Source organism: Carcharodon carcharias, chromosome 2 (genome assembly GCF_017639515.1).
Source record: "Carcharodon carcharias isolate sCarCar2 chromosome 2, sCarCar2.pri, whole genome shotgun sequence".
NCBI lineage: Eukaryota > Metazoa > Chordata > Chondrichthyes > Lamniformes > Lamnidae > Carcharodon > Carcharodon carcharias.
Genome location: NC_054468.1, coordinates 157,821,788 through 157,893,876, shown reverse-complemented (window position 1 = coordinate 157,893,876; position 72,089 = coordinate 157,821,788).

Here is a 72,089-nt window from a genome sequence, read left to right as displayed (position 1 = left end):
TAAAACTGGGAGTTTGAATTTATTTTTAAAAGTTAATGGTCTCGAGATAATAACAATAGTGGCTCTTTGCATGATTTTGGAAAAACAGACTGGGATAGGTATGCTGAGACTTGCTAAGGTTTAAGTGAAGAAGGTTTCATAGTGACTTTTACTGTATTTATTGAAAAGTTGAAATGGCGTTATCAGCTCCTGAAGCTTTTCTTGAGAAGGAAGATTTATCCTTGAGTGCTTTGTAACAATTTACAAAGATTAATTTAAAAACAAAAGCAGAAAGGCTTGGGATAGGTAGTTTCTTTGACTACCTGAGGAGCATCTGTCTTTTTCATTCCTGCTATTCCTTTCATTATAGTTAGAGTCTGGCTGACCACCAGTTGCTTTATCCCACCAACCTCTGTGTGGGTTTGCAATCAAAAGTTCGCTGCCATCTAGCTGTTTGTGAGTTAAACCATAACTTGCACCCAAAACTGCAGCTTCCTTTATATTAAAAGACTTTATGGACTTCCAGGTGTATTCTGATTCCTACTGAAAAAGTGGCCCAAATCTTCCAATCAGTATCAGAGCCCTTGAGTCAGATGCTGATCAGACCGTAAACTACCCATTTACCTAGATACGTTGAAAAGTCTCTGACTTCCAATCCACACTTCTTTTCCGTAGGAAATTCTACAAATGTTTGATTCTGTCCTTTCCTCAGATTTCCTCAGATTTTAATCTATTGGCATCTGGAATCAGTTTATATGCATTAAACACCCGCAGCCTTAACAGTTTCATAATCTGAACACTATTCATCTGAAGTGTTATTAATGAGGGAATATAAAAACAGTGGCCCAGATCTTCCAGTTTCTGGATTGTCAGAAACTGGACATACACCCAAGATATGTATCATGACTCCATGGAAACTCCGACACACCGACTCCATAGGAATTGTCCAGGAAGTTCCGATAGGCAATTCCCCTGCTTCCTGGGACCCTCCGAAAAGGTCTCTGACTCTGAGCTAGAGTTGAAGACGGCAGGCAGTTCCAATTTACTTATCTGGATAGTTACACAGGATTCTTGTGTTGGGGGAGTTCTTTTGCACTGTGGATTGGAAGTCAGAGACTTTTCAACATATCTAGGTAAATGGGTAGTTTATGGTCTGATCAGCATCTGACACAAGGGTTCTGATACTGAATGGAAGATTTGGGCCACTTTTTCAGTAGGAATCAGAATACACCTGGAAGTCCATAATCTTTTAATATAAAGGAAGCTGCAGTTTTGCGTGCCAGCTATGTTTTAACTTACAAACAGCTAGATGGCAGCGAACTTTTGATTACAAACCCACACAGAGGTTGGTACGATAAAGCAACTGGTAGTCAGCCAGACTCTAACTATAATGAAAGGAATAGCAGGAATGAAAAAGACAGATGCTTCTCAGCTAGTCAAAAAGACAGTATAGAGGATAGGAATGAGTTTAAAAAAAATGTTTTCATTGTCATTAAGGTGGACATTTGAAAGCAGATTGTTGGAAATTAAAACCAGAAACATTCATGTTGGTAAAAGTGAAAGTTATCTTCAGAGAATACTGCATCGGGGGGCGAAGCTTGTGAGAAACCAATTCCATGTTGTATATTATCAGTGGATGTAAATAGGGGCTTCACAGATTATGGAAATTTTATATTTTGAAGGTGAAGTCACTCAATTTATGTCCAAGGAAGGAGCCAAAAAGATTGCTATCTTGAGAGATACAGATTCAACTCAGAGCTTAGTGTTAGCAAAAGATTTAAGCCAGAATTTGCCAGCCCTGTTGGTGATAGGCATCATGGCAGGTGGGGGCGTGGGGGGAACAATATGGCAAGAAGGCCAAAAATCAGTTTCACGCCGACATGAAATCACAGCTGGATCATCCAGTGGTGTTCATCACGTGCATTGCATGTTGGGTGGATTGTCATGGACATGGCTCCGCAGTGAACCAACTCATGGAAGGTGGGAAGTCTCCACTGATTCTTCGGGTCTGCTTTAGAACATCATGGTCTTGACAATAGGCTGCTACAGATGATTGGCGAGGGTGGGGAGAGGAATGTCCTGCTTCTAGTGGGAGACGAATGTTTACCAGGGGGTAGGAAGAGGAAGGTGTAGGTTTGACTGGAAGAGGAAGGTGTACCGGGGTGGTGAGGCTGGGGAGTCGGGTGTTGGGGGTGAAGGCGTTAGGGGAGTGTGAGGTTCAGAGGGGAGGGAATGAAGGTGTTGGGAGTTGGTGAGGTTGGGATGGGGAGGAGGGTGTACAGGGAGAGGAGGGTGTAATGGGGAAAATGTGGCAAGTGGGGAGGTAGGTGTAAGGGGGGAGGAAGGTGTAAGGGAAGGAATTCAGAAGGGGGTAGGAGTTTGGAGGAGGGGCGGAGTTTGGAGTGGGAAGGAGTTCAGAGGGGGGAAGGATTCCAGCATGAGGAAGGTGTCTAGGGGGAAGAGGCTGTAAGTATGGAGGAGAGAGTAAGGGTGGAGGAGCGAGTAAGGGTGGAGACGAGTGTAAGAGGGGGGATGTCTAGGTGAATGTGCAAGGTGAGGTCTGTGGAGTCAATTACTGCCTCCTGGGGAGTGAACTAAGGGTGGACATGGTAGAAGGGAATGGTGAGTATGAGAGGGGAAGAGGTGAGCCAGAATGGTGGGAGGGTGAGGGTGTGCTGGTAACAGTAGAAGAGGCAGTGAGGGCAGTTGGTGGGGACTCGGAGGCTGACACGGACCCTGGGGGTGGGAAGGAGGAGGTCAGAGAGGTCAATGTGGATGGGGGTGGGATATTCAGGAACGTAGGGAATATGCACATTCACCTGGACATCCTGGAAAGAAAAGGGTTCAGATTGGTAGGTGATGGTGGGGAGGAGGAGGGAGATGTCAGTGATAGAGGAAAGGACATGGTTCATTGGGGATGGGGAAAGAACGGGAGAGCTGATCAGAAACTGAATGACTACCATGGCTGTCGAAATGGAAAGTGAACGGGGCCTCCAGTTGGATGGGCACAGGTGCTGAATGGGAGTGCAATAGCGGGTGGGTGGATTTGCAAGTCAGCTCAGCTGGATAAATGAAAGTGAACCCGAGCAGGCAGCATTGAAAATACTGAGAAGAGTGAGACCTGTATGATGGATGAAGCCTCCTCATGCATCAGAGATTGCTTGCACAAGGCTCCGAAAGGCCATGCCACACACACACATACTTCGTCCAGAATTACTCATGGTCTGGCTGTGTGCAACTGAACTGTTAGTGGCAGGGGATGGAGTGGAGGACTTGTGAAGCCTGTACATTAAGCTGAAAGACAAATTACACATTATTCAGTGAAAGCGAATATATTTTAAGATTATAATGTGGCAAATTGCATTCACCCATTCTGCACGTTGTGATCAGAATTTCTTAACTTTTCTGGACCTATCAAATCTTCTAGGTGCAGCCCTGACATCCGCAGCAGGGGTGGGGACAGCCTGTGCAATGGTTGGCCCTGTTGTCTCTGATGACTTCAGCATGCGTTCTCTGAAAAGCCAAGACCTTGAAGGCCTTGACTTGCTTTGAATCTCCTCCTGTGGGCCAACTGCTCCCTCCCTGGTGACAAAGGATGAGGTTGACGGGGTCACAGGCAAAGGAGGCTTGGAGGCAGAGGACAACCTCTGGGATGGCTGAGTGGATGGCCCAGGGGTGTCCACCTGCTGCTCCTCCTCACTTTGGGTGCCCGAGGACCCTGGCCTGACTCCTAGAGGGCTGGGAACACCTGAAGGGACGTCATGGTGCCCCATTTCCCTCTTCTATTGCCACTGCAGGAACTCACCAATGGCTCCGCGATGGAGTGTAGGTCTGCGTGCATCTCTGTGTACTGCTGGACATGTGTCCATGCGGCAACCACCAGATTATGAACATGAGTAGATCTAGGTCCCACCGAGGTGTGTTCCTCTGTGCTGGTGGATGGTGTGAGTAAGAGCTGTGATGGGTCTTCCAGGCTGCTTATTGCCAGCTCTTCAATGGAGGAGTGTTCTCTTGGTTGTAAGTGAAGATCTGGATAGTTCTGAGGGACTGGCTGGCTGAGGACATCTGTCACTTCGCAGAGCTCCCTGTGAACCAAAGTAGAGACAAGTAGTGCATGGCAGCAGAGTCAAAAGCAGGAGATAGAGCACTCAGTTGCATTGAGAGAGAAATAATGGCATTCTTCCATTGTGTCCAGCAGCCCCTCCAGAAATGTGTCACTAAATTTGGGGCTGGCGTTTTCTTTGCCTTCGGGGCCATCCGTCACCTGGACACTGTGTTAGATATGATTCCACAATTGGACAACATTTGCTAAACAATCCTCAGTGCTAAGATTTACACTAACAGCCAAATTAAGATTGTCAGTAGGGCTCGCAGTGTGGCACATATGTGTGTACTGGAACCTACATATATTGATAAACAGGGCCCTATTCTTTGCAAACAGGAAGAACATGTACCTGTTTCAGCTAAACAAAATAAGTGACAGCCACTCACTGACTCATTCCTCAGGAAAAAGGCCTTGACCAATCAGGATCAAGTTGCCTGCTTCAAATTTCAAGCAATTCTTGGCAGTTAACTGTCAGCCACCATCACTCGTGCATTCTCCATGGCAATGTCTCTACCAATCAGAGTCCAGTTGCCAACCAATCAGCACTCTCTTTGCATACAGAATAAATTGTCATTTTCCCCTTATATTGGTATTCTTGCGAAGTGTCCTGAAGAGCGCAAGACAAAAAGCTTCGTCATGTCTCTTTTTTCTGCAATACTCAAGTTCTGCACTACCAAGCAACTATATGATTATAAACAGTTTAAAGGTCAAACCAATCAGAAATATCAAACATTTCTACTCAGACATAAAGAAATCTAAATGAGATTCTTAAAGTGGCTAAGGAAGATTTTGACCAATGAAGGAGCAAATTGTTTGCACAAAATGAAGCCCCAACTGCAATCTCACTATCTCAGAAAGAGAATACATATTGTTTGAGTCTTGGAAATGGACTTAGAAACAAAGATACACTTGCAATTAAGCAAGTGGAAAATTATTTAACTGTGGAATTAATTGGGACATTCATTTTGAACTTTAACAATAAAACGCGCACAAATATGAAGTTCAGAAGGTGAACTCTGAATGGGCTATTTTTAAAAACTGAACTTGGAAATTCATATGTGGATAGCATTGATGAATCTTGTCTTACAAATGAAAGTTGGGATTATAATTGTTGTTAGAAAAAGACATTTAGAAAACACCGCAAGAAAAGATATTTTACATCTTAATGGGACCGTGGAACCAGCAGTGTGCTGTTGTCAAGATGGAGTGACTTGTGGACAAAAGTTATGGTATTGCAAGTCATAAGATGGTTGTTAAAATGTGTAACATCTTATAATATAAAATGTTTCAAATGGTATAAATGAAAACATATTACAATAATGGCGCATTTTCACTTTTTTCCACGGCAGAGGTGTTGCGGATATCTAAATTCATAATTCATGTGTTTCAGAGGTATAACTTTTAGTTGTAGGAATAGAATTTTAAGGGTAGATAAATGGAATGAGCTGCCTGAGAAACTGCTAAACAACCCTGAAGTAAACAGTAATTCAAACAGACATGGGGTAATTAAAATTCAAATGGGAAGTTTCATTGACTGGCTGGGATAGTGGTAAAATCTATTCGCACCTAGGATTATAATGTCTACTTTATATCTATCTGGAGAAGCAAGTTAGTCTCAAGTCATCTCAAAAAATGTTTTGAAGTTGGAGAATAAACTGGGGAGGTTTCAATTATTCATTTAGGTTCCCCAGATCAAAGAAACTAAAAGCAACTTAAAAACGCTGGATTTCGAGATGGAACCCTAGTAAGCTATCTCCAATCTCCGGTGGATCCCTGACTCAAAGGGTTGTTTTGAAGATAAAAGATGATTGGTTTAAATCTCTATATGGGATATCCCAGAGAGACATTGCCATGGAGTTAGGTTGCAGGGAACTATCCTTTTGTGTAGGGTTTATTTGTAAATTTTTCTCCCAGAAGCAGACTGTCAGCTTAGAAGGCTGTGAGAAGGTAGTTGTGTACCTGCCAGCAGCAGAGCAAAGAGCATAGAGGCCATTGGGAATCAGGAGTATTCCTGATCTGGAGCCACTAAGCAGGAATTGCGAGCAGATTGAAAATTCCAAGTGCATGATGAATGAAAATTCCAAGTGCATGATGAATTAAAATTGGCAGATATGCCTGGTAAAACTAATGGAAGAGATTGGCAGTACAATCCTCACAGGGAGAGAGAGCTTCGGAGGTCTTAGTACCAGACTAGTAAACTGAGGAAAATTAAAGTGAATTCCCAAGAGCTATAGTAGGCCTTGGTTTAGACTCAGGGGAAGTGAAGGATTCCTCAAGATCCTATAACATTTAGGGAAATAAAATACAGCGGTGTCCTGTTGAGATTTTCAGGCTTAAATAATAAGGGTTTACAAAATATAGTGTTAAGTTAGTAGTACTGGCTATGTTTAATTCCTGTACATTAAAAGTCTTTGTTTAAAATGTGAAATCTTTTGGCGTGATTCCTTCAGTTAAAAACTGAGAGTTTGGATTTCTTTTTAAAAGTTAATGGTCTCCTTTGAGATCATAACACATTTCAATAATGGACTCTGAGAAAATAATCTTGTGTAATCAATGTAATGCTGCATAAAATTTTAGCTGATCAACCAGTCTGCAAGTTGACAACTGCCCTTGAACACAAAGAGTTTATTTCAGATGTTTGGAGGGTATAATCCCTATCGATTAATCTTTGGGCGAAATCCCAAATTGCCTTCTGTGCTGTTCTAAAAGGTACTACAGTTAGTTTCATTTTTTTCTGCACATTTAAATGCTTTACATGCAGGGAGACAGATTATTCAGAGAGCACTGAGACATCATTATAAAACCATCTGAGACAGAATTTAATTCAGGAGATTTGGTGTATTGAGAGGTTCATAGGGAATGGAAAGGCTCTGATAAGCTAATAGTTCATGATTGCAAGACAGTACTTATCAAACATGGCAATCAAACTGTTAAAGTTCATACCTCTGCAAGTAATTGGAATGAATTACAAAATATTGGATTCTGAGCAGCTGATAGAAGTACATGAGGCAAAGTGTGCCTCAAGTGCTCATGTGTTTTGTGGTTAAGATCCTGAGGAACAGAAAATGATAAATCAGGGATTGTGTAGTGGTACTGAGTGATCACGTTACATATGACAGAGGTATCACACCCAAAAACCAATTACCCAGAGTGGGCACTTGACATATATTCCAGAGGAGCCTAATAAATTAAGGGATTTAATAATAGTTGGGATGTGCTGGAAAAGCTGTTTGCAAACTTAAATAACGGTTGAATGTTCAGGATGATGGCTAAGAAGTGAGGTTCATGGACTAGCAGAATGGGATGAAAGAGAAGAGAGTAAGAAAGTGCAATGCAAGTACTGATACTGGGTTCAGGACTAACTCACATCAGAAAAGGATCACGTACCAGAGAAAGTCCCTCCAATAACCCCAACAGATATAACAGTGCAAGTAGAGGCTGTAGATCGAATAGATAATACAGTGAAATAAAGGCCACTAAAGAGTCTCAAAACAAAGCTAGAAGCAGAAGTCCTCATGATTGGGAAGTTTTGGTGGCTGTCAATAAACTTGAGAATAACTGAGAAACAGAGGCAAAACAAAGGAAGTGAGATAGTTGGAGAGAATTTGGATTTTATTCTGAAGTGCCAGATAATGGGCAACCGGACTTGTGACATAGTTGGATTTTGTGATGACTCAATTGAACAGACAGGTTTTGTAGAGAAACAGTAAAACTTTATTAGGGAGATATCTAGAAGTTCTTGCACCTAGACCCAATCCCTCGACCAAAAGATTTGGCACCCCCCCACCAACCCCCCCACCCCCGGGTAGCCCACACTAAGAGTTCACGCCCGGGGTACATCACATGACCCGTGATTGACAGGAGGGAGGGACAATGCATGCAGTTACCACATTTCCTCCCCCTTTAGTTTTTTTTACAATAACCTTTGACAAAACACATTTGAACATCCAACAAACATATACACAATTTCAGGTGATTGTAAATCAAGTCTTTGAAGTGCACTTCTTATGCAATTAGAGTGGCGTAGCTCTACCCCTGGAGGTTCCTGAACAGGATCAACAGGATCTGGAGCTGCACTATGAAGCACATCATCGGAACTGGGCAGCTCAGGATTTGGTAACCCCTCTGGAACATCTGGAATGTCTGTTCTAGGTTGATCACACATCTCAGAAATCGACGATTCAACGTTAGTCATAGGTTGATCAGTTAATTGTTGGAATGCTTCTCTGGCACGGATGTGATCTATGTGCTTACGGACAATTCTTACTCCCACTTGTACTTGGAAAGATAATGGTCCAGCCTCTAAAACAATGGCTTCCGGAGCCCAGAAGAGTCTACTACTAAAATTCTGCACGTATACTTGTCACATACACTGAATGTCATTTACTTTACTGTGTATGTCATGGATAAATTTCTGATACTCTGATTCCACATTACCTTCCGTTCTAAATTCGGAAACACCAGTGTAAACGTGTACACAGATGACATCTTATTAGCAACTCTGACAGTTTTGAATCTGTAGTCGAATGTTGTGTTGTATGATGACTTAAGAGAAACTGGGAAAGTCAAGATTCCAGAGTGCCTTCTGATAACTTTTTCATACCAGACTTAAAAGTTTGTACTGCCCTCTCAGCTAGACCATTAGATGAGGGATGCCAAGGAGCTGTCTTTGTATGGCGGATTCCATTCAGATCCATAAATTTCTGAAACTTAGTGATGATAAAGTCTGTACCATTATCAGAAAGGACAATTTTAGGTAGGCCATATATGCTGAAATAGTGACGATAGTTGCATTTGATGATGGCGATTTAACTTCGTACATATCCATCCATTTTGAATGTGCATCTACAATTAGCAAGAACATAGTGCCTAATAATGGTCCTACATAATTGATATGTTGTCAAACCCAGGATCAACTAGGCCACTCCCACAGATACAGCGGAGCTGAAACAGGCAACTTCTGTTGTTGCTGATAGTGGAGACAGTGGTTGATCATGCTTTCAATGTCGCTGTCAATACCTGGTCACCATACATAGCTTCAAGCAAGCATTTTCATCTTTGATATGCCTGGATGTGCACTGTGGAGCTCTGTCAAGAGTGGCTCTGTACCTGGTGATGGTATGACAACACTTGAACTTCACAACAAAATTCAATCTTGACAGCTTAATTCTGTGTTTCTGACATAGAATGGTCTCAATTCCTCAGATAAAGGTGAGCTTGGCCATCCTTGCAAAACAAAGTCTCTGACTTGTGACAATATTGGATCTCTGTTCGTCCAATTTCTAATTTGTTTCACACATACAGATGAAGAATCTAAGAAATTCAATAATAGCACTAATTCTTGCGGAATGGGTGTATTTACAACACTATCTGGTAACGAGAGGCTAGTGACTGCATCTGCATTTGCAATGTGTATGCCAGGGCAGTACATATAAGTATACTCATATGCGGATAATGTCAGAGCACAGTGTTGTATTCTTGCTAATGCTATTGACGGAATGGCCTTATCCTCACTGAATAAACCCATTAGTGGTTTATGGTCCGACACGAGGATAAAATGTCCATGTAGGTACTGGTGAAACTTTTTTACACCGAATACTGAATACTGATAAACCTTCTTTATCTAACTGAAAATAGCTCTTTTCGGCTTGAGGAACGGTTATCGAGACATAGCCAATGGGCCTTTCTGATTCATGTTCCATTTTATGTGATTAAACCATTCCTACACCATAAGGAGAAGCACTGCATGCTGACACCAGCTGTTTTGATGGGTCGTGGTGTACCAATAAACACGACAGATGCAGCAATTTCTTTGCTGTCACAAAGGCTTCTTCCTATTGTGAACCCCATGAGCAATGGAGGCTCTTTTTTAGAAATGAGTTAATGGTGCCAAAACAGTTGATAGGTTAGGTAGGAAGCAGCTGTAGTCGTTGATCATACCCAGGAAGGACTTGAGTTCTGTTACATTGGGTAGTGATGGTGCATCTTTTATTGCCTGAACTTTCCTCCTCCAAGTTGGCTAAGTATTCAGCCTCAGTTAACCCAGTAATGAGAACATCGTCCAAATATACAACCACTTGTGGAAGGCCTTGCAGCAGACTCTCCATTGTTCTCTGAAAAATAGCGCATGCTGATGAGACCCCAAAGGGTAGACAAGTGTACTAATGGAGAACCTTATCACATATTCTCTTGGCATGCTATCTAATTTTAATTGTCGACAGGCGTGGTTCCATATAATTTCGTATATGACTGGCCTCCTGCCAGCTTGGTGTTTAAGTCATCTATCCTTGGATTTGGGAACTTGTCTAGCTTTGCTACTTTATTTACTGTCAACTTGCTGTCTCCACCTATATGTATACTTTGGTCGAGCTTGACCACTGGAACTATAGGTGCGGCCCACTTAGAGAATTGGATGGGCTGAATTAATCTCAGGCTTTCTAACCTGCACAGTTCTGCATCTACCTTTTCTTTCAGTGCATAAGATACGGGTCGGCCTTGAAAAAATATGAGGTGGAATTTTCCCAGAATTGCACCAAGTGCGGGAGTGGGCAGGTAAAATGGAGTACTACCCGCCGACAAAAATGGCTTGTTTTCATGTCCTATCTTCCTGAGCCTGCCTCATTATATATTCACTCCTGCGAAATGCACCATTTCCATGGTGGGTGGGCTCTCATCCACCCGCTCACCATCAGCCCGCTGTTGCATCACGCCAGCCACCATCATTAAAAGGCAGCCGCCAGCAAAGTGCTCAACGCCCCCAGCTCACCACCACAGTGAGATATGGCCAGCAAAGGCAAAAAGGCTGTAGCCCTCCACTTCAACGACGGGTCCCTTGAGTGACTGCTGGATGCCATGGGGGCCCACTGGGATGCGCTCTACCCCTGCTCTGGCCGCTGGTTGGGCAAAGCCACCAACCCAGCTTGGGAGGTGATCAGCACAAACTCCCCGCAGAGGAGGACAGCCACACAGTGCGGCAAAATGATGAATGATCTCCTCCGTTCCACCATTTCATCACTCCCAACTAACATACTCACAAACCCATCACACATCCACAGGGCCCTCATTCATTGCCAGTGCAAGGGACATCAACATTCACTCTCTCACACACACCGTCATTATCCTTATCCTGTCAATGGGACCACTTACCACCCACACAGGCCAGGCATACTTATCATCTGGCCTGTAGGTGTCCTGATACACTCTCCCCATCTCTATCCATGCAGGACAAACTGGCTCACAACAGGAGGGAAAGGTCGCAGACAGTTGGAAGGATGCTGGAAATCTAAGTTCTGACAGAATTTGAAAACAGAGCCATCCAGATGGCCAGCGATGACAGGGACTGGTCCTGCGCTGATGGTGAGGTCGACGCTGCTGTACCAAGTGCAACATCCATCAGACAACCATGCCGTGAGTCTTCTTCTTATCGTGTCCACGGACAGTTTATACATGGCCCTGCCAGAACTGGACACATTTTTGCGCCTTGTTGTTGAATTTGGCAAGATCTGCAACGATGCCATGAGTGATGTGTCCTCTTTCATAGGCCACTACTATGCACTAATTATCTCTCTTTGCTTTCACAGGCACATCTGCCAAACAGCTGACAGAGTCTATGACCCAGAGCCTCCAATCAATCTCCAAAGAAACCTCTGAAGAGGAAACTGAAGGCACCCTCCTTTAGCGCTGAAGGCAAGCTGCCTTAGTGCTGCGAAGTCCCATTACAGTGCTCACCCCTACCCTCCAGCAGCGCAAAGACACACACCTTGGTGGGCCTAGCTTTAGAGCAGCCCTGGGGTCACAATCTGGTGAGCACATCACACTTTCTGATTCACAGAAGGTCCCCGGCACTCAGAGGACTGCCGGAGGCCAGAACGTTGCTGAGTCCGAGTCAGATGATGAGCCTCTGGACTCGGTCATGTCACAGTTGCTGGAGCTGTAAAGGCAAGCTCGGGAACATCAGGAAGGGATGTCCGCTGAACTCCACAGATTACAAGGAAGATGGAGGAGTACATGTACATCTGTCTTCAGGCTGAGGTGATAGCGCCGGCATTGCAACACACCGAGGTCAACATTGGCAGGATGGCGACTGCCATGGAGACCTTGGTCCAGGACGTCACTACTGCACTACTGCAAGGGCTTAACTCCATAGCTGATGCTATCGTTGGCCTCCAACAGTGTGTACGTGAGAGGGGTGCTGGGCAACTCGAACTCATTCCAGCTACCCCTTCTTCTCACGGAGTCAGCCAGCGGCTCTTGGATACCCATAGGGAGGAGGATCAACTGGTGCACACTCTGGGGCCATCCACTCAGGTGACTCTGGAGATGACCGGCCCATCTGACTCCCCTCTTCCTGTGACCTCCACAGATCCAGCATCACAGGCCGAGGAGGGTGCCACTGCCACACAGCAGGACTCTGAAGCCCTCCAAGTCTCGGCCCTCCAGATGACACCTGTCAAAGTCATCACAGAAAGGGCGTCACAGTCAGCAGGCTGCCTCCACATCTGCTGTAGATGTGCGGGGAGCACCAACACGTAACAGCAGGTTTAGGAAAATTAAGTAAAACTACACAGCCTGGCCACAGGTGTTAATCACTTGTACATACTGCTCACTGTTGTCAATAAACTCCTAACAATGTTACCCTGCCTGTGGCTCCTTGTTCTGATGAGAGTGTTCTTGTCACTCAGATGTGAAACCTTTCCGCACAAGATAAAAGGCAGGTGTCTCAGTCCAGAGCCTCTTCCCTGTGCTTTGTGCAGCCTTCAGACCACAGTGATGGTCCAGCCTCACACTCCCTGGAAACATTACTGATGCCTGCACCTCGGCAGTGCTGGTCATTGCTGCCAGAATGTAATGGGTAGGCACCACAGAGTTCTCTCATTCTCTCTGTGTGCTCTCAGCACTTTTAAGGTGGGGTTGGCCGCCATCTCTTCAGCATCTGTGACCCAGTGATGCTGCACCAGCTCCTGAAGGGCTGAGGTGCTGAAGGCAGACACAGCATCAGATGCATCTAAAGTTTCATGGCTGCGTCTCTGAGATGGCCCTGATCATGGAGCGCAAGCGAGCTGCCCTCGGCCAGACAGGAGTCAGACATTCTCAGAGGTTATGTGAAGATCTATGGAATATCCTCACTACATGTTGTCATCATCCTCCTGTGATCGAGCAATTATTAGGGCCTCCACTACATCCCCATGACAGGAGCATTCTCACAGAGGGTATTGGTGCTGCGATAAGCCAGACTGGAGTCAAACGTTCACAACTGCGATATGACAACCTATGGGGACACATCACCGCATGTCGTCTTAATCCTCCATAAATCTGGCAGCTATGACGACCTCCCGAGTGCTCCTGCCTCATCTAGCCAGTGTGAGAGCCTCATCCCCACCAAGGACCCCCTCACCAGCATCCCCATCGGCATCCTCCTCATCGTAGATGTTCAGCTCCTCCATCTCCTCCTCAGCCAGCTCCTCCCTGTTGTAGCGCCAGGTTGTAAAAGGCGCAGCAGGTGACGATGATGCGTGACATCCTCTATTGACTGTATTGCAGGGCTCCACTATACCAGTCCAGGCACCGGAACTGCATCTTCAGCATCCCGATGGTCTGCTCCACCAAACTGCAAGTTGCAGCATGAGCCTCATTATAGTGTCACTCTGCTGCAGTCTGAGGCTGCCGAACGGGTGTCATCAGCCACAGCCTCTGTGGGCAGCCCTTGTTCCCAAAGAGTCTGTGGACCTGGAAAGCTGCAGGGATCCAACCAGCCACGGCTCACTGTCACTCCTGTACAGCGTGTGCGGGAGCCCCTGCTGCCCCTTCTTCATGAGGTTGCTGTTCCTGTATTTGCGCAGCCAGGAATCTCAATCACTCTCTCCTCCATCTTCTATGGTCCATGTAGGCTATCAGGCATACAGCTAGGTCACCAGGATCCATGATCCTGACGTGGTCCTCCTGCAGCATGAAAGAGAGAGAGAGACATGGTTATCATGGCTGTACTGAGTACCTTTCCTGGCCCTGTGTGACTGCCCCTTAATGCTTCCTGGAGAGCGCTGGTCACCCCTCAGATGGCCAGAGATAAGTGCGCTGCATGGCTGCCCTGTCAGCCTGTGACATGGGGGAGACTGGTCCAAACCGGGATGCTGAAATTGCAGGGGGTTTGAGTGCCTCCAGCAATGACTGCTACATGGCCAGCATTAGTGAGAAGATTGTAAAATGTGTGCTGTCCAACTGCTCCCCGGTCCAATAAAGTGGTGGCGGACTCGAAGTCTGTGCCAGCTGGGGAGGGGGGGAGGGAGGGTAGGGGGGTAAGGTATGGAGCGCTTGGTGGCCCTTTGGTGCCTCTGTGTTACTTGCATGGGTGGGCAGGCTAGGAGCCTGACCCCACTCATATCACTGTGGCTGTGCCTGATCTGTCTTAGTTGCAGAGGCTTGGTCAGCTTATACAGGCGTCCCTAATGCTTGGCCACTCCCCTCGCTTACCCTGCCCCCCACCTCGATTGCCTGTGTGCAAGATGCAGCGCCAAGGCAGCACTTGACCAGCACCCTCCCTCCACTCAGCATTCACCTCTGAGGCTGGCCAGCACTTGCCCCCAGACACCCCCAACCCTCAGCAGTCACCTCTGAGGCCAGGCATCAGTTTCCCTCACCTCCATCCCCCAGCGCCCCTGAGGCCTGTAAACAACAGGTGAGCTGTGGAGAACGCTGCTGCTCACTCACCTCAGTTCCTCCAAAGTGAAGGCCGCCAAGTGCACGTCGCCTGCATGCTGTTGTGAAACACGTCAGCGTGCTTTCCCACTGATGTGGACAGATGATACGGCAGAGTTCCAAGAGCCTGGCAGGATGGCTTTTTAATTATATGCTATTGTATTACAATTAGCTCCCCGCCGCCCAATAGCAGGAAACACGGCCTGCCGTCGATGGGCTGAACGGATGATCACGACCTGCCTTCATGCCGTCATGAAGTGGGTCCCGCCATATTTTCTGTGCATGCCATCTATCACACCCACTGCCAGCGGGCTCAGAAAACTCCACTCATGGTGTTGCCTGAAGGTTGACCTATATCTTGGAATGCTTGCCTTCCAAGTTTCCTAATTCATCCCAAAAAACCATATTGTATTCCTCAGAAATTCTGGAATTCCATCTGATTGTAGGTGAAATATCTCAGACCAGTCAAGTTAAATCTTCTGTAGCCAATCTTGACCTAAAAGTCGGAATCTCCCCACCTTTTACGATTATCACAGGCAGTTGGACTTGTAACAGACTGGGACTGAGGCAATGCCCTTGACTCGAATAGATTCTCCCGTGTAAGTTTTTAACCTAGTGGTTGTCCGTTCCAAGTTTATTGGCTGTCTCCCTTCATTAAGGTATCTGAAAGTGTGCTCTCCAACCACCATTGTTGAGGCACCAGCATCAACTTCCATATGCAGTGGCTTCTCATTTACTTGTATCGTCACTGTAATAGGCTCAGCTTTCACAGTAGTTACGTTATACAGGGAGTATCAGCAGCTTCAGCCTTTGCTGTATCCGTTAACTCGATCATGTTTGTTTGCTGTCTTGCAAGCTGCTTCATCTTTGTTCGGCATTGCCTGACCATGTGTCCCTTCTTATGCCAATAATGATATTCTGCTTCTCTGAATTTACAAGTATCTGCTCCATGGTCATCTCCACAACTATAGCAGTTTAGTCTTGAAGTCATTGATGAAATGTTTCTGTTAGATTTCTTAATGTTTCTCACAGTAGACATTGAATTGCGCTTTAATTCTGCAGGTCTGGTTTTTGTGCCACGTTCAGCAGCAGGTTCCCGCCCAGCATGAGCTACAGCACCATTATCCATTTGTTGCAAAGCCTGCAAGTCTCTTGCAACACGCTCCACAGTGAGGGAGATTTCTAGGGCACATGTCGATATCGATTACGGCAAACAAGCGGTGCTGTGTGGCATCGTCCCTAACTCCACATACCAGTCGGTCCTGCAGCATATTGTTAAATGGGTCCCCAAAGTTGCAGTAACATGTTAACTGCTTGAGGTTTGTCACAAGCATGAACTCTTGAATTAAATTTAAAGCATTACATTATCACAGACTTTGGCTGGAAGTGTGCTTTCACTAGGTCCATTAACTCATTATATGGCTTGGAACCGGGTGTGCTCAGGCCAGTCAGGTTGCGAATCAGGTTGTATATCTTACTGCCACATACACTTAAGAGGATCACTTCCACTTTTCTTTGGTACAAAGTAAAATTCGAGGTGCTCAATGTACAGGCTCCAATCTTCAGTATTAGCATCAGATAGATCGATTCTTCCAAACAGCGGCATTACTGGTGAGTAGTTTTAAAAATTCAATTTACTCACAGTAACAGGGCAAGGTGCAGAGTTGAAGTTGATTTTACCCTCATCGCCAAATGTGATGACTCAATGGAGCAGACAGGTTTTATAGAGAAACAGTAAAGCTTTATTAGGGAGACATCTAGAAATACTTGCAGACCCAATCCCTCGTCCGAAAGACTCTGCCCTCCAACCGGATTGCCCGTATTAAGAGCTCACTGGTCGAAGCTTCCACAGTACATCACATGACCTGCTATTGACAGGAGGGAGGGACAATACATGCAGTTACCACAGATTTGTACTTCTGGTGGGACTTTTATGGGTAAAGCGAGGCTAGTTGCTGGGGATTTTGAAGAGCAACTGGGTGATAAAGGTATTAGAATGGACTCTCCCACAGCTGGAAAAATAATCTTGAAAATCTTTTTACCTCTTTTGGCCATGTATTCATAGGAGTGTAAATCAGTCGAAATAAAAGCCACATTTCTGCATGGTGATACTTTCCAAAGAGAAGTTTTTCTGAAACTGCCCTAAAGAGGCAGCAGATGGAAAAGGAAAGCTACGCAAGCTACACAAATGCATCCTTGACATGGATCATGTTTCCTGGGCGTGGTATTTTTCGGTGAGATGTTTTGCTGAAAATAGGTTGTGTTCAACTGAAAGCAGATCCCACTACATTTCATTGTTATCAAAAAGGAGAACTTTTGGGCATCTCTGTAATGCATGTTGATGATTTCTTTTGAGCTGGTGCTCTGGAGTTTGAGAAATGTGTTATTAGTAACATTAGAGTAGAATATGATTTGATGCTTAACAAGCACAAATGCACATTTGTGGCATCCAAGATTGACTTTCTAGGATACAAAGCAACTGCAAAGCAAAACCTACACACAGCAACGTCAAAACCATTCATGCCTTGAAAGAGTTGGCATCATTCCTCGGTACTGCCAACTTTTATCAGAACTTGGTTGCTAAGCGCGCAGGGAATACAAAACCTCTTCAAAAACTACGATGCAAAGATGCACAATTGGAATGGACAATTGCACAGCAAGCAGCATTTGACAGCATTGAAAGCGAAGATAGCATCTTCACTAGTCCATGTGGCATTTCAAACAACATGGGGAGCATATGGCACAAAGGATGCATCAGGAAATGTGATTGGATCTGTACTTTCATAGTACATTGAAGGAGGCAAACAGCTAATCGCTTATACATCATGCCCATTGTAAGAAACCAAACGTAAATACTCTACTTGAGAGAGGGAAGCACTAGCCTGCACCTACGCTTGTGAACATTGGAACATATATCTCAGTGGTAGAAAGTTCATTCACTGCATTGATCACCAAGTGGTACTACATTGTTAACTATGTCAGGATCTCGTCATCAATCTTTATGCATCTACAGATGGTCAGATCAACTTCATTACTATAACTTTGAGGTTGAGTATTTTGCAGGTTCACGTAAATGGGTAACTGACACACTTAGCTCTATTACTATTGCAGGCAGCATCAGTGATAATGAAGTGACTTGTGACATAGAAGACTATATGATTGTTGTGATCTCACATGCAACCATAAATCTTGTCATGCAAGGGGAGTTGAAGGCAGTATTGGAAACAGACAGCATATTGCAGAAAGTGATAGAGGAAGAACTGGTCCTGTACTACAAAATAAGCAATGAGCTCATGTTGTTTGCTGACAACTGTATCGCACACGAAACTCGAACAGTTATCCCAAATGTGCCATAGCAATGTGCATTACATCTTGCCCCTGAAGGATATCCAGGTGTCATTAAGATGAAACAATGATCCTGTGCAGCAGTTTGATGGTCAGCAATAGTTGCTAAATAGAAGATTTCATGAGAAACTGTAGCATGTACACTCAGTGAAAAATCGTGTCCAAAACCTCTACAACCAATACCGTGGTCAACAAAACCATAGCATAGTATCCAAGTATATATTTTTGGAAAAGTGCATCAAGCAGCCCCCAGCAAACAATGCTTTTTGTTTGCTGTCCATGATCTACATTGCAAATGGCCAGAAATCATTACCACAAATTAATAAATTGATAAATTAATCACTTAATTAATAAGCAGAGGATACCTACACCAGAATCAGGGGATTCGTTCTTAGAATTTAGCATTTATAGTAGAAATCTAGCCCTAGGGAGTGTATAGTTAATAAGGAGTCAATAAGCAGTTATTAGATTTAGATTAATTTATTAAATTGTTCTAGAAATGGCAGTTGCTGGGGTGACGTGCTTCACCTGTGGGATGTTGGAAATCTGTGACACTTCAAGTATCCTGGACAACTACATCTGCAGGAAGTGTACCCAATAGCAGCTCCTCACAGACCACATGGATCGGTTGGAGCAGCAGTTGGATGCACTTAGGAGCATTCAGGTGGCCGAAAGCGTCATTGACAGGAGTTTTACAGATGTGGTCACACCCAAGGTACAGACAGATAGATGGGTGACTGCTAGAAGGGGCAGGCAGTCAGTGCAGAAATCCCCTGTGGCTGTCCCCCTCTCTAACAGGTATACCATTTTGGATACTGTTGAGGGGGATGGCCTATCAGGGGAAATCAACAGCAGTAGTCAGAGCAGTGGCACCACGGCTGTCTCTGTTGTTCAGAGGGGAGGGGGGGTTGGTCAAAGCACAGAAGAGCAATTGTCATATGGAGACTGTATAGTCAGGGGCTCAGATAGGCACTTCTGTGGTTGTGAAAGAGACACCAGGATGGTATGTTGCCTCCCTGGTGTCAGGGCCCAGGATGTCTCTGATCGGGTACAGGACATTCTAAAGGGGGAGGGAGAACAGCCAGACGTCGTGGTACACATTGGTGTTAACGACATAGGCAGGAAGAGTGACGAGTTCCTGCAGCAGGGGTTCAGGGAGTTAGGCAGAAAGTTAAAAAACAGGAACTCTAGGGTTGTAATCTCAGGAATACTCCCTGTGCCACGTGCCAGTGAGGCTAGAACTAGGAAGATAGTGCAGCTGAACACGTGGCTGAACAGATGGTGTAGGAGGGAGGGTTTCTGATATCTGGATCATTGGGATCTCTTCTGGGGCAGGTGGGAACTGTACAAGAAGGATGGGTTGCATCTAAACTGGAGGGGCACCAATATCCTGGCTGCGAGGTTTACTAGTGTCACTCGGGAGGGTTTAAACTAGTATGGCAGATGGGTGGGAACCAGAGCAATAGGTCAGCAGGTGAAATAAATGACTGGGAAACAGTGAATATGGCCAGTAGGACTAAGAGGAAGGGCAGGCAGGGAGAAATTACTGAACACAGTGGGACTGGGGGTCTGAAATGTATTTGTTTCAATGCGAAAGGTATAACAGGCAAGGGAGATGAGCTTAGAGCTTGGATTAGTACTTGGGACTATGATGTTATTGCTATTAAAGAGACTTGGTTGAAGGATGGACAGGATTGGCAGATAAATGTTCCAGGATTTAGATGTTTCAGGCAGAATAGAGAAGGATGTAGAAGAGGTGGGGGAGTTGCACTGCTGGTTAAGGGGAATATCACAGCTGTACAACAGGAGGACACCTCGGTGGGCTCAACCTGCGGGGCAATATGGGTAGAGCTCCGGAATAGGAAGGGTGCAGTCACAATGTTGGGGGTTTACTATAGGCCTCCCAATTGCTGGCAGGAGATTGAGGAACAGTTATGTAGGCAGATTTTGGAAAGATGTAAAAGCAATAGGGTTGTGTTGGTGGGTGATTTTAACTTTCCCTATATTGACTGGGAATCACTTAGTGCTAGGGGTTTGGATGCTGCAGAATTTGTAAGGTGCATCCAGGAGGGCTTCCTGTAGATAGTCCAACTAGGGAAGGGGCAATACTGGACCTGGTATTAGGGAATGAACCCGGCCAGGTGGTTGAAGTTTCAGTAGGAGAGCATTTTGGGAAAAGTGACCATAATTCAGTACGTTTCAAGGTACTGGTGGATAAGGATAACAGGAGTCCTCGGGTTAAGGTGCTTAATTGGGGGAAGGCTAATTATAACAATATTAGGCTAATCTAATGTAGATCCATGTAATCTAAACTGGAGGTGGATGTTTGAGGGCAAATCAACAACTGACATGTGGGGTGCTTTCAAATGTCAGTTGATAAGCATTCAGGACCGGCATGTTCCTACTAGGATGAAGGATAAGTGTGGCAAGTTTCAGGAACCTTGGATAACGAAGGATATTGTGAGATTAGTCAAAAAGAAAAGGGAAGCATTCGTAAGGGCTAGAAGGCTGGGAACAGATGAAGCCTGTGGTGAATATAAAGAAAGTAGGAAGAAACTTAAGCAAGGAGTCAGGAGGGCTAAAAGGGATCATGAAAAGTCACTGGCAACCAGGATTAAGAAAAATCCCAAGGCCTTTTATACATATGTAAAAAGCAAGAGGGTAGCCAGGGAAAGGGTAGGCCCACTCAGGGACAGAGGTAGGAATCTATGTGTGGAGCCAGAAGAAATGGGAGAGATACTAAATGAATACTTCTCATCAGTATTACCAAAGAGAAGGACTTAGCGGTCAATTTGTCTAGGGAAGAGTGTAGATAGCCTGGATCATGTTGAGATCAAAAAAGAGGAGGTGTTAGGCGTCTTGAAAAATATTAAGGTGGATAAGTCCCCAGGGCCAGATGGGATCTACCCCAGAGTACTGAGGGAGGCAAGGGAGGAGATTGCTGGGGCCTTGACAGAAATCTTTGTATCCTCACTGGCTACAGGTGAGGTCCCAGAGGACTGGAGAATGGCCAATGTTGTTCCATTGTTTAAGAAGGGTAGCAGGGATAATCCAGGAAATTACAGGCTGGTGAGCCTTACCTCAGTGGTAGGGAAATTATTGGAGAAGATTCTTCGTGACAGGATTTACTACCATTTGGAAGCAAATGGGCATATTAGAGAGAGGCAGCATGGTTTTGTGAAGGGGAGGTCGTGTCTCACTAACTTGATCGAGTTTTTCGAGGAAGTGACAAAGATGATCAACGATGGAAGGGCAGTGGATGTTATCTACATGGATTTCAGTAAAGTCTTTGACAAGGTCCCTCATGGCAGACTGGTACAGAAGGTAACGTCGCACGGGATCCGAAGTGAGCTGGCAAGATGGATACAGAATTGGCTTGGTCATAGAAGACAGAGGGTAGCAGTGGAAGGGTGCTTTTCTGAATGGAGAACTGTGTCTAGTGGAGTTCCGCAGGGATCAGTGCTGGGAACTTTGCTGTTTGTGGTATACATAAATGATTTGGAGGAAAATATAACTGGGCTAATTAGTAAGTTTGCAGATGACACTAAGGTTGGAGGAGTTGTAGATAGTGAAGAGGATTGTCAAAGGATACAACGGGATATAGATCGGTTGGAGACTTGGGCGGAGAAATGGCAGATGGAATTTAATCCGGACAAATGTGAGGTAATGCATTTTGGAAGGTCTAATACAGGCAAGAATTATACAGTAAATGGCAGCATATAGACGGGCAGAGGGATCTGGGTGTACAGGTCCACAGGTCACTGAAAGTGGCAACGCAGATGGATAAGGTAGTCAGGAAGGCAAATGGCATGCTTGCCTTCATTGGCAGGGGTATTCAGTATAAAAGTTGGGAAGTCATGCTGCAGCTGTATAGAACCTTGGTTAGGCCACACTTGGAATATTGCGTGCAATTCTGGTCACCACATTACCAGAAGGATATGGAGGCATTGGAGAGGGTGCAGAGGAGGTTTACCAGGATGCTGCCTGGTCTGGAGGTTATTAGCTATGAGGAGAGGTTGGAGAAACTCGGATTGTTCTCACTAGAGTGACGGAGATTGAGGGGCGACTTGATTGAAGTTTACAAAATTATGAGTGGCATAGACAAAGTAGATAGTCAGAAGCTTTTTCCCAAGGTGGAAGAGTCAATTTCTAGGGGACATAGATTTAAGGTGAGAGGAGAAAACTATGCAAGTTTTTTACGCAGAGGGTAGTGAGTGTCTGGAATTCGCTGCCAGAGGAGGTGGTGGAAGCAGGTACGATAGTGATGTTTAAGAGACAGCTTGACAAATACATGACTAGGATGGGAATAGAGGGATACGACCCCGGAAGTGCAAAATGTTTTAGTTGACAGGCAATATGCTCAGCGCAGACTTGGAGGGCCGAAGGGCCTGTTCCTGTGCTGTACTTTTCTTTGTTCTTGTTCTTTGACAAATTAAACAACACTTCAGTCAGTGATATTTTAGACAGGTTGTTTACAACATGGGGTTTGCTGGAGACTATCATTGCAGACAATGGACTGCAGTTTGCTTCCAGTTGGTTCACAGAGTTCCTCGCAAGCTATGGAATTCACTGCCATCTGACATCATGATACAACCTGAAATTGAATGGTAGCATTGAACAGTTCAACAGGATAATAAAGGACAGTCTGAGAGCTAGTATGTCAGAGAGGAAACATATGAACAATCTATTCATATCCTACTTTGCAGATATCAATCCATCCCATACTTTCTGGCTGGAATGACAATGACCAAACTATGATTGGTTGTAACTTTTGCATGACATTGACCATTTTTAAACTATCACCGCCATCCAATGAGAATGTCAGGGCAAAAACAGAAAAAAATCGTAAAGTGACAAGATAAAGCAAAAGCATATATTATGGACTGGAGGAGTATTAATTTAAACAGCCCTGATTTCTCCCTCACTACACCTATAAACAGAAAAATGATGTTGATTTTGAATTCCCCCTTTATATGCGTTTTTCCCAACCCTTCAGTTTTGGAGTTATCCAATCCTCTATTCGTAGCCCCATTGCAAACTTGAGATAAGGTAAAGTAAGAGGGTTGGTTTATTTTGCACACATGCTCAATAAGTGGGATGGGGTTTCACAACATCCACCCCTTTTTGCGCTCATACAATAAAAGAGGGATAAATGTTAGAAAGGGATACAGAGCAAGACCATTATAAAAATAAATTATTGTTTTAGTGAGTCCAGAGTCCAGAATCAAAAGTCCAGTGGTGTTTTCCTTCAGAGCGTAGCAGGCTGACTGTTGCAGGATGATCCAAAACAAAAACAGAAATACCTGGAAAAACTCAGCAGGTCTGCAGCATCAGCGGAGAAGAACAAAGTTGATGTTTCGAGACCTCATGACCCTTCCACAGAACTAAGTAAAAAGAGGAGAGGGGTGAAATATAAGCTGGTTTAAGGTGGGGGGAGAGAAGTGGGGTGGGGGGGGATTGCGGGTGGTGGTTGTAGGGACAAGCAAGCAGTGATAGGAGTAGATAACCAAAAGATGTCACAGACAAAAGAACAAAGAGATGTTGAAGGTGGTGATATTATCGATAATATCACCACCTTCAACACCTCTTTGTTCTTTTGTCTGTGACATCTTTTGGTTATCTGCTCCTATCAGTGCTTGCTTGTCCCTACAACCACCACCCCCTCCCCCAACTTCTCTCCCCCCACCCCTCCACCTTAAACCAGCTTATATTTCACCCCTCTCCTATTTTTACTTAGTTCTGTGGAAGGGTCATGAGGACTCGAAATGTCAACTTTGTTCTTCTCCACCGATGCTGCCAGACCTGCTGAGTTTTTCCAGGTATTTCTGTTTTTGTTTTGGATTTACAGCATCAGCAGTTTTTTTTTTTATCTCTGTGTTGCAGGATGATCCCTCTATCCAGAAGTGAGGACTTCCCTGATGGGAGAAGGCACGTAGAGATGAATTAGTCATGAAGTCACAGTTACAGGAGTTCCAATGTTCCAGTGGTTCACAGTGTAGATGAGGGCCAGACACTTCAACTGGACAGAGCTCTTTCTGCTGCTACACGTTAGATGATAGAATGATAGAATGCCTGGGTTCAGTTCCACACGGCAATATTACAGGTTCTAGTAGCTTGGGGGAGGTCACGTGACATATCTCCCACTTCTTCTCCTGGGTCTCGGTCAAAGGATGTATTTTCCCAGGTCTGGAACCTTGAGGTGTTTAATAGAGAAGTCAGGGTTCCTTTTGTCCTTTGCAAACATACTATCTCCGTTGGCCGGAGCTCTGCCTTAGATATGTAAAGGGGGTTGGTGTATTTCTTTGGAATTTGATTGTCAGCAGTCACAGAGGGCAAAACACCTCTTTAAAGTTAACAAGGCCCCTGCTGGTTTCTGAGGTTAGGAATTCCTCTGGTTTGAGTCATGGATAGTCCAGGGTAAAGCCTTATCCATTTTTAAAATAAAAATAATAATTTTATAAAGTAGCCAGATTGATATAGAGATATATATATATTTTTCTTCCTCTCTTCCAGCCGGGACACATATTTTGACAAGTAGACACACACAAGGAAACCATGAGTTGAAGTTGGAGATTGGATTTGCATCAAACTGACAAATTACGACCACAAACTCATATCATCTCTATCAGGAATAAAGCAGATCAAGTGTTTGCTCAGTACCAATGCTTATCTTTTGGATGACAACACAAAGTGGAATGTGAGATGCTTGATAGGAAGAGACCAGGATATTTTGAGGACAGTGATCATGAGGATGCATTTCCTTTTCTGATGAGCGACACCAATGCTGATCATCCACCTCATTGAGGTAATCAAGTGGAAGCATAACTCAAGTTAGTTGATCTCAGTGCATCATCAGGGACCCTCACATCTCAATGGCTATTTCTGTACTTAGAGAAAATGGACACTTTGAGCTGTAAGAAATGACTCAATGTATCTTTGTTCATTGCTTATGATGGTTTAATTTAAAATAACTTATTTTAGTTTTACAAGGGGGAAAAGATGTTGTGTTCAATTGTTCAGTCATTCAATGTTTGATTATTTGTGTCTGTTGACTGTGCACTTTGCTGTGTGTGTGATTACAGAGAAAGAGAAGTGAAAATAAGGCTTTTATAATGAAGTTCTGTTCATACACAGAACTTAGTATATGTCATCATAAGATATCTCCAAGGCATAAAACACATCATCCACCTCCTACACCAGGCTTGTCCAAAATCCAGCCTGTGGGCAGAATGCACCCAGCGACCCCCAGAGCCAGTTTTCAAAATTCAGGTCAATGAATTTCAATGGAAGACTCTGCATGCAGCTGCCCTTCCATGCAGTCCGATTGGAGGAGCAGCAGACACCAGCGTTTGGTGAATGTGCTGAGGGCTGCTGGGCCGAGGGAAGCAAAAGTATGTCAGAGCTGGAGCCCAGGGAGCCAGGAACGCCAGGGCAAGAGCCTGGGAAGCCAGGAATGCTGAGGCCAGAACCTGGGGAGCAAGGATTGCCATGATGGAGCCAGGAACGCTGGGGATGGAGCACGGGGAGCCAATTACATCCGGTCCCTGGAGAGTGAGGTTTTGGCAGCCAAATGGGTGAAATTGTGTCGGGTCCTTGGAGGGTGAAGTTTTGGCGGGCCCAGGGAGCAGATGGTGCCATGGTGAGTATGTGGAAGTGAGAGACAGAGAATGTGTTTGGGTGTGTGTGTGTGTGGGTGTCTGTGTGTGTCTGGGTGTGTGTGTGTGTCTGGGTGTTGAGGAGGGGAGGGGAGCGGGGAATGAGACAGAGAGTGTGTGTGGGGGAGTGTGAGTGTATATGGGCAGAATTTTTAGGTGGGCGTGCGGGTGCATGCCCAATATGGCCGACCAAGAAATGAAGCGCATTGACATCGGTCAAGCTATATTTCACTAGGCGGGCGTGCATTGAAGATGGAGGCACACCCGCCATTAACTAACTGGCCTGTTAAAGCCCTTGAAACGACAATTGTCCCGAAGTTTATGTGGCTCGTGCGATTTTCAGGCTGTCACACAGGCCAAACGGGCAGGTGGGCAGGCCACATTTTCAAAAACCTCATCCACGGGTGGGATAAGGGGGGTCAGTGTGCTTATTAATGTGAATAGTTTTTACTTCATCTTAAAACTTACTGCTGCTTGCTTCTGTGAACAGGGCATCTTCATTTTGCTTGAGCTGTTTTGATAGAAATAAGAGGTTTCAGTTCAAGACTCAGTGTTGTTTTCCTGAACCTTGGAGGATTCATACCACTTGGGGCCTTCCAGGTATCAGGCAGTCTTCCCTTACCCTTGGAGGCACCTCCTCTGAGGAGGAAGAGAGGGCCAATAGGGGGAGGAGGCCAGCCAGATAGAGTGAGCCAGAGGCTTTGCAGTAATTGCTGGCTTCCCCCGTGTCCAGGGTGCTATAGACTGTACACATGTGGCCATCAAGGCACCAGCAGGTGAGCCCGGTGCCTTCGTCAACAGGAAGGGCTTCCACTCCATGAATGTGCAGATAGTGTGTGATCACAGGATGCTGTGCAAGGTACCCAGGCAGCTCCCATTACGTTCTCATGACACTTCCAGGTGACAAGGCTCTTCAGTGCTCCAGCCAGACTGGATGGATGGTTGATGGGTGACAAGGGCTATCCCCTGCGAAGGTGGCTTATGACACCTCTCTGCCACCCAAGAGCAGAGGCCGAGCAGTGGTACAACAGTAGCCATGGCTCCACAAGGGTGGTGGTAGAGGCAGCCATAAGTCTTCTCAAGATGCGCTTCCGATGCCTGGATCGTTCAGGGGGTGCACTCCAATTCCCCCCAGATCATGTGTCACTGATAGTGGTTGTATGCTGCGCTCTCCACAATCTGGCACTGGAAAGGGGGGACACAATGCAGGAAGAAGATCTTGATGTAGCTACTTAGGTAACAGACGATGAGTCTAGTAGTGAGTCCGAGGATGAGCACGGTCAGAATTACACTGTGGGCATAGAAACTGACCTAGGCAACCTCCAGGGACACTTTGATCCAACATTCCTTCAGCTAGCCTACCAAATAAGAACAATCACCACCACGTGCCAAGGCTGCAGGATCCATACTCGATCCCTGACAGGGACATTTGCTTAGTCAACAACATGCACTATGTGCCATTTCAATAAAGTTTAATGAGAAACAAGTCACTCATAACATCATGGCTTACCCTGCACCTGCAGAACAAATGGAGCACCCAGACACATTTAATGTCATAGTGATAAAAAGAAAAAACTGCGGATGCTGGAAATCCAAAACAAAAACAGAATTACCTGGAAAATCTCAGCAGGTCTGGCAGAATCATCATCAGTCGTCTCAATTTCTCTGCTCCTCTGACCCATTCTAATCTGTCTCTCTCTGAACTTACTGCATTCCGTTCTCTCAGGTCCAACCCCAACATTGTCATAAAACCCCCTGACAAGGTGGTGCTGTTATTGTCTGGCGCACTGACCTCTACCTCGCGGAGGCTGAGCGTCAACTCACAGACACTTCCTTCTACCTCTCCCTGGACCATGGCCCTACCACTGAACATCAAGCCATTGTTTCCAGGACTGTCATTGACCTCATCTCCTCTGGATATCTTCCTCCCACAGCTTCCAACCTGATAGTCGCCCAACCTCGGATGGCCCGCTTCTACCTCTTACTCAAAATCCACAAACGGAACTGTCCCGGTAGACCATTCGTGTCAGCCTGTTCCTGCCCCACGGAACTCATTTCTCGTTATCTTGACTCCCTTCTCTCTCCCCTTGTCCAGTCCCTTCCCACCTACATCCGTGATTCCTCTGACACCTTATGTCACATCAACAATTTCCAGTTCCCTGGCCCCAACCGCTTCCTCTTCACCATGGATGTCCAATCCCTCTACACCTCCATCCCCCACAAGGATGGTCTGAGGGCCCTTAGCTTCTTCCTTGAACAGAGGCCCGAACAATCCCCATCCACCACTACTCTCCTCCGTCTGGTTGAACTTGTTCTCACACTGAACAATTTCTCCTTTAACTCCTCTCACTTCCTCCAAATAAAAGGTGTGGCTATGGGTACCCGCATGGGCCCCAGCTATGCCTGTCTCTTTTTGGGTATGTGGAACATTCCTTGTTCCAGTCCTACTCCGGCCCCTTCCCACAACACTTTCTCCGGTATATCTATGATTACTTCGGTGCTGCTTCATGCTCTCGTTGGGACTTGGAAAAATGTATTAATTTTGCTTCCAATCTCTACCCCTCCATCATTTTCACATGGTCCATTTCTGACACTTCCCTTCCCTTCCTTGACCTCTCTGTCTCAATTTCTGGTGATAGTCTGTCCACCAATATCCATTACAAGTCTACCGACTCCCACAGCTACCTCGATTACAGCTCCTCACACCCCCCTTCCTGTAAGGACTCCATCCCATTCTCTCAGTTCCTTCGCCTCCGTCGCATCTGTTCTGATGATACTACCTTCAAAAACAGCTCCTCTGACATGTCCTCCTTCTTCCTTAACTGAGGTTTTCCACCCACGGTCGTTGACAGGGCCCTCAACCGTGTCCAGCCCATCTCCCGCACGTCCGCCCTCACGCCTTCTCCTCCCTCCCAGAAACATGATAGGGTCCCCCTTGTCCTCACTTATCACCCCACCAGCCTCCGCATTGAAAGGATCATCCTCCGCCATTTCCGCCAACTCCAGCATGATGCCACCACCAAACACATCTTCCCTTCACCCCCCCGGCAGCATTCCATAGGGATCGTTCCCTCCGGGACACTCTGGTCCACTCCTCCATCACCCCCTACTCCTCAACCCCCACCAATGGCACCTCCCCATGCCCACACAAAAGATGCAACACCAGCCCCTTCACTTCCTCTCTCCTCACTGTCCAAGGGCCCAAACACTCATTTCAAGTGAAGCAGCATTTCACTTGCATTTCCCCCAACTTAGTCTACTGCATTCGTTTCTCCCAATGCGGTCTTCTTTACATTGGAGAGACCAAACATAAACTGGGCGACCGCTTTGCAGAATACCTGCTGTCTGTCCACAAGAAGGACTCAAACCTCCCTGTCGCTTGCCATTTTAACACTCCACCCTGCTCTCGTGCCCACATGTCTGTCCTTGGTTTGCTGCATTGTTCCAGTGAAGCCCAACGCAAACTGGAGGAACAGCACCTCATCTTCTGACTAGGCACTTTACAGCCTTCCGGACTGAATATTGAATTCAACAACTTTAGATCTTGAACTCCCTCCTCCATCCCCACCCCCTTTCAGATTCTTCCTCCTTCCTTTTGTTTTTTCCAATAATTTATATAGATTTTTCTTTTCCCACCTATTTCCATTATTTTTAAATCCTGTATGCCCTGCTAGTCCTTCCACACCACCACCCCCCACAACTAGAGCTGTACCTTGAGTGCCCTGCCATCCATTCTTAATTAGCACATTTGTTTAGATAATATCACCACCTTCAACACTTCTTTGTTCCTTTGTCTGTGACATCTTTTGATTATCTGCTCCTATCACTGCTTGCTTGTCCCTACAACCACACCACCCCTCCCCCAACTTCTCTACCCACCCCCCCCCACCCCACCTTAAACCAGCTTATATTTCACCCCTCTTCTAATATTCAACCAGTTCTGCTGAAGGGTTATGAGGACTCGAAACGTCAACTCTTTTCTTCCCCGCCGAAGCTGCCAGACCTGTTGAGTTTTTCCAGGTAATTCTGTTTTTGTTTTTAATGTCATGGTGCCTGCCATAACATTAACAAATGAAATTCAGAGGTGTTCTCCATCACAACAATTAAGAATTAAATTAAAAGTTGGGAAAACAAATATCACACATGATCAGGCCATGTTGTGATTAAGGTGCTTTAAGTTTGCGCTTGCAGGTGCTACGTCTAGGTGCTCCCCTGACACAGGCATTGGAGACAGCCTGCTCACTCTGCTGTCCTGTTGGCCTTGATGACTTTGTCAGGCATCCTCTGGCCCGTGGAGTCTGTGCTGCCCCTGCCTGGGAGGGAGTGGCCAGTTCCACAGCTGCCTTCTCCCCAGTCACCGCAGCCTCATCGGAGGTCACTGGTAGAGGGTCAAAGGAACTGCTGCCCTCATCCAGAGCTCCCTGAGAGGAGCCCGCAGAGACAACAGGCAGCTTGTGTGCCAACATGATGTCGTTCTGGACCTCCCTGTTCACCATTGATGGATGGGCACCTAGGTGGGATACTGGGTGCCCAATCCATCTTCCACCCTGACAGTGGCCACCTGAGGTCATTGCCCATGTGAGGGCTTGTAGGTCCCAGTGCATCCCCAGGAAGCCCTGGTTCAGCTCTTGGAGCAGCAATTCCATGAGAGTCGCCACTCTCTACATGGAGGAGACTTTGCGCTTGGCCATGAGAGTCATTGCATTGCTCATGCTCCACAAGGACTCTTCCACAATGGACACCATGGCACACATTCCCTCATGTATCCCTGCCAGATCCTCCCATACACCCTGCTGGACTTCCAGCATCTGCTGCCTCAAGGACGACTACAGAGGCACATTGTCCTGGTACCCAGCAGTGCTCTGACTGCCAGCACCCGGGGCACTCTCTGCCTCTGCCTACAACTCAAGTGAATGTGAAGTGCCCTCACCAATGAGCACTAAGATAATAGCTGCCGATCTAATGCCCACAAAAGTGCTGGTATCTGCGCTGGTGCCTGCTTGTTAGAGAGGGTGTGATTGCAGGCAGGTTCTGTTGGGTGCTGTCTCCTGAGGTCAATGTTGGGCCTTCAGGCTCCTCATCCTGATGGGCTGCTGTTGAGTCTGAAAGGAAGAACAAGGATATGTCATTAATTAAAGTCATTACACTGTTACTGTGCATGCCTGGCACCTGGATCAGGGTGCCCTCATCTTTCCATTATCAAAGGGGACTCCATGTTCGAGTCTCACATCAATATAGAGATAACAGTGGAATGGTTGTAATGACAGACATTCTAACCTCACTGCAATTCACTCTTACCTCCCTGTGGCACCCCAACCTCACCGCGGCCGGTTAACCTAGGTGCATGGACCCTCTCCAGCTCCACGACCTGCACATATCGAGTCAAGATGAGTAGGTAGGGCGGCCCACCATCAGTCCGCAACCTTTCTACATTGTTATGGGATGTTTTCTCCTGAAAGGACAGAGGAGCATTGATTAGTCCACTCTGTACCTGCAGCACCATTGCAGCCTGGCCAACCCCACCTGAGGAACACTTCACAGGGCTCAGGCGATTTGTGACCCTAGAGCCACAAGACATTCAATCCAAGCAGCCAATGTTCACCCCCTTGCCCAGATGCTTCCTGTTTTACATTTGCCACTCACACTGTAAGACCTGTGAGGTCCAAGGGGGACATGGGTAGCTCTTAACTGCTGTGCTAAGTGACCCATGCCAAAACGATATTCAGCCTTCCCGATCGCAGGAGATTATTGAAGCGCTTCCAGCATTGGACACATGTGCGCCTCACCACATCATGGTTGCTGACCCTGGATGCCACCTCCTCCCAGGATCTCTCGGTGAGGCGGAGGGGCCTCCTCCCCTGTCCCTGGGGATAAGTATTTCTTGCCGTGCTGCCACCTCCTCCATGAGGGCAGCGAGGCACTCGACTTTGAAATGCAGAGCTGACTGCCCCGCTGATGCCCTCCCGCCTGCCGTGTCCACCAGCAAATGGATCCATCATGACGACTTCGGCTCCCTCCACGGCAGCCTTCCAGGGGCTGCCGTGGCCACTTTTGAATCAGCCACCGGGTCAACATTGGACCCGGCAGATATTGAACTCCCACCCTCGCCAGCCCCCTCTCACTGTTGCCGCTGCCATGTCTTACGCATAGAAGTTGTCCTATGCCAGAGACTGAATGTGTGTGTGTGGGCGATTGCGAGAGACTGAGTGTGTGTGTGGGGAATTGTGAGAGACTGAGTCTGTGTGGGGGGGGGAATTGTGAGAGACTGAGTCTGTGTGTGGGGGATTGTGAGAGACTGAGTCTGTGTGGGGGGGAATTGTGAGAGACTGAGTCTGTGTGTGGGGGATTGTGAGAGACTAAGTGCATGTGGGGCAGTTTGCAAGAGACTGAGTGCATGTGGGGAGGATTGTGAGAGGCTGAGTGTCAGGGGGGTCTGGGTGGGGAATGCGAGTCTGCCTTGCGCCCAATCTCAGGTTTCGCGCTCACTCTCACCACCACACACCAACACATAGACACGCACCCACCTACAATGGGCGAAGGTGAGTAAGTGAGCATCCTGAGACTGGGAGTGAGCCAGACACATTTATCAATTACTCTTTTTTATATTAACAATTTATTGCTAAGACATTTCTGTAAACTTGCTCAGCAATTGTTTCTTTCCTTAAAACCCAACTTTTTTTTAAAATTCAATTTATTATTATGCCAAACTTTATCTTTTCGAAGTTTGCTCATCAGCCCCTTGAGTGAGAAAAATATGTAAATATGGCCCCCCGAGCGAAAAGGTTAGATTTGTCCTACAGTCTTCCAGTGCTGGCTTAACGAATCTTGAAGCACACTCTCTGCTCTGTTGCACCATTTTCACCCTTCTTGCAGGTCAGAATGTCTGCTGCAACTTGTTCCAGCAACTTATGCAGGCAGAATGTACCTTCCATTTAAAAGGTGCATGCTGGCTTTAAATAGTGCAGGTTAACTTTCAGAGGTCTGGACTCTCATGCACTTAGGCCCTCTACTGAAGCGTGCAGCCAATCAGCATACTTTTGGAACTGGGCTGCAGAGTTTTAAATTAGCAGGAAGCACTAAATTTTCAGCTGCTTGCATCAGAAGGAACGAGCGCCGGTTAATCTCACATTGTGATGCCTGCACCTGTTTTCAGGCCTTATCCAACTTTTCATCTTTCACCCCAGCTTCATTTGGATAGAAAGTGATTATTACAAAATATCAAAACCCCTCCCTATAGCCAGTATTTAAATGACATATCCAACAGCTTTTTGACTTTCACAATACTTTGTTAAGACCATATAAAACAATCGGGAAACCAATGCCTCTAAAATATGTTGAGGAACAGGAAACAATGTTGGCCCAAATCTTCTAGTATCCGTTTTGTTGCAAACTGTATTTAAGTTGGGAGATGTGTGTAAGGACACAGTGGAAACCCTGATGTACACACATGCATTGAAATTGCCCAGGAAGTTTAAGCTTCCAATGCCTGAGACCCTCCACAAATGTCTCAAACACTGAGCTCAATGTCAGAGACTTGGTCCAGATATATGGGACCTATCTGAATATTTACCCAGGAAATGTTACATTTAATATGTTAATACCTGATTATTACCTGGTCTAACTCAGAGATTAGCCAGCATAACCGAACCTTGAGCACTACAACTGAACCACTCTCAATCATTCCCCGACCCGACTACATTCTCCACCTGACTAGCCCATGGCTTGATCTGACTACAAACCCCCCAGTGACCCGACCTGACTCTCTCTCTCACCACCACCCACCCCGACCCGACCTGATTACGCCCTGACCCAATCCGACCTGACCCAACCCGATCTGACTTTCTCACGCACCACAAGCCCCCGACCCAACCCCACCCAACCCTTTTCCCACCACCCTGAACCAACCCAACTGCTCACTCACCCACTCTCTCACTCACCCACTCACTCACCCACTCAGTCACTGGGCAGCATTTTCCATGCCTGCTGGCTTCGGGCATCATGGCGAGTGTGAGCAGACAATAAGGTGGGAAGACCAAAAATCAGTTTCATGCCATCATGAAACACGTTTATAACCATCCGCTCTGACCATCAACGGTGGGGCTGCATTTCCTGCCGTCACATATCAGGAACTTCATTCTAATACATCTGCACAAATATAAACTCAGCTCCCTGCATCATCCCCCAATAAGGCATGCACCTGGTGAGCTGCACTTTGAAGGCAACTCGGAGGTGATTGCAAACGAATGTGGTGCAACACTTGTGAGGGTCACCTGTTGAATGTCAAAGTTGAGGCGCCGCGCATTCAGGCGATGGCATAGGCAAGCTGCATTTTCCTGGCTGGCTGACAGTGCGGTGCTGGAGCAAGGGCTGCCCTGCAGTTGAGGTGAGTTGGGAGAGGGCAAAGGCTGACTTGTGGTTAAGGTGAAATGGTGGGGGCAAGGGCTGGTCAACAGCTGAAGGTAGTGCACAAGCATGTGCAGGGGGGTGGGCGGCAGAAGGGGAGCGGCCACGCATTAGAAAGACTTTGTATAAAGTCACCATTCCATTCCTCCGCAACTGAGACAGTTCAGGCGCAGTCACATTGACCTGCTTGCAGTTGGGCCTCTAGCTGATCTGCCCACTCAAACAACACAGAGGCCTGAAAGTGCCACCAACTGATCCAGAGATCTTCACTCTTCAGGCACAGACTGCAAACTAATGAGTGTTTTAGTGGACTGCAGAACAGTTGGACGACTGCACACGTTGTATAATCTCCTTGCTAAAGCTGGCCATGGAGCAGTCACTGGTGGAGGCGCTCACAGCCCCTTGCAATGTCAGCATCCCGGTTTGGACCAGTCTCCCTGATGGTTCAAGCTAACAGCGCGGTGTGGGTTAGGAGAATGCCTGTGCCTGAGCTGAGAGCACAGCTTGCAGTCTAATGGGCAAAGCTGCTGCCAATCAGTCAGGTGGAGTGGGGTGGAGGTGGGTGGGATATCGTGCAGCCATGTAGTGCACTAAACTCTGGCCATCCAAGTGGTGGCAAGCGCTCTCTTGAATGTGTTAAGGGGCCTTCAGACTTAACTAAGAGAGGTTCTTAGAACACCCATGCTAACCCACATGTCTCTCTCTTTCATCCTACAGGAGTACTACTTCAGCTGTATGGAGCCTGGTGACCCAGCTGTATGCCTCATGGCTTACAGAGAGTGGAGACCAAGGAGAAGCAAGCAATTGAGGTACCTGCCTGGGCAGAGGAGGACCAGCATGCTCAGGAAGAAGGGGCAGCTGGGTCTCCCACTCATGCTGCTGAAGAGCCACAGCAAACCATCGCTGATCAGCACCTAGCTAGGCCCAGGGTCAATAAACACTGCCATTCATTCCTGCAGATGAGCAAGAACCAGTGTCGCTGAAGACTACATGTCTAGGGAACTGGTTGGTCATGTCCGCCAGCTGCTGCAGAATTTGGCGCCACAAGGACATGGAGGCCATCCACTGCCAGTGGCCGTGAAAGTGACCACGGCGCTCAATGGTTATACCAGTGGTTCCTTTCAGGGCTCCACAGGTGATCTCTGTGGGATATCACAAGCCTCTATGCACAAATACGTCTATGAGGTCATGGATGCCATCTTCGCAAGGGCACACAACTTTGTGCATTTTGCCCAAGACCAGGACAGCCAGGTTGCAAGAGCAAATGGATTTTCCCAGATCTCAGGTTACCCACAGGTGCAGGGTGCCATCAACTGCACTCAAGTGGCACTCAGATCTCCATGGCAACAAGCAGTCAACTATGTCAACCGCAACGGCTTCCACTCGCTGACTGTTCAGCTGGTGTGTGACCACCACAAATAAATCTTGCAGGCCTGTGCACTGTTCCCAGGCACTGTCCATGAATCCTACATTCTCAGTAGGTATCAGATCTCTGGAGTATTCCAGGGTCTACAGAGGCTGCAGAGATGGATGTTTAGGAACAAGGTCTACCCGCAGAGGTCGTGGCTGGTGATATCTGTGCAGCAGCCTCAGAGTGATGCAGAGTGAAGAAAGGACGAGGATCATGCTGCAACTCTTGGTGGAGCAAACATTTGGGATACTGAAAATGAGGTCCTGGTGCCTGGACCAGTCTGGTGGAGCCCTGCAATACAGTCCACAGAGGGTGTCACGCATCATCGTCACCTGCTGTGCCCCTCACAACCTGGCGCTGCAATGGTGAGCGAAGCTGGCTGAGGAGGAAGTGGAGGAGCTGCACGTCTCCTCCAATGAGGAGGACGTCAGTGGGGATGAGGGTGAGGAGAACCTCGAAGGTGAGGATGCCGGTGAAAAGGCTCTCACGTTGGCCAGACGAGGCAAGCGTGCTCGGGAGGCCCTCATCGCTGTTAGATTTGTGGAGGATGATGACAACATGCAGTGAGGAGACACCATAGATCCTCACATTGCACTTGTGAATGTTTGACTCCTATCTGGCTGATGGCTGTGCACATAACCTCTGTGATAAGGCTCCTGTCATGGAGACACAGCGGAGGCCCAAATAGTCACTTGATTCCAGGAGGATGATGACGACATGCAGTGAGAACACTCCTTAGACCTTCACACAACCTCTGAAAATGTTTGACTCCTGTCTGGCTGAGGGCAACTCACTTGTGCTCAGTGATCAGGGTCATATCACAGAGACGCAGCCGTGAAACTTTAAATCCTGATCCAATGTCAACCTTCAGCACCTGACCCCTTCAGGAGTACAGCATCACAAGGTACAGATGCTGATGAGATAGGGGGATTAGTCCCACCTCAAAGGTGATGGGAGCACACAGAGAGAATGATGGAACTCTATGATGCCTGCCTACAACATTCTGGCAGCATTGACAAGCATCAGTAATGTGTCCAGTGAGTGTGAAGCCGGACCATCACTTTGCTCTGTAGGTTACACACACTGCACAGGGAAGGGGCACTGGACTGAGACACCTGCCTTTGTCATGTTCAAGAACCGAGGTTTCACATCTAAGTGACTTGAACACTGTTCATCATAACAAGGCACCATAGGCAGGGAGACATTCTTGGGAGTTTACTTACAATAGTGAACTTTATGTACTAGTGATTAACACCCATGCCCAGCTGTGCAACTACATCTTCTTAATAGGCTTGGCTTAAATAGCCAAGTGGTTATGATACTGGGTTTGTAACCTTAAGATCAAGAGTTCAAATCTCATAATGGCAAACTATGAAACAATGTAACTTCTTCTGAAACAGATGGAAATGTGTTTGTACTTGAAAGAGTTACAGCTGAAGCCTATATATATATAAAAAAAAATCAAGAGTTCAAATCTCACAATGGCAAACTATGCAACAATGTAAGTTCATCTGAAACAGATGGAAACGTGTTTGTACTTGAAAGATTTACATCTTTTTAATCTTCCTAACACTGCTGCTAAGTCTTGAGGCTCCCTGGACACCCAAAGCGCAGGTGGAGGCAGCCTGCTGACTGCAGCCCTGTCTGAGATCACCTTGGCAGGCGTCCTCTGGAGGGCAGAGGCCTTGAGGGCCAGGCCTGCTTTTGGGGCCCTGCTGTGTGGCAGTGGCACCCTCCTCAGCCTGTGGAGCTGGAGCTGCTGGGGTCACAGGAAGATGGGATTCGGATGGGTCAGTCACTCCCGGAGTCACCTGGGTGGATGGCCCCAGGGTGTGCACCTGCTGATCCTCCTCCCTTTGGGTGCCCGAGAGCCCTTGGCTGACTCCTTGAGGAGAAGGGGAAGCTGGAGTGAGATTGAGCTGCCCCACACCCTTCTTGCATAAACAATGTTGGAGGCCAGCTATGGCCCCAGTCATAGAATTGAGCCCACACAGCACTGCAGGACTGTTTTCCTGGAGCAAGGTCTCCATGCAGTCGCCATCCTACCAGTGTTGACCTTGATGCGATGGCATGCCGTGCTATACCTCAGATTGAAGGTGGATGGACACCTCCATTGTGCTTTGCAATCTGAGGAGTGCAGTGGACATCCCTTCCTGATGCTCTTGAGCTTGCTTTGCAGCTCCAGTAACTGAGATGTGACCAAGTCCAGAGACTCGTCATCTAACTGGACTCAGCAGATTTCTGGCATCCAGCAGTCCTCTGAGTGCTTGCAACCTGAGAAGTCCCTGCGGCTGCCTGCTGTGGACCAGACAGTGCAATGTGCTCACCAGATTGTGACCCCGAGGCTACTCTAGAACTAGGTCCCACCGAGGCATGTGTCTCTGCGCTGGTGGAGGGTGTGGGTAAGCACTGTGATGGGTCTCTATTTGGAATTTCAGCTCTTCTGAGGTGTCTTCAGAGCTTGAGTCGAGGAGCTGGGCAGTGGACTTTCTTGACTGTTTCCCAGGTGTGCTTGTGAAAGCAAGGAGGTAATTAGTACATGGCAGTGGCCTGTGAAAGAGGACACATCACTCACAGCATGGTTGTTTGATGGATGTTGCACTGCTGGATCCTCACTTGGTAGACCACTGCTGACCTCACCGTCAGCACAGTCACTGTCCAGATCTTCACCAGCCAGCTGTATGATTCTATTTTCAAAGTCCATAAGGACTTGATTTCAGGCATTCCGCCACCCGTCTGCAACCTCTCCTTTTTGTTGTGTGCCAGCTTGTCCAGCATGAAGACAGATAGAGTGTTAGTAGGACGCCTGGGGCTGGGACAGATGATAAGTATGCCTGGCATGTGTGGGTGGTGAGTGGTCCCATGGACGGGATGAGGACAATGAAGGTGTGTGTGTGAGAGTGAATTGTGGTGACCTTTGAAGAGGCAGTGAGTGAGGGCCCTGTGGATGTGTGATGGGTTTGTGAGTGTGTGAGTTGAGAGTGAGGAGAAGAGTGACTTACCCTGGTGGAACAGAAGAGATCATTCATCCTCTTATGGCAATGGCTGGCTGTCTTCTTTTGGAGGGAGTTGGCACTGATCACCGCTGCCACCGCATCCCTAGCCAGATTGGTGATGTTGCTGCCCCCCCTACGCCCAGAACGGGGATAGACAACATTACAGCTGGCCTCCACGGCATCCAAAATGCATTCGAGGGACACATCACTAAATTGGCGGGTTGCAATGCTCCTGCCTTTCGGGGTCATGTCTTTTGTTCAGCAGCCCTGGGCTGGAAGCACTGAGAGGTATGAGCGTGGCTGCTCTTTAAATACAGCATCCAGTATGAGGAAGCGGCACGGTTATGGCGTGGTAGGCAATAACAGCTCGCCTGCCATCAAAAGGGTGCGTATCCCAGGACTACATGATTAATGAAGCGGGGTGGGGATGATTTGGCGTGAAAAGCCGCCATTGTGGTTGGCAGGTAAATCATATTTTTCCTGCCTGCTAGTGTATGTTGTGCAAATCTGGTGTGATTCCGTCCACCCACTCTCTGACCCACTCACCCATTCATTCACTCACTCACTCAATCACTCACCCATTCACTCACTCACTCAATTGCTCACCCATTCACTCACTCACTCAATCACTCACCCATTCACTCACTCACTCACCCATTCTCTCATTCACTCATTTAGTCTCTCAATCACTCATTCACTCACCCACTCACCAATTCTCTTACTCACTCACTCACCCATTCTGTCACTCACTCACTCACTCAGCCACCCTCTCACCACTCACTCACTCAGCTGCTCTGTCACCACTTACTCACTCAGCCGCTCACTCACCACTCACTAACCCACTAAAAGATTTGAGACTTTTAAAAACTGCCTGAATACAGCAGCTAATGTCGTGTAAAGAGGCGTATCCTCTCTTCACTGGAACAGCAAGAGAATAACTAGGGGAAGAGTAGGGCCAATTAGGGACATAAAGGTAATCTGTGTGTGGACCCGGAAGATGTGAGTACAGTTCTCAATGAAAACTTTGTGTTGGACTTCACAGTGGAAAAGGACGACGCAGGTATAGACATCAGGGTGGAGGACTGGGAAATATTAGAAGAAATTAACATATAGAGAGAGAAGATACTAGCGGGTTTAGTGGCCTTAAAAGTGGATAAATTCACTGGGATGAGAGGTATCCCAGACCATTGAGGGAGACAAGGGAAGAGATATCAGGGGCCCTGGCAGTAATTTTCAATCCTCTCTGGCCACAGGTGAGGTGCCAGAGGACTGGAGGAGTGCTAACATTGTTCCTTTATTAAAAAGAGGAGGAAGGGATAGACCAGGAAATTACAGGCCAGTCAGTCTAACCTCGGTGGTGGGGAAGTTACCAGAAAGAATTCTGAGAGGCAGAATATACCTGCACTTGGAGAGACATGGACTAATCAGGGATAGTCAGCTTGGATTTGTTCAGAGAAGGTCGTGTTTGACAAATTTGATTCAATTTTTTGAGGAGGTAATTAGGAGTGCTGATGAGGTTAATGCCTTTGATGTGGTCTGCATGGACTTCAGCAAGGCTTTTGATAAGATCCCTCATGGCAGACTGGTCAAGAAAGTAAAAGCCCATGGGATCCAAGGCAAAGTGGCACATTGGATCTAAAACTGGCTGAGGGGCAGGAAGCAAAGGGTGATGGTAGAGGGATGTTTCTGTGTTTCCAGTAGGGTTCCGCAGGGCTTGGTGCTGGGGCCCATGCTGTTTGTAGTGTACATAAATGAGATGGACTTAAATGTATGGGGTATGATCAGAGGGACCTTGGTGTGCATATCCATAGATCCCTGAAGATAGCAGGGCAGGTAAGGTGGTTAAGAAGGCATATGGGATACTTGCCTTTATTAGCCGAGCATAGATTACAAGAGCTGTGAGGTTATGCTGGAAGTGTATAAAGCACTGGTTAGGCCACAACTGGAGTACTGTGTACAGTTCTGGTCACCACATTATAGGAAGGATGTGATTGAACTGGAGAGAGTGCAGAAGAGATTTATCAGGATACTGCCTGGGCTGGACGGTCTGAGCCATGAGGAAAGATTGGATAGGTTGGGGTTGTTTTCCTTGGAGCAGCGAACGTTAAGAAGGGACTTGATAGGAAGGCTCGTTTTCCATTAGTGGAGGGGTCAATAACCAGGGGGCATAGATTTAAGGTAAGAGGTAGAAGGCCAAGAGGGGAGTTGAGGAGACATTTTTTCACCCAGAGGGTCGGGGAGTCTGGAACTCACTGCCTGAAAGGGGGGTTGAGTCAGAAGCTCTCATAATATTTAAGAAGTGTTTAGATATTCATTTGCATTATCATAGTCTCCAGGGCTATGGACCAAGCGCTGGAAAATGGGATTAGTGTAGTCAGAGCTTTGTTGATCAGCGCAGACACGATGGGCTGAATGGCCTCCTCCTGTGCTGTAAATGTCCATGAATCAATGAAGCCAGAATCAGATACTCTGGCTGAAAATGAACAGGATCATCAGGTCAAAGAAAGCTTTGCAGGCAGTGGCAATGTGCCCACCATTGCTGCTGACTGGAAGATCTGGGCCATTGTTTGTAAATTCTTCAATAAACCTTCTACATAGACTTTCTGGATTACTTCTGTTATGTTTCTCTGAAACAACTATGAGATTTTATACAGTAAGATGTTCATGAAGCACATACAAGCAACACTCTACTACAGAGACTTTGGGGATTACTGACATTAAACATTCAAGAACTGCTAAAAATTGATATTAAAATGTCAATGTACTAACCTAAGTTAAATAGAGGTGTGAATCAGCAACTTAGTAGGCACTTGCAAGTCACTAAGCTTCAAACTAAGCAGATTTTCACCTCACTAACTAAAGAATTACAGAAGATCCAAATGTTCATTCTGAGCAAATGAAAATTTATTAAATCTTACAATTGCGAGGGCAGAATTTTAAATTTGGCAGGCGCCCGCGATTGGCGGGCCCAGGAGAGGTTGGGGAACGGACCGCCAACCACATTGTCACCCTGGCTGGCCAATTAATGGTCAGCTAGCGTGAAACACATGCTGAAAGGCTCAGCGCTGCCAGGGTGGGGGTGGTAGGAAGGGAAGTGCTGAAGTCATCTTGGGCATGGGAGAGCATGGATTGAAAGCTCCCTGAAGACAGAGAGCTGCCTCAGGGAGCTGAAAAATTTAAATGCAATAAATAAAGACTTTAAAACCCAGAAAGAAGTGTCCACTCATCAGAATCAGTCAACTGAACATGTTGAAAATTCTGTCCATACATTTTTAAAAAAAATTTAATAACAGAAACCTCATCCCACCCATGGTTGAGGTTTCCTGGAAAATGCAAATGCCGCCTGGCTGATTTACCCCCCACCCCCGCCAACGGTAACGTTGGGCGGGCAATAAGAAATCTCCATTAATTTCGTCATCAATGGGCTTAGTTACCCTCATAATTGTCAGTGGGCATGCTTCCAAGTTTAGTGTGCGCCTGCTGACTGAAATATCGTGTGAGTGCGTGATGACGTCGGGACGCTCGCCCCTTATCTCACACTCAAGCGGGTCGGGCATGTGCCTGCACGCCGAGCAAAAAGTTCTGCCCCTAATGTTTTTCTATGAAGGAACTTTTCTTCCATTGTACCAGAAATTTCTTTCTGCTTATGAAAAGAAGCAATTTACTGATGAAACTATTGGTCTACAACTCCTAAGCTCTAGAAGGGTGGAAAGAAAACATTCCACCTGAGGAGAACCAGGAATTTGGGGAAGAATCTGGTTATGTTCAGATTCTGCCTGTCTAGCACTGGTGCTTTACATTTTGGTGGATAGGTGAATCTTCTGCCTCCAAGTCGAAAGGTCATAGCATGGGGACTTCTTGGATTTTCTAGTGAAATTTGGTTCATATAAGTTATTGGTAGAGCTCGTGCCAGGTGAGAGCTGGCTTGAGTTCCCACTGATGGTCCACATTTTTTGGAGAAAGATATGATACCAGGCAACTTGAATACCATCTTACAGGGACCCCCTTGATACGCTGGGAGCAGAAAAGTAAAAGAATGAAGATTTCCATTGAACTTTTGCATAACCTCTACTCCATTCTTGTGCTAATCTGATATTGAACCCATTTGCTCAGCGGGGGCACTGTCACATTTTGCATGGGTGAGCATCTTGCAGATTGGCTAGAAAGAGGTCCAAAAAAGTTGTGGTGCTTTCAGCGCACATAATAAAATCATAGTGGGGGCGGGGTGGATGGGGGGTGTGGGGTGGTTTATGGTCACCCTGCCAGGCAAGTCTGAGGTGGGGGTCATGCAAAATAGGACGAGTGGCTCACCCACCGCCTTCCCACCTGCCCCGAACTGTCCTCCATAATACAGTGGGCAGGTAAGGCAGCAGCCATTTGCTTATGCTTAGGCTTACTGAGGCCCTTAACTGGCCAATTAATGGGCAGTTAAGGGCCTAATTCCATCTCCTCTGCCATGATATGTTGGGTGGTGGAAGGCAGAAGGAAAGTGGCCAGACCACCTTTTCACCATCTGAGGTGAAAAGACAGGAAGGGTGGGGGGGTTGGGGAGGGGGGAGGGTAGCTCCATTGGGAGATGTGCTATGTATATTGGGGGCAACATCCCCCAAGATTTTACCCTCATTTGTACCCATGCCTCCAAAGCCCAAACATCCCATCCCCCCGATCCCTAGGGTCTATGATCCCTCCTTGTCCAAAATCCCAGGGATGCACCTTTGAGTCTGGTGGCCATGATCTTCTTCTTATATCAGATGCCAGGCAATCAGATTGTTTGGCAGCTCTCAAGGGTGGAACTTCCTGTCCCTGAGGGGCAGAAGTCCCACTCTCAGCTCGTTAAGGCCACCCTTGGGTGTTATTGCTGTGGGTCACCTTGCTAATGACTTTTCTACTGGATGCGATGGGGGGAGGTGGCGGGGGGTGGGGGGTGCGAGCAATAACACATCCACCCACCGTAAAATCCAACCCATAAAATTATACAGCACAGAAAGCCTCAAAGCCCATCATGCTTGTGCCTGGTTCTTCAAAGAACTAGCCAATTAGTTCCACTCGGTTCTGACCCCAGAGCTATAACTTCTTTCCTTGCAAGTGTTTATCCTGTTTCCTTTCGAAAGTTGCTATTGAATCTGCTTCCAACTCCCTTTCAGACAATGGATTCCAGTTCACAGCAACTCACAGATTTATTTCCTCATCTCTCCTCTGGTTCTTTAGTCTAACACATTAAGTTTGTGTCACTAACCCTCTCTGTTACTTCATCAAATAATTTAATAAAGTTAATTAAACACAATTTGCTTCAGAAAATCCATGCTGACTTTCATTTATTAGTCTATACTTTTCTAAATGCCAGGATTCAGGACATCTGCTCAAGGTTGCAAAGGAACTTGCAGTAGGAGGGGGAGGATCCAGCTGTCGTAGTCCACATTGGTACCAATGACAATGATAGGACTCAGAAAGAGGTTCTGCTTAGAGATTATGAGCAGCAAGGCGCCAAATTAAGAAGTAATACCTCAAAGGTAATAATCTCTGGATTATTAGCTGAGCCACAAGCAAATTGGCATAGGGTAATTATGATCAGAGAAGAATGCGCGGCTCAGAGATTGGTGTGGGAGAAATGTGTTTCGCCTCATGGAGCGCTGGGGAAAGTGAGAGCTCTACTGTTGTGTCTTCATCTGAACCATGCTGGGACCAGTGTTCTGGTGAGTTGTATAACTAGGGTGGTAGAGTGGGCTTTAAACTAAATAGTGGGGGAAGGGAATCATGCAAGAGGAGATGTAGTAAATCAAAGGGAAACAACGAGGTAATAGAGCAGAGTACCGATTTGGATAATGATAACCAGAGTGTGGCAGGGATCACAGACAGTACAAACTTAAGAACGCACCAGCAAATAAAGCCAGAAATTGAAAAATGCTAAAAAGACAGAGTTAAATGCGTGTAGCATTCATAACAAAATGAATGAACTGTTAACATAGATGGAAATAAATATGTACGACCTGATAGCCATTACAGAGATATGGTTGCAGGGTGAACAACCATATCACCCTGACCTAAATCTTGAAGGGTATCTGACATTTCAAAAAGATAAGAAAAGGTGATTAATTAAGGATGTCATTAGTACTGTGCTGAGAGATGACCCTGGCTCTAAAAAGCAAGATGTAGAATCAGTTTGGGTAAAGTTAAGAAATAGTAAAGCTGAGGTCACTTGTGTGAGTAGTTTATAGGGTCCCTAACAGTAGTTACACAGTAGTATAGAGTAGAAAGGATGAAGTAAATGGGGTGTGTATGAATGGTACAGCAATAATCATGGGTGACTTTAAGTTGCACGTAATTGGTCAAATCAGATTTGCAAAGGTAGCCTGGAACATGAGTTCATAGAGTGTACCATTTCTTACCAGCAGTGCATTCTAGAGCCAACCAGGGAGCAGGCTATTCTGGATCTGGTAATGAGTAATGAGACAGGGTTAATCAATAACCTCATAGAAAAAAAGCCTCTAGGTGACAGCGATCATAACATGATAGAATTTCACATTCAATTTGAAAGGAAGAAGTGTGAGTCCAAGACTAATGCTTTAAATTTGAATAAAGGTAATATGAGTACAAAAGCAGATCTAGCTAAAGTGAATTGGGAAACTAGGTTAAAAGATAGGAGAGTAGAAATGCAGTGGCAGACTTTTAGGACATATTTAATAACTCTCAGCAAAGACATATCCCAGTGAAAAGAAAGACTTTTTGAGAAGGATGCATCATTAATGGCTGAATAAGAAAGTTAAGGATGGTATCAAATTGAAAGAAACACTACAAATTTGCAAAGATTAGGTTAGAAGATTGGTCAGATTTTAAGAGCCAGCAAAGAATGATTTTAAAAATAATAATGAAGGAGAAAGAACAGCATGAGAGAAAGCTAGCTAGTAACATAAAAGCAGATAGTAAGAGTTTATGCAAGTATTTAAATAAGAAAAGAGTAGCTAAAGCTAGCGTTGGCCATCTAGAGACGAAGCCTGAGGAATTGATGATGGAAAACAAGGAAATGGCAGAGGTATTGAACAGGTATTTGTGTCTGTTTTCACTAGAAAACTTAGGGCAGAATTTTGTCCTTGATGGGCGGGCGGGCCGCCGATCATGGCCGCCGAAACGGGTCCCGCCACCATTTTAAGTGGGTGGGCCAATGAAGGCCCGCCCAGTAGGCTGCTCAACGGGAAGCACTAGGCACTTCCTGTGCGGGGGGTGGGGTTTCCCCAACTGTCAGAGTGCGCACTTTTGCACGAGATGGGACATGTTAATAAATATCATGGAAAATTTATTAAATTTTTTAAAACTGACATAAGGTTGGACGGGCAGGGCCTTTAATTGGCAAGGCCTTTAACTGTCTTAATTATCCTGTTAATGGCCTCAATTGGCCATTGACATGTCGGCGGGTGGACAGCTGATTTTGCTGTGGCCCCGCCTTCCTGAATATTTAAACGGGGCTGGATGATGTCGGGGGTTCTCCCCAATGTCATCCCGCCTCATTTTCACGACGGCGAGCGGGCCCCGCCCCCATCTCGCCGACGGAAAAATTCTGCCCTTAGAAAACTTGCCAAAGGTACTTGAAAATCAAGAGCTGAACTGAAGGGAGGAACTTAAAGCAATCATCATCACAAGAGAAAAGGTGCTGGGAAAATTATTAGACCTAAAGGCTGACTACTCCCCAGGAGCAGATGGCCTGCATCCTAGGGCCTTAAAAGAAGTTGCTCCAGAGATAGTAGTTGCATTGGTATAATCTTCCAAAATCCCTTAGAATCTGGAAGGGCCCCAATGGATTAGCAAATAGATAATACAGCTTTTATTTAAGAAAGGAGGGACATAGAAAGCAGGAAACTACAGTCCAGTTTTTATAATATCTGTCATGCTAGAATCCACTATTAAGAAGTTATAGTAGGATACTTAGAAAATCGTAATTTGCTCAGGTACAGTCAACATGGCTTTGTGAAAGGGGAGTTGTGTTTAACTAATTTATTAGAGTTTTTGAGGAAATAACAAGCAAGGTGGATAAAGGAGAAGTTGTGGATGTGATGCACTTGGATTTCCAGGAGGCATTTGATAAGGTGCCACGTCAAAGGTTACTAAACAAGATAAGATCACATGGTTCAGGGGGTAACATATTAGCATGCATAACGGATTGGTTAGCTGGCATGAACAGAGAGTGGGGATAAATGGGTCTTTTTCAGGTTGGCAATCTGTAACAAGCAGAATGCCACAGGGGTCACTCAACCTTTTACAATCTACACCAATGACTTGGATGAAGGGACCAAACGTACGGTAGCTAAATTTGCAACATAGCTAGAAAAGTAAGTTGTAAAGAGGAGGTAAAGAGTCTGCAAAGGGATATAGATAGTGAGTGGGCAAAATTTGGCAGATGGAGTATAATGTGGGAAAATGTGAACTTTTTCACTTTGGCAGGAAGTATAGAAAAGCAGTTTAAATGGAGAGATATTGCAGAATTTGGTGGTACAAAGGGATCCCGGTACATTAATCACAAAAGTTAGTATGCAGATATAGCAAGTGATTGGGAAGATAAATGGAATATTATCATTTATTGCAGGGGAATTGAACAAAGAGGTTGAGAAGTCTTACTGCCTCTCTACAGGGCCTTGGTGAGACCATGGTCAGGATTTTCCCTGAGTGTGTTAGCGGGTGTAAAAAATGACATTCCATACACTGGCCATAATAGAAGGTTTTCTTGCCCTATCATGCACTTCAGACAGCATTAATTATTCATTCGCAGAGAACACGCTATTTCTCTGGCAGGCAGCATCCGTTTTGCCCACCCCGCCGTGAGCTCAGTGCTCCCTAACTTTGGGTGCCATATTTTAATGGCACAGCTGCACAGTGTTCGCACTCTCTGCAGGAAAGGACACCTCCAGTGAAGACATGGCTTCCAAAGGCAGAAAGCACAATGTGCCCAAATTCAGTGAAGCCTCACTGGTGTGTCTGTTGGACACAGTCGAGGCCTGTCGCGATGCCCCTTTCTGGCCTCAGGCCTTCCACCAAAATGACCACTTTGGCTTGGGAGGCGATCACAGCAGTGGTCATTGCAAACGCGCTGCAGAAGAGGTCAGCCACACAGTGCAGGAAAGGGATGGATAATCTTTTCCCTCCCACTAAGGTAAGCCAACCCATCTCATCACACTCAACTCACACACTCACAAGCCCATCACACTTTCACAATGATCTCACTTGCTGCCATCTCAAGGAACATCACCACTTGCTCTCACATGCCCTGACATCCCCACCTGGTCTCAATTTCTCTGGAGTTTGAGTCCTAATCCTGTCCAGTTCCTGGGATCAAGGTTCTCACTGACTTCGAGAACAGAGCCATAGAACTGACAGGGGAAGATGTAGACCATCCCTGCACTGACAGTGAGGTCTGTGGCGCACACCCAAATGAGGAGCCTGCACTACAACATCCATCAGACAGCCATACTGTGAGCGATTTCTCTTGTTTCAGAGTCACCTGCCTTGCATAATTGTCAGACCTTTCTTTCATAGGCACCTGTGGGAAGCTGCCAAGGACATCCACCAGCCATGCCCTCAACTTTAGTCCCGTTGACACCTTGGATGAGAAACCTGAGGACAGCACCTTTGAAGACCCGTCACTGTGCTCACCCACACCCTCCATCAGTGCAGAGGCACACACCACAGGGAGTTCTGGATTAGTCTCGGGGTCACAATCTGTTGAGAACAGCACACCATCTGGTCCACAGCAGGTGGAGGCAGGGACATCATAGGTCGCCAGCACTTGGGGCACTGCTGCAGGCCACAATTCTGCTGAGTCCAAGTCCGATTACGAACCTCCGGACTTGTCCTAACTCAATTGCTGGAGCTGCAAAGCCAAGCATGGGAACATCAGCTGGGATGTCAGCTGCATTCCTCAGATTGCAACGCATGATGGAGGAGTCCAGATGCCTTCAGTCTGGAATGTTAGTGTCAGTATGCCAATGCACCAAGGACCACACTGGTAGGATGGCAGCTGCCATGGAGACCTTGGTCCAGGATTTCAGTCCTGCGCTGCTGCAGAAGCTGCACTCCATCTCTGTAGCCATTGGTGGCAACCATCAGTATACACGTGAGAGGGGTATGGGGCAGTTCAATCTCTTGCTAGCTGCTCCTTCTCCTCAAAGAATCAGCCTGGGGCCTGCAGGGGCCATAGGGAGTAGGACTAGAAGCTCAACACCCCGGGCTACCCATCCAGGTGATTCCAGAGTATCTGGCCGATCTAACTCACCTCTTCATGTAATCCCATCAGCTCCAGCTCCACAGGCTGAGGTGGGTACACCTACCCTACAGAAGGACACCTAAAGCAGGCTGGGGCCCTCCAGGTCTCAACCCTCCAGAGGATGCCTGCCAAGGTCATCGCAGACAACTGGGCTTAGCAGTCAGCAGGCGACCTCCACCTCCGCTGTCCATGTCATGCGAGCACCAAGATGGAGCAGCAGGGGAAGGAAAGTGATAAAGATGTAGCTGCATAACATAGGCACAGGTGTTACCCACTTGTATATAATATTCACAACTGTAAACAGACTCTCAATCAGTTCGTATCTCCTCTTGTCTGTGCCTCCTTCTCATGATGAGCTGTGTTACTGTCAATCACGTGTGATACCTTGGTTTTTGTACCCACTTATGGCAATGGTCTCTATCCTGGGCCTCTCTTCTGTGCAGTGTGCTACTGTCTCACCATAGTGAGTGCCCCATTTCAACATAATTCACCATATCAGTAATGCCTGCACCTTCACATTAAGTGTGCTTGTGGAAAGAACCTTGTTTCATGCCTCCTAGGGTCTTGTCACATGCACTTTTGGTAACTGAGACAGAGGCGTGCCCCTATTTCGTCTGCATTATTGAAAGGTGAAGGGGTGGTGTTTAAGGAGAGATGTGCTCTTGAATGGAGAAGGCTCATGTGCCATCCAACTCCTAAGCAATGGCATGTTTGTATGCAGGCACTGAGTCATCCAACCTTAAGCATCTCTCACCATGTGGTTGTGACTATTGCAGGCAGAAGGGTCTCATCAAAAAGTTGGTAGACAGCGCGGTGTATCCCATCGCCTTGACAGTCCAAGAGGTTACTGATGCTACTTCCAAATGGTCACTTTTGGAGGCCAAAATAACCATTAAGCATGCTATGGAATCACACACATTGCTTCAAAGAATGTGGAGGGGAGCAATGGGATAGGAGCGAGTATGTGATGAAGCAGAAGTGCTCTTCATTAGCAATGGTACATGCCTTTGAGGGCTTCGTGTTGTCTGATCTTGGACTTTGCAAGGGCCAGGGCTGGCCATGAGGGCACCAGATAGTGCACAAGAAGAGGCATCTCAAGATCAGCAGCCAAGTGTCTGATCTCATCATGCTCAGGTGCTCCACCTCCATATTAGGTTTAGGACAAATACAGCTCAGGATCCCTAACTCAAATTGGAGGATATCAGTGTCATTAATGCAGTTCAGGATCCCTAACTTAAACTGCCGGATGCCAGTGTCATTAATGCAGCTCAGGATCTCTAACTTAAACTGCCGGATGCCAGTGTCATTAATGCAGCTCAGGATCCCTAACTTAAACTGCCGGATGCCAGTGTTATTTTGGCTGAGTCACTTTCTAAGTGCAGCCACAGCAGCGATATTTCATTGGTTGCCTTGGCCCAAGTTTCAGTTTCACCATCGCTGTAACATACCATGCGTGACTGCATTAGTTCCGATGGATCTCCATGAGAAGCCTTGCCAGGAATACATTAACGCTAAAAGGTTAGTTAAGGAAAAAGTGGGACCTATCAGAGATGAAGATGGAAACTTGTGTGTAGATGCAGAGACTGCGGGAAGGGTTTTGAATGAATATTTTGTCTCCATGTATACAAAGGAAAGGGAGGATGTAGATAAAGTAGTCCAGGAGGAACACTGCCAGATATTGGACGGGATAGTCATAAAGAGAGAGGAAGTACTCAAAGGGTTGAAATCCTTGAAAGTGGATAAATAACCAGGACCAGATGGATTGTTTCCAAGGCTGCTGAAGGAAGTCAGGGAGGAGATAGCAAGTGCTCTGAGAATGATTTTCCAATCTTCACTAGATACGGGGGACGTACCAGAGGACTGGAGAAATGCAAACGTAGTTCCATTGTTTAAAAATGAATCAAAGGAAATGCAAACAATTATAGGCCAGTTAGTCTTACATCAGTGGTGAGCAAATTAGTAGAATCAATCCTGAAGATAGGATTAACTGTCATGTGGAAAGGCATGGACTAGTCAGGGATGGTCAGCATGGATTTGTTAAAGGAAGGTCTTGCCTCACAAATTTGATTGAATTCTTTGAGGAAGTGACAAGAAGGGTTGATGAAGGTGGTGCAGTGGATATTGTGTACATGGATTTTAGCAAGGCATTTGACAAGGTCCCACATGGCAGATTGGTCAGGAAAGTAATAGCCCATGGGATTCAGGTTAATGTGGCAAACTAGATAAAAGGTTGTCTTTGTAACAAGAAACAAAGGCTAATGGTTGATGGATGCCCTTGTGAATGGAAAATTGTCTCAAATGGTGTCCAACAGGGCTTGGTGTTAGGATCCTTGTTGTTTGTGTTATATATTAATGGTTTGGATGTGAATGTGGGGGACACGATTGGAAAATTTGCAGATGACACAAAGATTGGCCGAGTAGTGGATCGTGTAGAGGATAGCCACAATCTCCAAAACGATATGGATGGGTTGGTGGAGGGAGCGGTAAAGTGGCAGATGGATTTTAACATAGAGAAGTGTGAGGTCATACATTTAGGGAGGTCAAACAGTGACAGGGATTACAAAATAAATGGGAATATACTAAGAGGGGTAGATGAAGTGAGAGATCTTGGCGTACAAGTACACAGGTCCATGAAGGCAGCAGTTCAAGTAGACAAGGTTGTAAAGAATGCTCTCCTTCACTGGGAGAGGTATAGAATATAAAAGTAAGGATATAATGTTGGAATTATATAAAACACTGGTGAGGCCACAACTGAAGTATTGTGTGCAGTTCTGGTCATCACATTACAGGAAGGACGTAATAGCTCTGGAGAGAGTGCAGAGGAGGTTTACAAGAATGTTGCCAGGGTTAGAAAAGTGTAGCTACGAGGAGAAATTGGATAGGTTGGGGTTATTTTCCCTGGAACAAAGAAGACTGAGAGGTGACTTGATTGAGGTGTACAAAATTCTCATAATTCCCTCATGGGAATAGATAGAGCGGACAGGATAAAATTGTTTCCCTTGATGGAGAATTCTAGAACCAGGGGTCATAAATTCAAGATAAGTGGCAGAAGGTGTAGGGGGGAGATGAGGAAGAATTTTTTTACGCAGAGGGTAGTGGGTGTCTGGAATTCACTGCCCAAGTTGGTGGTCGAGGCAGAAACTTTAAACTCTTTTAAAAAGTACCTGGATCTGCACCTTAAGTGCCGTAAGCTGCAGAGCTATGGGCCGGGTGCAGGAAGGTAGAATTAGAAAGGGCACCTGGGTGTCCTCGGGGTGGCATGGACAAGGTGGGCCAAATGGCCTCCTTCTGCGCTGTAACTTTTCTATGGTTCTATTGTTCTATGGTTGAAGGCAATGCAGCCAGTAGTCCACTGAGGATCGTGCAAGTGCCCCTGCATCTTGTAGATTGCTGTAGCTGGACGGACGTGTGAAGACGCAGCACTTTCTGATGTCTGATACCAGAATTCCCTCCTCCAGGTAGCTTCGCATCTCAGCATGGACACATGCCCTAGAGGCTTGCTCATCCTTCAAAGCATCAGGGCAACATACGATACACTGTCATCTGGACGTTCATGGGTGGAATTAGAAGAGTAGCTATGCAGGTCGTCAGGCTGGCCCATGATGGAGGAGAATTGTCCAGGAGGATCCTCAGTGCATCTCATCATCCTCCTCCTGGAATCTGCTGCAATGAGGGCCTCACAAGCACGTCTGCTCGTCTGGCCTGTGCAATGGCCTCTTCATCTGCATCCTTATCATCATCATCTGCTTTGAGGTCCTCCTCATCAGAGGAAACATGCAGCTCCTCCATCTCATTGGCTGCCAAGTCCTCACCACTTTGAAGTGGCAGGTTGTGTAGCACATAGCATGATGATGTGTAAAACCCTTTTGGGAGTGTACTGCAGTGCTTCGCCAGATCTGACTAGGCATCCAAATCATATTTTCAGGATCCCTGTGGTGTGTTGCACCAATGTCCAGGTTGCAGCTTGAGCCTTGTTATACCTTCTCTCAGCAGAAGTCTGAGGCCAACACATGGACGTCATAAGTTTTAGGGGTAACCCTTGTCCCCAAGAAGCCAACCCCGCATCTTGTGTGGTCCCTCAAAGGTGTCTGGAATCTGAGATCTACACAGCATGTTCATGAAAGCTTCCTGGGTATCTGGTGCAAACATGTATGAAAAGTTTATTATGGTCACATACCACTGCACATTGAGCGGGTAGTAGCTTTTATAGTTGACATACTGGGCTTCCTGTTGTCAGGGACCTTTTAGAGCCACACGAGTGCAGTCAATGGTACTTGTGGGAGACCAGCAATCTCAGCAAAGCCCAGTGCTCTCGTGGACTGGCTTGTTTGGTCTCTGTTGATGTTGACAAAATTGTGGGAATTTGCAAAAATGGCATTTGTGATCTCCTGAATGCATTTGTGTGCGCACGCTTGGGAGATCCCACAGAGGTTCCCATTGGAGCCCTGGAAGGAGCCACCAACGTAGAAGTTGAGTGTGGCGGTTACTTTCAGAGCCACTGGCAATGGATGCCCTCCAAGTCCCCATGGCGCCAAATCCTGCAGAATGTGGCAGATAGGTCACCACATCCCTCAACATGCAGAGGCGCCTGTGACACTTATTCTTGCTCATCTGCAGATAACACATGCAACATCTATATACCCCGGGTCTAGCAGGGCGGCTAGGAAAGAAGGATCTCTGAGATTGTCCCCTGTGTCCACAGGAGGACCTGCTGCCCCTTGGCCTTGAGGGTTCTGCTTTTGGTGAGCCAGGCGCCTCCATCACATTGTTCTCTCCTGCCTATAAGCAATAATGCAGGCAGTGATAACACCAGGCTCCATCTTCCTGATGGGCTCCTCACTGCAGTATCAGTGAGAAACACACAAGAGTCAGCATTTGTTTCTAAAGGTCCACTTTCCATCAAGGAATTACCTGAGATTGTGGGCTCAAGGCCTTTTCCCGTATGTGGAAGAAAACTGGCCCCATCACAGCTGCCAACCCCCCACCACATCCCCCCACCCCAGTCCACATGACCGACTGCTGACAGCTTCGGCCAGGTAACTGAATGTTCTGCTTTCAGCCCAGGCGCTGGGATGATCACTGCCTGCACTCCAGGACTGTGCTGTTTGGACTAAACATGAGGGTGAATGTTCAGTAACTATATGAAATTAGTTTAGGAGGTCCGAGGCTTCTCCTCTGTGAGTGGCGAATGGCTGCTTTTCCAAGGGGGTCCTCAAGCTTGTCCAGTCGCCCAATAGTCCTGCAGTTCCATAATACTCCGGTGAATTTGAAGGCTGCAAATGAGGGGTTAAAACTAGAGGAACAATCATTGCCACTTGGAGGGATCAGTATTGTATGATTGGGCCTTATTGCTTCACTTTCCTGACTCCCTGCATGTCAATTGAACAGCTGCTAACCTGTGCCTCTGCCCTCATTTTGGAACTATCATTTCAGTTGAGTGGTCCTTTAGTGCCCTCCCCTCTCACCCCGTCATGTGCCTCAGTGTAACCTTCCCCACTTGTTGCCCCAGTAGAGCCCTTACCCTGCAGCTTCTTCCCTTCCTTCATCCTGTCTGGCCCTTCCCCAGTGGAGCCATTGCAGCACAGTTAGTGCTACCCCCACCTTGACTTGGTCTGGTAGCTGTAGAGACTTGCTTTGAGGCCGCCCTGACACTGATGCAGTGCCGCCTGCGAAGACTGGTGCTGACGCCCACGAGCGCTGCGCCACACAAGATATGTGAACTTGCCTCATAGTCTGGAGTGAAGTCCAGTTGCCAGCTGCACGTCATTTAAATCATGCTGTGAAACATGTCGCTCTAACTGCACACCAACTTCGTTTCTTAGTTCAGCATTGGAAAGATGATTCCGGCGAGCAGGCGTCATAATGAGATGCTGATTTATACTAATGATGTTTGCAATGAGTGGTGACCGGAAATGAGGTCCGCCATTGACGACTGAAGTGCACAATTCCTTCCTCATTTTACACCGTCGCAAAACCGGTTTTGGGCCTTCTTGCGAGATTTAGCTCTCCCACCCACCACGATGCCCGCCACGATTGGGAGCGGAAAATCCTGGCCCACACCTGGAATACTGTATACAATTTTGGTCTCCTCATTTGAAAAAAAGATATAATTGCATAAAAAGCAGTTCAGAGAGTGTTCACTCGACTCATTCCTGGAATGAGAGGCTGATCTTCTAAAGAAATTTTGAACAGGTTGGGCTTATACCTATTGGAGTTTAGAAGAATGAGAGGTGATTTTATTGAAACATATAAGGTCCTGAGGGAATTTGATAGGGTAGATACCGGGAGGATGTTCCAACTTGTGGGAGTGACTAGAACCAGGGGACACAATTTAAGAATCAGAAGTCTACTGTTTAAGGCGGTGATGAGGAGAATTTTTTTCTCTGAAAGGGTGGTAGGTATGTAGAATTCTCTTCCCCAGAAAGCAATTGAGGCTGGGCAATTATACTTATTCAAGGCAGAATTAGACAGATTTTTGATAGACAAGGGAATCAAGGGTTATGGGGGCAGACGGTGGAGTTGAGGCACAACCAATCAGCCATGATATTATTGAATGATGGAGCAGGCGCGAAGGGCTACTCCTGCTCCTAAGTCCTATGTCCTACATTAGTATTGTTGAATCTCCCTCCGCCACACTCTTAGGCAACTCATTTCAGATCCTAACCATTCACTACGGAAAAAGTTTTTCCTCAAGTCACAGCTGCTTCTTTTGCTGATCACATTAAATCAGGGTCCTCTGGTTCTTGACCCTTCCAGCAATGAGAACAGTTTCTCCTTCCACCCAGACCCCTCATGATTTTGAATACCTCTATCAAATCCCCTTCCAACCTTCTCTTCTCCAAGAAAAACAGTCCTAGATTTTTCAACCTATCTAACTGAGGTTCCTCATCCCTGGAACTATTCTTTGAATCTTCTGTACTCTCTCAAATATCAGCATATTCATCATACAGTGCGGTGCTCAGAACTAAATGCAATAATTCATTTAAGACTAAACCAGTGTTTTATATTGGTTTATTATAACTTCGTTGCATTTGTACTCTATATCCCTAGTTATAAAGCCTGTATGCTTTTTTAACAGCTCTCTTAACCTGCCCTGCCACCTTCAATGATTTGTGTACATACACCCCACATCCCTCTATTCCTGCACCCCTGTAGAATTGTACCCTTTATTTTATATTGCCTCTCCCCCTTTTGTCCTACGAAAATGAATTATTTCACACTTCTCTGCATTAAATTTAATTTCCTCTTCTTCATCCATTTCACTGTTACGGTCCTATTAGGGGACATTAACGTTTAAAGCAGAAATCTGAACACTGTAATTAACTGACAGAATTACACCACAAGATTTCACATTTTTAAACAAAAATAAACTTTAAATAAACAAAACGAAATTAAACAAAGCAAGCGTCACTAAGTTAACACTATAGAATATAAAGATGTATGTTATAAACCCAGTTCTACTTTTTACTTCTGCCCACCCCCCACCCCCCCACCGGCCGACAAGAGTTCCTTTACCTTACAAAATCTTTAAGGTTCATTCACTATTCCTGGGACCAACCCAAAAGATGTGCCACACTCCTCCAGAATTTCCTTTAATTGTCCTTAGTACTTCTGAGGTAAGATGTTGCAGAAATCCTTTCATTAGCTTTTCCTATATCTACCTCCTGACTGTGAATGCTTCAGCCCCTTGTTCAGTTTGCCAGAAGATCCAACTGCCTTCCTTTTTTTTTATTAATTCATGGAATGTGGGCTTCGCTGGCAAAGCCAGCATTTATTGTCCATCCCTAATTTCCCTTTAGAAGCTGGTGGTGAACTGCCTCTTCAGCCACTACACTCCATGTGGTAAACATACATCCACAGTGCTGTGAGGAAGGGAGTTACAGGATTTTGACCCAGCGACAGTAAAGGAACGGCGATATATTTCCAAGTCAGGATGGTGACTGACTTGAGGTGGCGGTGTTCCCATGTGTCTGCTGCCCTTGTCCTTCTAGGTGCTGTCTAAGGAGCCCTGGTAAGTTCCTGCAGTGCATCTTGTAGATGGTACACACTGCTGCGACTGTGCGCCAGTGGTGGAGGGAGTGAATGTTTGAGGATGTGATGCCAATCAAGCGGGCAGCTTTGTCCTGGATGGTGTCAATCTTCTTGAGTGTGAGAGCTGCACTCATCCAGGCAAGTGGAGAGTATTCCATCACACTTCTGACTTGTGCCTTGTAAATGGTGGGCAGGATTTGGGGTATCAGGAGGTGAGTTACTCAACGCAGCATTCCTAGCCTCTGACCTGCTCTTGTTGCCACAGTATTTATGACTAGTCCAGTTTAGTTTCTGGTCAATGGTAACCCCCAAGATATTGATAGTGGGAGATTCAGTGATGGGAATACCATTGAACATCAAGGGGCGATGGTTAGATTCTCTCGTTTGAGATGGTCATTGCCCAGCATTTGTGTGAAGCGAATGTTATTTGCGTTATCTGTCTGCCCAAGCCTGGATGCTGTCCAGGCCTTGCTGCATTTGGACATGGACTGCTTCCCAAGCTAACTCTGCTGACTGATTTCTGCCACAAGGCTCTGTGAGGGCTACTGTAGGTTTCATCCACTAGCTGCCAGCTAGAGCAAATCTTCCAGTTGCTTTTCCCTCATGAAATCCAGGCTAAGATAGAGCTCCACCCTCATTCTACATGGTGAATAATTAAGTTAGTATTTTCTCTGCTTGCAATGCAAGCCTAACTGACTATCACTGAGTGCCCTACCATCCATTCTTAATTAGCACATTCGTTTAGATAATATCACCAACTTTAACTTTAACACCTTTGTGTTCTATTGTACTATTGTCGTTGACATCTTTTGATGATCTGCTTCTATCACAGCTTGTTTGTCCCTACAACCACACCCCCCCCCCTCCACCTCTCTGTCTCTCTATCTCTCCGCCCCCCAAACACACACCTTAAACCAGCTTATATTTCAGCTCTTTCTTGGACTCGAAGTTCTGTCAAAGGGTCATGAGGACTCGAAACGTCAACTCTTTTCTTCTCCGCCGATGCTGCCAGACCTGCTGAGTTTTTCCAGGTAATTCTGTTTTTGTTTTGGATTTCCAGCATCCGCAGTTTTTTTGTTTTTTTCTCTATCACCTCCTGTTGGCTCTCTCAATCCAATGAGATGCAGACTTCATCAAAGCAAAGTTACATCTTCCTCTGTCTGTTCCCAAACTGAACTGCCTGCTTCTGTCAGCAAACACAGACAGATAAATTAAACAAAAGAACCTTCTAATCAAGGCTTCACCCTGAATTACTATGGCAACATGGCCAGTTCCCAGATAGAAATGCAAATTAACTACCTTTTAATTCCAAAATTTCCATGGATTTTCAGAAATCATATGAATGATTTCTATCCCTAATGGAGTTTTATGACCCTCTTCCCCAGAATTGCTAGCTTATAGCTTCTTTTATGGAATTAACAACAAACATACTGGCTCGACCAAGTGATCCAGAAATGGGTCATTCATCATTCAAGTATTTACACCTCTTCCTCTAACCTTGTAAGATAAATATAGGGTAGATTTTAACTGTAATTAATTCCCAGCTTATTTGAATTGCATTCACTTCAGGATTATCAGTTTTTCAATCAGGATTTTCCATTTATCTTACATTTAACACTTTAACCTCCTAAAACTCAAATTTATATTCTAAAACATATGAATTGTGAACTAGTTATTCACAACATCACCAACTTATCTTTGGCCTTTAGAAGTTTAACCCTATCCTCCTCACAGTTCACATTACTTCCCAATTTCATGCCATCTGCAAATTTTGAAATTGCGCCCTGTATGCTAACGTCTCGGTCATAATATATGTCAAGAAAAGGGGTCCTAGTGGATGAAATCTACAGTAGCTCTCACAGAGCCTTGTGGCAAAAATCAGTCAGCAGAGTTACCATCTCCTGGTAACCTCCAGTTTGAAAAACAACTATTAACCACTATTCTATTTCCAGTCAATTTTATCTCCATGTTGATACTGCTCTTTTGTTCCATGAGCTCTAACCTTGTTCACAAGCCTGTTGTGTGACACTTTACCAAATTCCTGTTGAAAGTCCATGTATACCATATCAACCATATCACCCTCATCTACCCATTCTGTTAGTTCATCAAAAAACTTAAACAAGTTAGGTAAACACAATTTTCTCTTAACAAGTCTGTGCTGGCTTTCCTTAGTTAACCTACATTCTCTTGTGAAGGTAGATACAAAATATTCATTTAGTAGCTCAGCCATGCACTCAGCCTCCTTTTATGATCCTTAGTCATCTATGGAGCTTTAACTTGGATGTTCTTCCTTTTCCACTTGTGCGAAAGTGTCTACTTTGAAGGCCTTCTATTGTTCAGTTACCATTTTGCCTACCAAGCTTTGATTCCAATGGACTTGAAATGTTAACTGTGTTCCTCTCCGCAGATGCTGTCAGACCTGCTGAGTTTTTCCAGGTATTTTTATTTTGTAAAGAAAGGTACTTTGTAAAGTACCACAGACAAATAGCGTTAGAAATTTAACGGTTGCTATCCATCAACTCCAAAAAGCTATGGGTTTTTCTTCTTTGTTGTGGTTGCAAGAAACCACAACAAGTTCTTGAAGAAGTTATCTAATTTACATGATCATATTTGCAGTAGTGATGTCAAGTACCCATATTTTAATGGAGGACCCAAGCAACACCATAGGAAATTCTCTGGTAGTTAATTGTTAGTAATCGAAGGTATTTCCTGTTCCTCATGCTCACACTTCAATCTAAGGTATTCAACAAGTATTTGTATTTAGCTGTCAAACTAGTTACATATATATGCATCTGAACATTTGTGAGAGGATTTTCTTAAAACAGGCAGATGAGCTGGATGAGGGGCCAGCCCTTATATTGAGTCAATTAGGTACTAGTCTTTTTGATTCTTAGAAATCAGAATTTATAACTTATGGGATCTTTTTCAAGATTGCTTGTGGACTTAATTCAAATCCAACTAAAATTTTATATTTGTGGTTCCCTCTAGCATTCCCCATTTTCATTAAGTATGAAGTTATACATACACAATCAAGTTTTCCTGCTACAGAAATGCACATTTAAAGCACCCCACTCTTATTAGGCAGCAAGATTGATCATTAGGTTGGTGATATTTTATTGTTAGACATTTCAAAGCTTATTTTCTTTTTGGCATCTCCATGGAATGTCAACATCACTGAACATCTGGAATGCACTCCTGTCCATCATGCCTTTCAGTCACAGTTTCTTTCAGCTTTTAATTAGTAAACCATAGTTTCAATTATATTACACATAACTATTTCTAGTTTCGTTGCATGAACATCTCATACTGTGTTCTCTTGAAAACCGATTTTAACTGGCTCCCTGTTGCAGCTTATTTTTTTCTTGTATTTCTCAAGATTTGTTTTATTGCTACAGACGGATGTTCCTTTCAAAAGTACTTTAGGAAAGCACAAAACATATTTATTTCAGGAAGAACTACTCAGTGCAAGGCTTTCACAAAAAAAGAATACTACTATATTTTGCACATCCTCTCTAACACTGCTATTAGATCTATTCTAAAAGTCAATTTAACATAGATAGCAGCATTATTATTGTCTAGCTGGAATTAGAACACAATAGTGTCAAGAGGGGTTGGTCTTAAAATTATTGTTTGTTATATAAATTAACTGTTGTAGATCAATGCATAGAGTTTGAGCTACTTGTAAAGAAAGCAATATTCCACCCAAGTAATATGCTAGCCAAGAAGGTCAACAACCCTGAAAAAAAATCAATATTTCAAACTAAATCCAAGTAGATAATGCTAGAAACAGCTGGTTAAAGAAAAGCTTATACTAATTCTAGTATAATTCTTAATAATGTATTATCGAATGTAAATTAATTTTAAAACTTCTGTGAATTGTGCCAATATTATTTTGCTGTTTTAACATAAAAGTATGTGATTATACTCTATTGATGGCATCTGTTGGCATTACATACAAACATATGAATTAGGAGCAGGAGTAGGCCACTCAGCCCCTCAAGCCTGCTCTGCCATTCAATAAGATCATGGCTGATCTGAATGTAACCTCAACCCCACATTCCTGCCTACTCCCGATAACCTTTCACCGCCTTGTTAATCAAGAATCTATCTAGCTCTGCCTTAAAAATCTTCAAAGTCTCTGCTTCGACCACCTGTTGAGGAAGAGATTTCCAAGACTCTCAACCCTCAGAGAAAAAATTTCTCCTCATCTATGTTTTAAATGGGCAACCCTTTATTTTTAAAGTGACCCCTAGTTCTAGATTCTCCCACAAGAGGAAACATCCTCTCCACATCCACTCTGCCAAGAACCCTCAGGATATTAAAGGTTTCAATTAAGTCACCTCTTACTCTCCTAAACTCCACTGGATACAAGCCTAACCTTCTCTGAACTTCTTCTAACACATTCACATCTTTCTTTAAATAAGGAGACCAGTACTGTACACAATATTCCAAATGTGGTCTCACCAGTGCCCTGTACAACTGATGCATAACCTCCCTACTTTTGTAATCAATTTTCCTCACAATTGATGATAACATTCTATTAGCTTTCCTAATTACCTGCTGTACCTGCATACTAACCTTTTGTGATTTATACACTAGACCATCCAGATCCCTTTGAATCTCAGAGCTCTGCAATCTCTCGCCATTTAGATAATAAGCTTCTTTTTTATTCTTCCTGTTAAAATGAACAATTTCACATTTGCCCACATTATACTCCATTTACCAGATCTTTGTACACACATTTAACCTATCTATATCACCTTGTAGCCTCCTTACATCCTTTTCACCATTTACTTTCCAGGCTTTTTAATTGCCACCAAGTGCACTGTCGAATCCGGTGCACACCCACAGGCTGAACTATCACACAACCGTGCATTGACATCGGCATGCTCGGCTGACATCAGCGAGTGTCATTTCACGCTTGAGCGGGTCGGGCACACGGCTGCCCACCGAGTGCAAATTTCAACCCGAAGTTACTAGGTAGCTTTCTCTCATACTCTAATTTTTCCTCCTTATTAATCTTTTTGTCATTCTTTGCTATTCTTTATATCCTTTCTAATCTTCTGACTTGCCACCCATCTTTGCATAATTATATGCTTTTTATTTAACTTCGATACTGTCATTAACTTTTTAGTTAACCATGGATGGGGGGCCCTGTCCTTGGAATTTTTCTTTCTCCTTGGAATGTATATATTCTGTGCATTCTGAAATACCCGTTTAAATGTCTGCCACTGAACATCTATTGACATATCCCTTAACTTCATTTGCCAGTTCACTTTAGCTAGCTCTGCATTCATGCCCACATAATTGCTCTTATTTAAACTTAAAATACCAGCCTTGGACGTACTCGTTTATCCCTCAAAATAAATGCAAAATTCAATGATATTATTATCCCTGCCACCTAGGGATGCCTTCTCTATGAGACCATTAAATTATCTTATTTCATTGCTCAATGCCGGGTCCAGTATAGACTGCTCTCTGGTTGGCTCCAGAATGTGCTGTTCTAAGAAACTACCCCTAACATTCTATGAACTCCTCATCTACATTATCTTTGCGAATCTGATTTTTCCAGTCTATGTGTAGATTAAAATCCCCCGTGATTATAGCTGTACCTTTCTGGCAAGCTCCCATTATCTCTCCTTTGATTCTCTGTCCTAATGTGTAGTTATAATTAGGGGGCTTGTACACCACTCCCACAAGTGACTTCTTACCTTTATGATTCCTCATCTCAACCCAAACCGCCTGGTTTCCTGAACTTAGGTCATTTCTCACTAATGTGCTAATACCATCATAAATTAACAGATCCACACCTCCAACATTTCCGAACTTCCTATCCTTCCCAAATGTCATGCACCCTTCAATATTCATGTCCCAATTTATGTCACCCTGTAGCCCTGTATGTCAACTCTGTAATGGCTATCAGATTGCATTTGTTGATTTCTATTTGTGCTATTAGTTCATCCCTTTTGTTTTTGTGCATTTAGATACAGTGCCTTTAGTTTTGTCGTTTTATTACTTTTGTAGCATCTAGCCTTATCTGCTGACTTACTCTTAGATTTCTACTTTGTGTCCCTTCCTGTCACAGTCTGCTTATAAGTCCCCATATTAATACCTCTCTCTTTTGCCTTATCTCTACTCTTTGGTTTACCACATCTTCCCAATTTGATCCCTTGCCCCCATTATTCAGTTTAAAATACTCTCTGCTTCCCTAGTTAGTTGGGTCACAAGGACACCAGCCCCAGCATGGTAATAGTATAGACCGTCCCAACAGTACAGATCCCAATTTCCCCAAAAGTGGTGCCAGTGGCCCACAAACCAGAACCAATTTCTCCCAGTCCAGTCTTTGAGCCACGCATTCATTTTTCTCATCTTATTTGTCCTATGCCAATTTGCATGTGGCTCAGGTAATAATACAGAAATTATTACCTTTGAGGTTCTGCCTCTTAATTTGGTGCCTAGCTCATCATACTGACTATGCAGAGCCTCCTTCCTCATCCTGCCTATGTTGTTAGTACCTTCTAGGACCACGACCACTGGGTCCTCCCTCTCTCACTGCAAGTTCCTCTCCAGCCCTGAGCAGATGTCCCGAACCCTGGTGCTGGGCAGGCAACAAAGCCATCTGGACTCTCGTTCTTTGCTACAGAGAACCGTGTCAATGCCCCTTAATATATTGTGCCCTACTACCACTACATTTCTTTTTGCTTCCCCCACTTGGATGTCTTCCTCTACCAAGGTGCCATGGTCAGTTTGCTCATCCACCCAGCAGCCCTCACTCTCATCCAAACAAGCTGAACCTCAAACCTGTTGGACAATTGCAGTGGCTCATACTTTTGCATTCCTGCCCTCTGGGTCCCCTTACCTGCCTCACTTGCAGTAACACCCTCCTTTTCCTGGCCACTGACCAAATTGGAAGACCCTTTCCTAAGTGGTGTGACTCCCTCCTGGTATAAAGCATCTAGGTAACTTTCCCCCTCCTTCATGTGTCACAGAGTCTGCAGCTCAGCCTCCAACTCAATGACTCTGAGCCAAAGTTCCTCAAACTGCAAACAGTTACAACAGACGTGTTTGCCCTGGATCACAATGTTGCCAGGAGTCCCCCACATTCTGCAGCCTTGACACATCACCTGTCCTGCTGTCCTTAATGTGTTTAAAATAATTACTTAATTATAGTAATTACTTATTTATGTTGCTTTCTTATATATTTTATTAATTTTACCACAAAGTTGTCTACTCTTTTAAACCTTAGGGATACAATAGAACTTACCCCATAGCAGACACTCACCAAACAGTTGGCTCCTTTCCCTGTAGTAGAGAAAGAACCAATTTCTATGGGGTGAGAAAGATAAAAAGAAGAAACAAACAACCCTTCTCCCCCTTCACCAAACTCCCCTCTCACCAAACATCAAGGACTGAATTTTGCCATTGGCAAGCAGAGGGTGGGGTCCACTCGCTGACATGCAAAATGATGTGGGATGACGTCATCCCGCCCCACTTAAATCTTCAGGAAGGCGGGCCCGCAGCAAAATCAGCCTCGTGCCCGCCGACTTGTCAATGGCCAATTGAGGCCATTGACAAGATCATTAAAACAATTAAAGGACCTGCCCATCCAACCTTAAGGCTGGTGGGAGGCCAGGAGCCCTGGCGGGGAATAGAAAGAACATGAAACCTCATCCACCGGTGGGATGAGGTTTCATGTAGGGATTTAAAAAGTTCAATAAAGTTTTAGTGAAATTTATTAACATGTCCCATCTTGTGTGATATTGTCACATGAGGGGACATGTTAAGGATTTTTTTTCTATTTTTACTGTTTATACAACTGTCAGCGATCTCCCTGAGGCAGCACTTAGCCTCACAGAAATGTGCACTCTTTTACACGCATGCGCGAAAGAGCGCACTCTTGCATTTGGGGAATCTCCCCCGCCCGCTCATAGCGCTTCCCACTGGGAGTCACGCCAATTAAGGCCCGCCCACTTAAAATGGCGGCGGGGCACGCTTCCCCGGCGGGGATCGGCTCCCTGCCCACCTGAGATTGGGTTGGGCCCGCCCGCCCTGTAAGCAAAAAATTCTGCCCCAAGTCTTCACTCAGGTAGACAGCTGCACTCCGGAATGGTCTACACCTTTAATTGCTGCACACATATTCAAACAACCACTGAATCCTGAATATATACAGAGCTCCCCAAAGTAGAATCAAGGTTTTAATCTGAGGGAAATATTTCAGTCAAGGCGATTTTCATAACCTTCAACTATCAGCAGTATCGTTCTCTCTCTCATTGCTGGCCAGCGCAAGTCACTAGTTGAAAGTCATTCCTTCACCTCAATAAACTTGGTCATTTCCTTTTAAAATTTTAACAGCTCCTCAGAGGAATATAACTTTCTTTCTGCTATGCCTCAGTTCCCCTTTCAGTCACAATGTTCTGTTTTTGGGATAAATGGGAAATGTAAAGGTTCAAAATCCATAGACTTGGATTTCTATATGGGAGTACATTGTAGAGAGCTGTAAAATTTTAATTGTCATCTAAGGATGCCAGTTCATGAGTTTCAGGATTATCAGCTGCAGAAACTCCCTTTGTTGGAGTACGTTTCATCTTTACATGCCACTGTTAGCATGATATTGTACAATCTGCCCACATGAAAGTAATTCCATGATCATGTGATACTTCAGCATTCTAGAGTTTATTTCATACTGATTCCAGCTTGTTTCCCACTTCCATCATAAATTTTCACATCTAAATACTTTTAAGCCCTTCCTTGATATTAGTCAAGTATAATAGTTATTTTCAACATTTTTAGATGCCCTTTAAAACGTACTTGTACAATATTAATGCCATCCAGTAATATTTATCTTAAGAGGATTTGAACTAAGAATATAAAAACTGCAGAGGGATCAGTTCTTACTTTGTAATTCAATTTTATTTGTATTCTCAAGGGACATTAACCGTAGAATCCATTCTTGCAGGTAGCAAACTGAATCCAAAACATTAAGTATTCTTCAATGGCGTCACACTAATTCAAGTATAGTGTCTCAAATCTGGAAAACTCAGGATTAGGGTCTTGCTGAATTTCATACATTGCCTTATTACGGTTCAGGCGGTTCGAACCATAGGTGCTTTGGGTCAAGCTGGGTCAGGTAGGGTCAAGGGTCACTTGGAGTGCAGGAATAGACCAGTGTACAAGTGGCGAAGGGGATAACTAGTCACACTGTGCCAATGCAATGCCTAGTCAAATTGTCCAGATAGGTTTTTAAATTATACTCAATTAAAATTAATGCACGGCACATTCTAAAATGACTGGCTTTTGGACAACTCCCACATTCGGACAGCCAGATTTGAGACAGTGTACTGTAACAAGACATGTATACTTGACATATGTTGAAGACAATAATATTTTTAAAACTCTTTCAGCACAGCCTATATAAAATAATAGATGATAGAAATGGAGGAAAAGGTTGCAGTTTAATCTCTGGCTTCTGCCAACATTCAGAAACTGAGGCTGTGCTTTCAGTTTATGCTGTTATCAAAACCCTTCTATTGACATATCACCTTCTAGCTTACTGCACTTCTCTCACTGGTATACATTAATCTGTAAAATTTAGCTTGATAAATCAACCTCTGTCTTAAATTAATGGTGATCTCAGCAGAATGCTCAGAATTTTCTTCAACAAGGCAGACAATGAAGCCAGTGAAGTGCTTTCCTGGTATCAAGCAGCTCCCGATCAATTCCCAGTCTAGCCTACTAAAATTAAAGGAGCTCCTGTGGGATGCTTCCATGCAATCCCTCACTATAACTGTCTTAATGAGTGGCTGAGAAAAGAAATGGCAGAACTCTGTGAGACTATGTTAGCCTTAACTGCTAAAATCCAAGTTTGAGTCCTTCTCAAACATAAAAGATTAAAGACTCCTCTGTCTGCTGGTTCTAAGAGTTGCAATAATAATTTGTATCAGTTTCTAACTGACTTTTAATGGGCTTCTAAACACATAACCTTCACCATAGCAGCAATAAATGACACTAAATTGTCAACTGCATTTAAGAGGCTCCAAGGTTGGCTGTTGTAAAAAATGTGAATATTTGCTGTGAGTTTTTTTCTGAAGTCAGGGTTGCTGTAGAAGGAAATTAGTCTGCATCTGCTTGTGCTGTATCTGATGGTGGAAAAATGTTTTCCTAACACCAACATTCTTCACCTTGAGACCAAAATTCACCTTAAAAATTAAAACTTCAATTAACACTTTTAAAATAATGCAAACTTTCTCATGTATCCTGGAACCATCCTGTATTCTTTAGCTGCAAAACTCAGTTCCATGGTGCATATGTTTCCTGCGCTATGGGTATCAAAATGTCATCTGTGCTGCATGTGCACACTTTTGGTGTGGGCCATGTCAAGCACCCGTTTTTTGGTAGGTCAGTAGCACCAATGCTCGAAACGTATGGAACCTTGGAACGTAATGTAATGTAGACAGATTGTGGCATCTGCCAGCATGTAATGCTGACTTTTATCTAGTGGTGCCGTTTTCAAACTCAACGCTCCAGCTAATGCATTTTTTTTAACTTCGCACAACTGAACATGTGTTGAGCAGTAGGAAAGAGACTCCCACCGATGCTATTAATAGGCACTAAAAAAATTATAGTGTATATTCTGAGGCCACAAAATCAAATCTGGAAAGAGCCAGCATGGGAACGAGTAGAATAAGGGAACTATCATTACAGCCAAAGAATTTCACCAGCAAAGAAGACATAAACAAAAGTGGAGTCTGGGGCCAGAATTTTCCAGCATCCTCACTCCCACCCCGCCTCCTACCCCACTGGCTGATTTCCCCACGGTGGGGCTGGCGAGCTATTGAAATCTCCGTTCACGTCGGTGGGACCGGAAGATCCCACCAGCATGAGGGGCTGGAAAATTCTGATCAGGGTATTAACCATTCAATTGCATATTGTTGGTAAATCCATCATCATCTGATTGCGCAAAATAATCATAAAAACACAATAAAAACTAAAAATTAATAAAATGTATTGCAAAAAAATAACATTAAAATGAGATAAAATGTAGAATATTAAAAAATAGAGAATATAAAATTTAAAATAAATACTAGTCTAACCAAAAGTTATTAATGTAAAACCAATTTTAAAAATTACTTATTTAATTAAAAATAATTATTTAACAAAAATGGTAAATCAGAACAACTATTAAAATATAAATATAGGGATAATATAAGAAAACTTAAAGTTGGGAAATCCCCAAATTAGAACATAAAAATGTAAGGACACGGGACTCCCTGATACTTACACCTACTTAAAAATCTGTAAAATGTCCAATGACAATGTTAGCACAAACCTCGCAGTTTGGCTGGTGAAGTGTGGTAACCACAGTTGGATTGCCACTCCACTCCTTTTCTTTTTACACAGTGACAGAGCTCCACATTTCTGGCCCAGGCTTCTGAATGGACCTCTGAATGCGGAGCGTTCTGAGAGACCTTCCTCACAGAGCAGGATTGCAGGAAGCCAAGCCAATCCCCTTTTACTGCACTAGCTGCCATATTTTGGTAAGTCTTCATTCACTGACAAATTGAAAAGCTTTGGGACATTTAAATAGTTTTTTACTGTTAATGAATGATCGTGAGTGAGGTAAGTGGGCAAAGTGAGTAGGGTGCCAGCTGGGTAGAGTATGTTGAACAAATTGAAGTAATTTATTTAATGAAAACGAACTTTACAGGTTTCCCTCCAGCTAAGCCCTTCACCTGGCCCCCATCTAGACATAGCATCCCCACCCCATGCCTTCAAGATAAAGGACATCCTGGAGGACCAGAGATTGATGTTCCTGCTGTTCATACAGGAATGTGGAATGGAGACATTGCCCTTTGACCAGGGTGATGAGAGCCATGTGCAAAAAGCCTCAGGCAGATACTTATCTGCTCGTCTCCACCACCCTCAAACTCTATAGAGACACCATTGTCGTGGCAACATAGAATGATAAACTGCATGATCCCTTGTCATGCATGACCGTTCACCTTGGAGAATGGATTTTGGAGTAGCAAGTTGGCTTCCCTCCACCAGCCAAGCCCCTTGGAGGCATTCCATCTTCCTCCCACCCTTCATCCCTGACTCTGACTGCAGCCGTTGGCAAATAGCACAGAATAGACGGCAGCTTCACACCTTGCCAGGATCTCTGTGTTATGAGACCCATGAGTTGGGAACAAACCTGCTGCAATGTGGGCTTCACCATAGAGAGGAGAACACAACTGAGCATCTTTGGCACCCAGTTGCCTCGTAATTATTAGGTTGTCCTTTTAGTTGGCTAAATGTGCTGACCTTGAGCTCCACCCACCCGAAAAGAGCCTTCTCCCAACTTGAGGTATTTCACTGACTGACTGTTTGGAAAAATAGTGCGCATCACTTTTCCAACATGCTGCACCGCCTTCTACCCTCTCCTGGTCACTCACCAACTTCCCCTCATTACCATAGACCTACCCAATATCACCATTCCTCTCCCCCTGTCACCCTTGAACCTCCACCGTTACCCTGTACCCTATCATGATCCACCTCCGCATGCCTTCCCTCTCCTTAGAGCCGATAATCATTACTGTCCCCATGCCCACCCTGACCCTGCCCCTCCCAAGTCCAAGTCTTGTCCCCATCTGTAACCCACCTGATCAAACCTTCAACTACCAGACTGTCACCCTAGACCTGCCACCATTTCGCATCCCACTCCCAACACTGACTGTGACTGTTCCCTCCTATCATCAGTGGCCTGAGCTCTCCTCCTAGGACCTGCCTGTCGACACCACCGACCCCACCTTCTAAGACACTCACCCCTTCCCCGGACACTCTCACCTTCCCTTCTCCCCCACTTCCCTTGACATTGTCCTGTCCCTTCCCCAGGCTCTCTCCAATGCATCCAATGTCCAGCCTTTGCTCCACCCTACCCCACTCCCTGCCTTCCTGCCTTCGTCTGCCTCCCTTGTCAACCTTGGCATAGCATTTGGTAATGGCGCTCAATTTGAGTGAAGTTATGCGATGTTCCCAAGAAGGAGTAAGCAACATCTACAGATCTTAAAGTCATGGAAGATTTGAAGCTCACCTGGTGCACATCACTTATCTACAGTCGTAAAGCTGAATGTTCCAAATTCTCACTGGTGGGAAACTTAATTTGGAGTGGGAGTTTAATTCCAATGAGGTGGCCTTTTAATCAATATGTATGAGATGCTAATCCATGCAAAAGTGCTTCCCAATAGTGTTCATCAGCTAACTTGACCTGCCTTTAACCCGAATTGAAAGTCAGGAGAACAAAATTCCCAACCATTTACCCCATTGTCGGGAAACAGGTTTTTTTGCCTCCCACCATGGTTCCCATTGCTGGCAGGAGCAGAAAATTGTGCCCTATATTTTATCTTGGGTGTAGGCCCCTTTAGGGGCTAAGTTTCTGTCAGTGTTGATTTCTAATAAAGCACCTGCCTTCCAGTAAATGATCATGGAACAAAGCTGACTGGGAGATAAACAATAGAAAAAAATGTTCAACCAGAGGTTAATTATAGAGGTGTGTAGGCCCTTAGGTGTGACTTTGGTCACAAGCAGGGTTTTTTAGCTTTCGGATTTTAGAACAATCTGGCTGCAGAGCAAGAAACATCTCTTTCAAGCAGAGTTAATTTGAAGTATGGAGTGCTTGCTAAAAGAGTTTAAACCTCTTGTTAACTGAAGGATTCCTAACAGCGAGTTAGACTTCTGGGATAGCCAAACTGAGAAGATGGGGTTTTAGATGCAAGACTTCAGAGTTAAAGAATACTAGAACCAGGCAAGTCCTGACCCAAGGTAGTTATGCACAAGGCACTACCTATGCCTGTGTTGAACTGGCAGGCAACAACCTTGGGATGGTTGGAGGAGATTTGAAGGGAAAACCTTCTAAGTAAGCAGAAAGCCAAAGAAATGTTAACCCTTATATGAACCTTTGAAGCAGTATTCAGTCCAAATGGTTAATCTTCCAAATGTTGATAAGTATCTGAATTGAGTTTTGGGGGTATAAGCCAAATGGGTGTGGAAGGAAAGTTGAGTTAAGAAGTTTGGTTTAAAATATAAGTAATTGTGTTCATTGTACTTTTAATATCTATAAAGTAATGGCCATTTAATTGTGTAGTTATGAATATTATTGTTTGATTTTTGTTTAGTAAAATTATTTGATTTAAAGCATGAACCTCGTGGCTTAATTTTTTGAGTAAACACTGGAGTCTTTTAAAAAAAAATGTTACTGGTCTCTACCGTGACTCATTACAATTGATGGTCTTGCCTGGGATTATAACAGATCATCCATCCACAATTAGCCATAGTCCACATGGGGTCATAGGCAACTCTCTCTATGTACTGTAATTTTACAGACTGCTGTCATCCTTTTTCTGTCCTGTTTGATGTTCTCTACCTGTTCATTCTTCTCCGACCTGGCCAGTATTTTCCTTTCACCTTATTTTTTTGTCCCCAACACCAGATTCTCATCCCACCTTTCCATGGTCATACTTTCTCAATTTCAACTTTTTCACTTCAGCTCAAAGCCCATGAGGTGCAGGGATTCTGATTTTTCCTGCAGGCAAATTCATTAGATTCTTCCCTTTGTCCAGCTGATTCTCACGACCCTTCACCATAGCCACATTTCAAAAGCCACAATCCTCTTCTCATCAGCTTTATTGAGGGACCAGCTCTCACACTTATACAACACAATGCACCCATACCAGCAATTTCACAAGTTATTTTTCCAAATGCAGGCCAATGTTGGATGCCCTACACACTTCATTCAGCTAATGTTCCATAAAGTGGGCAGTTGTTAGCTTTGTCTTGATTTCAATAATACTATCCCAATTGGTCATCACTTTCAATCCCAGAAATTGAGATTGATCTTTGTTTGCAATGGTTGTGGACTGAACCGTCACACACTGCTCTCTCATGAACGTTGAGTATGTTTTGTTGTTGATACCGAACCTAAATTTCAGACTTTTGACCATACCAAAGTATGAGTGACTCAAAAGTCTATACCGTCAGGAAATGCCACGTAGTAAGTTCCACTGTTCTAGAGTTATTGCCTAATCTGATGCCTGCACTGCTCTTATCCAAAGTACAAAGAATGGTGTCCATCACGATATTAAAAACAAAATGGACGATGCCCTTGTAAATTAAAATTGGTGTAGTCCTACCCTGAGCTGCCTCATTTACAGTAGTAATGCTAGAGTATACATTTTCAATAAAATTAATA